The sequence below is a fragment of the Pinus tabuliformis genome, chromosome 4_2 (assembly GCF_031772625.1).
Source record: "Pinus tabuliformis cultivar Carrire ecotype Pingquan chromosome 4_2, CPIR1, whole genome shotgun sequence".
NCBI lineage: Eukaryota > Viridiplantae > Streptophyta > Pinopsida > Pinales > Pinaceae > Pinus > Pinus tabuliformis.
This window is the reverse complement of record NC_142304.1, coordinates 1010927644-1010999732: the sequence shown is the minus strand read 5'-3', so window position 1 is coordinate 1010999732 and position 72089 is coordinate 1010927644. Positions and strand designations below refer to the sequence as shown.

Here is a 72089-nt window from a genome sequence, read left to right as displayed (position 1 = left end):
TGCCTCCAAAATTTCTTAGGAGCTACCTTAGAGAGGTGTAAGAGATTCTCCTGTCTTTGGCGAATGTATTGCCTCTTTTTCCTTTTAATTAGGGCTTTGTATATTCTTATCCTGTCCATTTTAAGAGAATCATCAACAGCTTCCTTAATTGCTCTCCTCGCATTTTTACAATCTTTGTCATACCAAGGATTGGTTTTGCTATTTCTTTTATTATTTGAGACTTCAATTGAGAACTTTTTAATAGAATATGAGAGGGTTGTAGTAAAATTATGATATAGGTCTTCTATGTTATCTATATTAGATAAAGGAGGCAAATTAGTTTTTAATTCGTTTAGAAAGAGGTCTTTTTTATTTTTATCAAATATTAAGTTCTTTTGGTTGTAAGTATTATTTTCTATGGGAACTCTATGCATGACAAAATTGAGGGTTATAAGTAAAGGCCTATGATCGGAGTCAGGCTCGTGGTCGTTTAAGATGTCAAAGTTTAACATTTCGTTGTATAAAGGGAGATCGGAAATAACGTAGTCTACCACGCTGCTACCAAGTCCATGGATGCAGGTCATCTTGCTGGAATTGGGCCACTTTTTTAGACCGTTGCAAATTATGAGATCGTGAGCACTACAGAGCTTGATAAGCTCTGGCCCAAACAAATTTTCCCCGAGGTCTTCAGAGCTCCTTTTGTACCTACTAGCCAGGGTAGGGTCTTCGTCTAGCCAAAGAGGATTAGGGTTGGAACGATTGCTTAAAATAATAGCTTGGTTGCTTGAAGTTCGGGCATTGAAATCACCTATTAAAAGGATATTACCATCATTCCTTAGGCTAGAAATATCGTTCTCTAAACTATTGTAAGGGTTAGTTTTATCTAGATTCTTCTTCTTATAGAAGTTAGAATTGATGGGGGGGAAATAACATATTGCTATGTAGGACTTTTTATTATTAATGTCTCTGATCTCTATCCAACTAAATTGGTTGTAAGGGTCGTTTTTATAAAGCCTAACATAGGGAGAGATGTCCTTCTTAATGTAACAAGCTATTCCCCCAATGCCTCTACGGGAGGATCGCTTGTTCCATGTAGACCATAGCGTAAAGCCATCTATGTTAGGGACCTTAGATTCTTCGTGCTCCCAAGTTTCAACAAGCAAAATAATATCAACATCATTTGAAATCCAACTTAGCTTGGGGCCTTTGTTCCATGGGAAGCCCCGACAGTTCCAAGAAAGGATCCGGAGCATGTTTAGTTGCTATTGATTACTATCTTTTTGGTTTTTGTCCCGAATAAAGGCTTTTCTATTTTTTATTATTGCCCATTTTCCTTCCTTTCTGGCTTCTTTTACCTTTCGAACCTCCATTCTTAATTCTGCTTGATCTTCTGGAATGAGATCTTCATTTATGAATATTCCCATTCCTTTTAGACTTGAGGTTTTACTAAGTATGTTGTGCTTATGATTAGTAGAGCTCACCTTTATGCGGATTAATCTTCCTTTATTCTCGGTTAATTTCCCCAACCTTGTTGCTTCTGTGAGACACACTGTTTCAATTTGTAATCTATTATTTAATTCTGTCTAGACTAAGGCTAAAGTATCCTCATCTTCTTCCTCTTTTAAACCCAAGATTATAAGGTTTAAGGTCCTTTTGTTACGTTCGTGGTCTAATTCTATTAATTTTTTCATTTCGTCTTTAATTGGTTTAATATCTAACTTATCTACCGCACTATTTAGGGTGAGGTGGCTGTTAACTTTTTCTTCTAATTCTTTAATCATGTCTTTCATTTTAAGACCCTCTAAGGTATCAGCATTTCCTTGCTGGGATGGTTCGTTAGTATCTTGGTTTTGTTTTTCTATAACATGCAATCTAGTCTCCATTGCCTCCATTTTATTCTCCAGTAGTTCTATTTTATTTTCTATTTGTTTTTGGATAGTGTTTTCAAGAGATGCAAATTTATTTTCCAGCACGGCTTCTAACTCCTTTTGTAACTTGGCTTCTCTTTCTTCTCTACGTTTCTCTAAAGACTCTATATACTCATAGAGACCTTGTAGAGTAATTGTGCTAGGTCTGCTTTTGGTAATCTTTGGTAACTATGGTGAAATATTCATACTTGAATAAGAGTACCTAAGGAGCAGCTAGGGAGGTTACCGATGAGTTAGAATATTTGATAGAATACAATGAATTCAAGGCTAGATATCCTTCTATTGGCATTGGACTAAATCAACAAATAACCTATAGATCTTGTTATAGTACTTGCATGCAAGGTTGAGTAATGAATGATACTTTGTTAGTTATTTCATTCACATTTGATTATATAATATCTAGCTAGTACATAAGGTATTGATGGAAATTGGTCTATATTACTAAATTAAATATTTTAACAGTGGATGAAGGTCAGATTCTATCCATGAGTTAAATTAGTTATGAAGGCCAATAGCAAATGATTGTGTGATTTACCAATGTTAATTCTATGATAATGTGGATTATGAGATCATTGGAACCACTGCCATAATTTAATCTAATTGTTTGGAAGGTGTTATATTAACTCTCCTTTATGAATTGAAGGATAGAGTACCTTACTTATTACACATTTTATTGATTTTATGATTTAAATTAAATGTAGAGTTAATTAATTTATGTATATTTCTTGTTTTAAGTTCTACAATGAAATTTATGTGTGATGAATGAATCGATACATAGCCTTGATTTTGGTTCCCTGTAATACCTTAAATTTCCCAATTGAGTAAACCAAAGTTAATATTCTTACTCTTCTCTCCGTGAACAAAGATGATAAAAGCCCGTCGCTTAGGTCTATGTAGGATAGGGCTTCTGCATAGATCAACACATTGTCAAATACAAAAAATTTCTCCAATTTTATCCAACAAAACCTATAAGAATAGAACCATTCTTCCCTTGTCCTCTATATATCTCACCCCACCTTACACACCTTGACATTTTGGCATAAGACATATGGGTGAAAATGACCCTACCTTATGAAAAGAACTAAATATATATGTGCCACATCCCTATAATTAGAGATGTACATCACTGCATGATCGAACCACAATATAACTCCTTATGAGAGTCCTACAATAACCTCATATGATGATTGCTGGTAGGTTGGACCCAAACACTAAACCTTCATGACATTTCCAAGCTCCTTTTATTCATTTATTTCCCTTCCCTACAAATAGAAATAAATTTAGGTACCTAACCAATCGTTTCGCATCATTGAACACTGTTACTAGCACGCAAGTGCCTAACATTTGAATATGAGCACCCTAGTGCTGCAACATCTAAGTACCCGGAACTAAGCATTATGACCAAGCACTAACAATATTGGAATATCAATTAATTTTGGTTTTAGTGCCAAACCCTTTTCATAATTGGCCAATATGGTGGACAATAGTGATAGTTAGTTTTTTGTTACTTGAGTGGAGAAAAATGAGAGATTCAACCCATTGGGATATTGGTGGTCAATCAATAGCAAGCTATTGGTGTAATACCTAGACCTTAGAACTTCGATGTAGTTATTTCTTGTAGATAAACATAAAAAAATGGAAATACATCCACTCCGACTTGTCATTAGTTGATGGTTGTAGGCTTAGGTATGAGCATTTGACAAAAACAAAATACAAAAGAAATCCTTGACAACCATTAAGGTTCATGGTGGAACCTTATTGTGGAAACAAGTGAAGGATTTTGTGTTGATGATGTGGAAACACCATGTGTATATACATTTGACATGGATCTAGTGATTTTGCATGAACTAGTGACACATGGCACACGCTAGCAGTTACATGTCAATAGTTCGACATTAACATTAACATGTAAAAACTCCCACATGGGAAAGGAGGTGTTAGTGTCATACATGTGTTCTACGGTGATTGTAGGGTGGAATTGAGTTGGAAAGCTAAGTTGGCCATTAGCCCTGACCTTTTGCAAATTTGGAGTTTCCCTATTATAGAATTTTCCTGATATACCAATACCCAATATCTTATATTGGCTCATAAAGTATCTTACCTAGGTGCCATCTGGTATATAAGTAGTATGGCATACTAGAATATTGAAAAGGATGGATTTGTAGTATATCGACATGTCAAAGCTTCAAAGAATGGGGAAAATGGAAGATTGAAAACCTTCAATATAGAAATAGCTCGATATAACAACTAGGAAGTTGAAATAGACCCCAACTCAAGTGCCACATTCCTAAGGGTTTCAATTTTTTGACCCTATTGAACTATATGAATCCCGGTGTGGTCTTGAAAAGGTCTAAACCTTTAAACATGCATAACTTTGTGATTGAAGCTCATAATTAATTAAAATTTATATTATTGGAAATATATTGACTAGGACAAGGTGATGGTAGTGCTATATTGTATGTCTAAAATGAGAGAATAAATATGAATCTTACTACGTATTCACAAAATAAACCTTAAGGGTCGTTATAGTTACACTCCATGTCATTAATGTAGGTTAAGGGGATTCGTCGTGTACTAGGATAGAACATATGTTACTAACAAAATATCAAGTTAGAGTTATCAATCTTTGTTCCCTCCAAAATAGACCTTTATTGCATTGAGAGATGTTATACAGCCTAATCTAAGAGAAATGTCATGTTATATTTTTAGATTTCAAATTAAATTAAAAAACAAAAAAAAAAATATTGTTAAATAAAATGAAATTAAAAAAACATATAAAATAAATTTAATGTTGGCCAAATGATATATCTATATATATATATATATATATATAACATAAATTAAGAATTTCAATTGAGGGAATTACAAATCTACGAAAGTAGGAATGCGTTAAGGAAAGCAGCAAACCTAACATTTTCGGGGGTGAATATCTTTGGTAATCTCATTCACATTTCATTTTTTCGAACTCTCCACACATATTAATATGTTATAATTTTTCAAGTTGAATAATTTTGGTGTGTATCATAATAAGTTTAATCGGTTTAAAAATAACAAATATTTTCCCTTCTTAGGGTGTCGATTTATGAAAAAATGACTATATTAAACAACACCATTATACATGTGGCAAGATAATTATAGCTCATTTCAAATGGTTATATTTTTGTTTAAATTAACAAATTTATTGAACACTCCGTGTACTATCTATCTTGCAAATGAATATAACTCATTTAAAATAATCTATTACATTAAACTTCAAATTCCAAATTTCATGTGTGGTTCTGTAAATAAGGAAAGTTCCTAAATTCTTTTTCATTTAATATTATAAATTTATCACAAAATTAGGTAATAGTAAATATGTAAATGTGTAGAGGTTGGTTTGACGGTGAGAGTGAGCAGCTAGGGTTAAATAAAGTTGCAGATATCATTTCCAATGGAGGGAAGCAGAGGAGGGAGCTCGACTCCCTCCTAAAAGGACGCTGTAACCAGAAAAGGTAAAACACCAGTAGTGAACAACAAAGGTTTTGCAGATGAAAGGAACAGGGATAATGAAAAGGAGATAGATGGGATCAAGACCAAGGAAAACAGTAGCACAAAGGACAAAGAGGAAGAAGACAAAAATCACGGTTCAAGAGACAAAAAACAAAAGGGACCTTGCAAACCAAAAGCAGAAATCACTCCTAGAGTAATATTAAATGATCCTTCTCTGCAGGCACACAGGGAACACAGGGGGACCTATGCCATAATCTGTAAATTCATGGGACTATGGCCCACTGAAAAATCATTACAGATGTGGATCAAGTATCACTCGAAACCCAAAGGAAACATTGACCTACATCTTGGGTCAAAGGGATTCTTCACAATGGTGTTCTCAAACATTGGAGATAAAGACAGAATATTCGAAGGAGGACCCTACTTTTATGCAGCAACCGGTCTCTATATGAGGCCTTGGATGATGAACTTTGTCCCAGAGTGGGAGACTTTCACTTCAGTTCCAGTTTGGGTAAGGCTCTATTCTTTACCTCTTGATTATTGGCAAACTGAATCGCTAGCTGCCATTGGCAATAAACTAGGGCATTTTGTCAAAGTTTCTGAAGCCACAAGAAGAGCGAAATATACCTCCTTTGCAAGGATATGCGTGGAAATGAATCTATCAGGAGCTCTTCCGGATGAGGTTATTTTGGAAGTTTATGATGAGGAGTGGGTGCAGACGGTGGAATATGAGCATATCCCATTCAAGTGTCGTAGATTTCATGAGCATGGACATCTGTTCATAGACCGCCCTCTCGGTAAAGTAGACAACAAAGTGAAACTCAATACAATGAAGGACACAAAAAGCTTTCAGAAATTGGCAAGTAGAGAAAAAGGAGGAAAAAAGGGGCTAAAGAAACAACATAACGAAGGGTAGAAGGTTAGTCATAACAAGTTCCAAGTGCTGGAAGAGAATGAAGAAAACACGAAGGAAAATCAATCTCAGGAGGAAGACCCTAATGAAAAAGAGAAATAAGAAAACAAGAAACAATCTCAAGATATTGGTTATCAAAAAGAGACGTTGATGAGTGAAACAGAAATGAAGATGGACCAAGAAATGACGCAAATTGAAACAGATTTGGAAGATCATGAACTACAGGAAATTCTAGATAAGGAAGACCTGGATCTAGAAGGATTCTTGATGCAGGGAACCAAGGGAGGAATAGATTCACTACCTCAAGAAGAATGCAATAGAATACAACAGTTGTTTTTATGGAAAACTCAGGAAAGAGGGTTGGATAAAGGTAAAAAAATTCACAAGCAGGAGCACAGAGGTGTGAAAACTATGAAATCAACTCCAAGATTAGCAACTAGAAATCCAGGAAAGAAGGGGGGCAGGAAAAAGCAAAATGAGCTCTCGATGGAGTGTGGAAAGCTAATGATAGATTCGAGTAAGATGAAAGATCTAACCAGTTACTCCTTTACAAATCTTTAATTATGAAGTTCATATCTTGGAATATCATAGGTATAGGTAGTAAAAGAAAACAAAGAATGTTAAGTAACAGAATGAAACTAGCAATGCCGGACATAATATTCATTCAGGAAACAAAGTGTTCCATTCAAAAATTCAAACAAATCCATAGCAAATGGCTTAATAGATTTGAGTTTCTCGAAGTTAAAGAAGAGAACACAGCGGGAGACATCCTCACTCTATGGAACCCCCAAAAAGTTAGCATAATAGATGCGGAGGCATCAAGAAATTATTTATCAGTAATTATTCAACCAGTGGGGATTGTGGATACCTTCCTGGTCACAAATGTTTATGGTCCGCAAAGAATAGATGAGAAACTCAAATTCCTAAACTCCCTGGTAGATCTTAGAAGTAGACATGAAGGAATACCTTGGGTCATGGGAGGAGATTTTAACATGATTAAATCTCTTTCGGAAAAACAAGGAGGTACCAGAATGCTAAGTAAAGACTCTGAAGCGTTCCAAACCTTCACAGAAGATATGAAACTGGTTGACTTAGAAATGAATAATGGCCTTTTTACTTGGAACAACAAAAGAGGAGGTGAGGCTTAGGTTTCCTCCAAGCTAGACAGATTTTTGATCTCAGAGGAGCCTATGCTCATAAATAGAGAAATAAAAGCTAAAGTTCTCCCCTTTGGAGGCTCTGATCACTGGCCGATTCAATTAGAAATCAAGGGAATTGATTCCTCTAGGAATAGACCCTTCAGGTTTGAGAATATCTAGCTCTCCCACCCAGATTTCATTAGCAACATTGAAAAATGGTGGGCCGAAGATTTGCAAATCCAGGGCACTAAAAAGTTCCTCCTACATAAAAGACTTAAGCACATGAAACTCAGACTCAAAGAATGGAACAAGAAGGATTTGGGTAACATTTTTGTGGACAAAAAATGAGTGGAAACCAAACTACATGAACTCAATCAAGCACTGATCATAGACGGTTTTGATAAAGTCAACAGGGAGCTAGCTGATAAACACCATCAAGAATGGGAGAATTTATGCAAACAAGAAGAAATCTTTTGGAGACAAAGGTCTCGAATTCAATGGCTCAAAGAAGGTGAATATAATACTAAATTTTTCCATAGATCCACCATGGCCAATAGATCTCACAATATAATCTCTTCGATATTGAATGAGAATGGGGAGCTTCAGACCTCTCATAAGAATATCGAAGCTATGTTGGTACAACATTTCAGAGGCATCACCAAGGAAAACAATCCCGACAGAGAGCAATGCATCAAGGGAATTACAAAAAATATCCCTAAGCTGGTGTCAAGAGAGGACAATTTTAACCTGAATAAACCTGTAAAAGAAGAGGAAGTCAGTGAGGTTATTAAAGACATGCAGAATGGCAAAGCTCCAGGACCAGATGGTTTCAATGTAGACTTTTTTAAGGCCTGCTGGAACATTATCAAACAGGACATTCTGAATGTTGTGGAGGAATCCGGAAGAAACGGGACATTTCTAAAAGCCCTCAACACCTCCTTCATCTCCCTGATCCCCAAACAGGATTCAGCCCTGACTCCTGATAAGTACAATCCCATTTCTTTATGCAATGTGGTATACAAGATTATATCCAAGGTTTTGGCTAGCAGACTCAAACCTCTACTTCCTTATTTAATTTCATGGGAACAATCTGGTTATGTGGAAGGCAAACAAATCCTTAATAAAATTATTCAAGTCCACGAGGTAGTCCACACGCTAACCAGCAAGAGGCAGGCTGGTATGATCATGCAATTAGATATTGCCAAGGCGTATGACAAGGTGAACTGGATCTATACCAAGAAGTTCCTTATTGCTTTTGGTTTCGATCACAACTGGCTCAGATGGGTAAAGGCCCTAGTAACTTCTTCCAGCTTTTCTATTTTGGTGAATGGCTCAGCCTTTGAGAAATTCACTCCTTCTAGAGGTCTCAGGCAGGGTGACCCACTCTCTCCCTTTCTCTTTATCCTCATGATGGAAGGACAGGGAAGATCCATTAAACAAGCCAAAGCCTTGGGAAATATTAAGGGCCTGCAATTAACGAAGAACGGTCAGACAATGACTCACCAACAATTTGTGGATGATACCATGCTGTAAGGAATTCCCACAGACAAAGAAGCTTTAGCATACAAACAAATCCTAAATGACTTTGCCTTGGCTACATGTATGGAAGTCAATCTCTCCAAATCAAAAGAAAAATTCTTAAATACTAACGTTGCAATTCAAAGAAATATCTCCATAATTCTGGGCTTTCAAAGGGATTTCCTCCCTTCAAAGTATTTGGGAATTCCCCTTACAGTCAGAACTTTGCACAAAAGTATTTGGGAACCGGTGATCAAAAAGATGCAAGATAAAGTTAAAAAATGGACTATCAGATCGTTGAACCTAGCTAGTAGGTTGATTCTGACAAAGGTCGTTCTACAATCAATTCTTGTTTTCTTTTTATCAGCCCTCCCAGCTCCCAAAGGTGTCTTACAACAATTCAAGAATATCCAGAGAGACTTCCTTTGGGGCAAGGAGGAAACAAGGAAGAAATGGGCCCTTGTTTCTTGGGATAAAATTAGTAAACCCAAGAGTCACGGGGGTTTAGGCTTAGATGATCAGGAGATTCTGAGCAAAGTTTTAGGAGCCAAGCTCTGGTGGAGATGGGTTAAAGAACCATAAGCTCAATGGGCTAAGACCTGGAAAGAAAAATATGGAAACTCATGGCAGACAAATGATCTTATAAGAATGTCTAGAAACATAAAGGGCTCTTACATATGGAATAAAGCTTGGGAAAAAAAATCCTAGTACAAAACCACAGTTTCTAGGAAATCAGAGCAGGACATCTTGCTCTCTTCTGGGAAGACAAATGGCAACAAGAACCAATGCTGTTAAGAGAGGACTTTATGAGCCTCAAGCAGGAAACAAACTCCCAAGGATTAATTAAAGTTAAAGATTTCTGGAATCTTCCTCATAACTCTGGAAATTGGAGAAACTGGAGAAGCATAGACTGCAGAGATGACAGCTCCATAAAAATAAAAGTAGAGGCAATCATGAACATGTTAAAACAAAGGAAAATCTTGGTTACGGTGGGGCAGGATCAGTTAATATGGGGCCTCAATAAAGAAGGAACCTTTTGTAGGAATTTACAGGGTAAGTTCCTCAGAAAGAACACCAAAAGGACACCGCTCACAACCAGATCACAGATCAATACACCAGTATTTTTTACGTGGTTAAAACCCTCAAAGAGGGAAATAGTACACAGCCTGTGCCAACGTGGCTACTACAGTCAATTTATTAATCAAATAATGAAAATTTACATAAGCTTCTCTCATGCACAGATTACCCGAACAATGACCCTCCATGCGCTTTAAATAGAACTCATGGACCAATTGGGTGTCAAGCCACGGATCAAGTGTCGGTAATACCGAGGAGAGAGTGAACCGTCGGATCACTACATATCGTGACCGTCGGATTGTAAGTTACAAAATGTACAACGGTAAAGAAACACACTTTACCTAACTCTATACCTAACTCTATACTAGACCAAGTTGAACTTAACTACTTCCTATGTGTCGGAATATCCTAACATCCCCCCTTAAGAACAACTTGGGATAGGATTGAAGGATTTACAAATATGACACAATAGGAGAAGGAAGGAGGCACTAGAGCCTATCCCCCCTTAGTGACAACTTCCTGAACTCCAAGCATATATCGAAGTTTAGTGAACTTCGCCTCTGTGAGAGCCTTTGTGAAGATGTCTGCAACCTGATCATCTGTTGAACAATATTACACTTCAAGAACATGGTCATGAATGAGATTTTTGATGAAGTGTATGTGTAGTTCGATGTGTTTGTTGCGCTGATGCTGGACTGGATCTTTGCATAGCTGAATGGCACTTTGATTATCACACCAAAGTGTGGTTGGATGCTGCTGCTCAAAGCCAAACTCTGATAGGATCTGACGAAGCCACAAGGCTTCCTTACTAGCTTCCACGGCACCACGATACTCTGCTTCTGCTGACGAAAGAGAAATGGCAGCCTGTTTCTTACAAGCCCATGTAATAGGTCCTGAACCAAGAGTGAAGACATAACCGGCAGTAGACTTTCGATCATCAGGGTCACCAGCCCAATCAGAATCAGTGAAACCAACTAATAGAGGAGCTGCTTTGGCACTGTAATGAATCCCAAACTGTACTGTACCTCGAACATAACGAAGTATTCTTTTAGCTGCTTTCCAATGACTTTCACGGGGGTTTTGCATAAAACGAGCAACAAGGCCAACAACAAAGGAAAGGTCAGGACGAGTATGGGTTAAATACAAGAGTTTTCCTACAAGTTGACGGTATAAGGTAGCATCAACTTCAGGAGAAGTACAAGAGACTGAAAGTTTGACTCCAGACTGAAAGGGAGAAGGGGCTGGCTTACAGTCTTCCATGTGAAAATGACGAAGAATATCACAAGCATACTTGGACTGGGAAAGGGAAATACCCTCCTTGGATTGCAAGACTTGAAGACCGAGAAAATAGTGTAAGTGTCCTAAGTCTGTCATTTCAAATTTCTTTTTAAGGTTGGACTTCACATGGTTTATAAGGTTGGGATCACTACCAGTAAGAATAAGATCATCAACATAAAGAACAAGGATGATAAGAGAGTTGCCCACTTTCTTGGTGTAGACAGTATTGTCAGAATAACACCTAGAAAAGCCAGATTCTAAAAGAAAGCTATCCATTTTGGCATACCAAGCCCGAGGAGCTTGCTTGAGACCATAAAGGGATTTCTTAAGTCGACATACAAGGCTGGAGTCTGTTTGGATGAAGCCAATGGGTTGTTCCATGCAAGAAGGCAGATTTAACATCCATCTGATGGACTTCCCATTTTAAAGAGGCAGCAAGGGAAAGAACAAGGCGGATAGAGTTCATTTTGGCAACAGGGGAGAAGGTTTCAGTGTAGTCAATGCCTTCAACCTGTGAAAAGCCCTTAGCAACAAGACGAGCTTTATGTTTATCAACTTTCCCATCTGGTCCATACTTGGTTCTGTAAACCCATTTACATCTAACAAGTTTGCGTCCCTTTGGTAGAGGAACAAGATCCCATGTATCATTTGCCAACAATGAATGATATTCTTCATTCATAGCTGCTTCCCAATGTGGATGGCCTGAAGCTTCTGCAAAAGTGTCAGGATCATGATTTACTGGAGCTTGAGCCAGTAAAGAAGAGGCTCTTTCAAACTGAGAACGTGTACGTCGCTGATCTGTAGGATCACCGGCAAGATCACCTGCTGCATCCCGAGTAGCACGGACCCATCTTGGAAGTTGAGGATCCTGAGAAGGTGGGGGAGGATTGTCATCCTCACTTTCATCATCTGAAGAAGAAATGTTTTCAAAAGTAGAAGAGATAGGAAGAGGTGGCACATCCGCCGGACTAGGCTCGCAGGCCGATTTATTTTCATCAAATTTTACATCTCTTCTAATGATAACATTTTTGGACTTAAATGGAATAAGTCTATAACCTTTTACATCTTCAGAATATCCAAAAAAAGTACATTTCTCACTCTTAGGTTCTAAAGCTTTATGCTTTTCATCTGGAATATGGGCCCATGCTTCACTTCCAAAAACACGAAAGTGACTTACATCTGGTTTAATGGAACTCCAAGCTTCTTCTGGAGTGATATTCTTTAGAACCTTAGTAGGAGTGCGATTGATTATATAATTTGCACAATTAATTGCTTCGGCCCAAAAACTAAGACTGAGTCCTTTAGATTGCAGCATACAATTAGCCATTTCCTTTAAGGTGCGATTTTTCCTTTCAGCTACACCATTTTGTTGTGGAGTGTATGGAACAGTATGTTGCATTTGAATTCCATTTTCGGTGCAAAAGTTGATGAATGTGTTTTTAACATATTCTCCACCATTATCAGTTCTTAGCTTAAGAATTTGATGTCCAGATTGTTTTTCAACAAAGGCTTTGAAGGCCAAAAATGTGTTAAATACTTCGCTCTTGAGTTTTAAGAAGTATACCCAAGTGCGTCTGGAGAAATCATCAATGAAAGTTAAGAAATACTTGCAGCCAGAGAATGAAGCAACAGGAAGTGGACCACATAAATCACTGTGCACAAGCTGTAAAGGGGCTGAGGCGTGCCAAGAGGCACGTTTTTCAAAACTGTCCCGATGATGTTTTCCGAGTACACATCCGGAACAAACACCATCTCTGCAAGATACCATAGGAAGACCTGTCACCATATTTTCTTTACATAGATGCTGAAGGGAGCGATAGTTTAAGTGACCAAATCGCTCATGCCAAAGTTTGCTCACTTCATCATTATGAGCAACAAATACTGAGGGAAGATTTGATGACCCAAAGTTGTGAAACTTATACAACCTTGTGGAATCATCAGCAATACCAGTAGCTAGAATCTGTTTAGGATCTCTTAGATCCTTGATTACAACATCATGAGGTGAAAATTCAACAATTTTACCTTCACCTGAATGAGTTATCTGATATACAGATAGAAGGTTGCAGGATAAGGTTGGAACACATAATACATCATTAAACTGACCATTGTCTAGATGAACAGTTCCAGTCCCTACAACATTAAGAGATCTATCATCACCAACATATATATTTTTGGTGTTACAATCATTTAAAGAAGAAAACATGGCTTTTTTTTTGGCCATGTGATAAGAGGCTCCAGAATCAATGAGCCACTCATGAGAATGAGAAGAAGAAGATACATTTAATGCATAACCAGACTGAGATGATTGACAACGACATGCAGAAAGTGCCATTCCTGAAGATGAAGTTGAAGTTGAAGTTGAAGAATGCTCCACATGGATGTTATGTTTCTTCATTGCGGCTTCCAAGGCTTCCATCTTCTTAAAGCATTTAGATTCTAAGTGGCCATCTCGATTACAAAAGTTACAATGTCTATCAGTCTTCTTCCATTTGTTTTTATTGGTCTTATCATTTTGCTGAAATGATCTTTCATTTTGAGGCTGAGTTTGCTTAGGACCCTTGTTTGGTTTAGGACCATTCTTTTTAGGATATGACTTCTTAGGATTCTTTGAATTTGGTTGCTGCTGTGCGGCTAACGCTTTCTTGGAAGAGTTTCCAAGATTAAGAAGACCAAGGTGTAAGAGTTTTTCTTATTCTCTTATTAAAGAATCACAAAAAGAGTCAAAGGAAGGGGCCTTGTAGTTTTTTCCTTGACAAATGAAAGCTTCCCTTGGAGAATGGAAGGTGGAAACAAATATAGAGTAGGATGGTCCCAACTTAGTAAGGATGGAATAAATAAGGTTACTATCTTCTTTCTTAACCTTAACACCTTCCAAGAGATATCTAAGGGTCTTGAATTTGGACAAGAAATCTTCAATGCAAGAAAAATTATTAGGATCCAATGTAAGCAACTCATTTTCAAGTTGATGGGCTCTAATTTCATTTTTAATCCCAAAAACTTTAGTGATTTGTTCCAATGCTTCATGAGGAGTTTCAAGTTCTGCAATATGGAATCTAAGATTAGGAGAAATAGACATCCCTATCAAACCACGTGCTTGATCTTGTCTATTTTCCCATTTTGCATCCTTGTCTTCATCTTTTGGTTTCTTCTCTTGGCCTGTGGCTATTCTGTAGAGACCTTTACTTCTAAGTAAATCTTCCATGTAGGCTATCCATTGGAAGTAGTTAGTGCTATCAAGAATGACTTGGCATGGACTTTCCATTTAAAAAAAAAAAACCTGAAGCTGAAGATGCTGAAAGTAAGTGTTCCAATGGATAGATCTCGAAAAATTAGGCTGTTTTAAAAAAAACGGCTCTGAAAAAGGCTTCCGGATGAAGAAGTTATGGCTTTTTGAAAAAAAATTGTTTAAGTTGCCGACAAAGTGCGCGAATGTGCGGAAATGAAAAAATCCGCCCCCACAAAATGGAGACTTGAACCAAAGACCTCTAGAGAGAGAGAGAGAGAGAGAGAGAGAGAAGGGGGGGGGGGGCTTGGTTTGCGTGCTTGCCTTGAGAAAGCTCTTCTTCCCTACAAAACACAAAACACAAAACCCAACACGGACATGCAAAGAAAACAAACCTTATGGCTCGAAGTTAGCTTTAGCCAAAAAACCAGATATTTTAAAAAATGAACCTTGCGGCTCAAATTTAGCTTTAGCCGAAAAACTAAATATTTTTCTCAATGTTTCTGATTTTCCGAGATCACACTAAGGTGCAGGGAAAAGAGCATACGCATGAGAAAAATCATTCCTTTCTGTTTCTGATTTGCCCAGATCGCACAGAGTCGCAGAGCAAAGAGCATACGCATAAATCAAAGGTATAGATCCGGTTAAAGAAAAGGCTAAATAAACTGAAACCGAAATAAGTAGAGAGAAAATAACAGTAAACTGCAAATAAAGATTGTATACCTCCAGATCTTAAAAATGACGCAGCTAGGGCTACCAGAAAACTTTTCGCATGAAACGAAAGGGGTTCCTCACTGGAACAGATGGTCCGAACACAACAGAGCAGTCCTCTCGGCCCGAAAGTAGTCAGAAACAGCATATCTAGGAAACGGCAGTCGGACGCAGTTCTACCGGCTTCAGATTTGGATCACCAATGGACGCGGCCCTCAAATAGCTTTGATACCATGTAGGAATTTACAGGGTAAGTTCCTCAGAAAGAACACCAAAAGGACATCGCTCACAACCAGATCACAGATCAATACACCAGTATTTTTGACGTGATTAAAACCCTCAAAGAGGGAAACAGTCCACGGCCTGTGCCAACGTGGCTACTACAGGCAATTTATTAATCAAAGAATGAAAATTTACATAAGCTTCTCTTATGCATGGATTACCCGAACAATGACCCTCCATGCGCTTTAAATAGAACTCATGGACCAATCGGGTGTCAAGCCACGGATCAAGTGTCGGTAATACCGAGGAGAGAGTGAACCGTCAGATCACTACATATTGTGACCGTCGGATTGTAAGTTACAAAATGTACAACGGTAAAGAAACACACTTTACCTAACTCTATATCTAACTCTATACTAGACCAAGTTGAACTTAACTACTTCCTATGTGTCGGAATATCCTAACACCTTTAATCTTAAGGAAGCAAAAAGAATTATCCTGAACCTAGATTCCAGTGTTTTGGTGAAATCCTGGGAACAACTTTGGAGCCACCAAGGGTGGATGAAGATCAAGATTTTCATGTGGTTAGTTCATCACAAGAAAATCTTAACTTGGGACAATATTCAGAAAAGAGGTGTTATTGGGCCTTCCAGGTGTCAGTTATGTGAAGCTCAAGAGGAGACAATGGAGCATATTCTCAACAGTTGCACCTATACCACCTGGTTGTGGGATTCTTTTGCCTCCATTTTTCAACAAACAGACAGAGATAAAGGAAGTATCATTAACACCCTAAACAAGTGGAGAAGAAACATTTCAGAGAATGAGCTCTTTAACTTGGCCTAGACCTTTACGCCAAGCTTCATTATCTGGAATGTTTAGAAAGAAAGGAATAAAAGAATTTTCAGGGATGAAAAAACTATTCCTCTTCGCCTGTTGGACCTGATCTTGAAGCAGATTAAGGAGACAATTAGCACCATTGTTCGCAATTATCCCAAGAACCCTCCCTCAGAAAATGAGATGAGAACCCTCAGGCAACTGAGAATGAAAGAGATCATTCCCAATGGACTAAGTAGAAAAGAAAGAAATTTGGAAACGGAAAAGGAGTTCTAGCATCCTCCACCAAAAGGTTTTCTGAAATGTAATATTGATGGTGCTTCAAAATGCAACCCTGGAATAGCTGGTTTTGGAGGGGTGTTAAGAGATGAAGAAGGAAACATAATCTGTATATTCCACTGCCATTTAGGCAAAGCCACCAACAATATGGCTGAATTAATGGCTTTAGAACAATGTCGAGAGCTGCTAAATCTAAATCACAGCTCAAATGTCATTATAGAAGCAAACTCAGAGATCTCCATAAACGTTGTTAAGAGAATTAGTTGCGGAGCAGCGCCGAAGAAGGTTTCAAAACATTGGAGACTAATTCAAGTGTACCAAAGAATTGAAAATCATCTCCTGAGTCTACGAACTGTTAGTTTCAGCCATGTTCGACGAAAAGACAATAAACTAGCGGATACTCTGGCCAACCAAGGAGTAATTAATTCAGAATGCAGAATTGAGATGAAGTGGTAGAAGATACCTCAGGGTAGATTAAAAGCTCTCTGCGATGAACAAGCGGCAGAGGACAGAGACATTTTTAGATATTGGGCCAGAGTGAAAGGCACGGAATGATGATTTCTATGAAAGTTCGATCACAGTACTCTGGTTGGTACCTTGAAGAAGGGCAAGCACAGAGCGGTCGAATAACACCTTGGGGTAAGTTGACCAGTCCCCCTTTTCTTTTGGACAGTTACACAGGGTTCATTTCTTAGTCAGCGGCAGTCTCTGGTGCAAGTTCCGAGGTGAGCTTGCGCGGGAAGGGCTGTTGGCATTTTTTGGCGAAGGCTATTCCCATGCATTCCTCTCACGGTACAGAAAACTAGGCTCAAAGCGGTTATCGGGTGATCGCATGGCTTCGGAATGGTAAGTGGTATCAGAATTTTGGGAGAAATTCCATTAGGCTCCCAACACGTGGCAAGGGAGGGGTAAAGAATACCACCCTCCATCGCGCATTAAGGTTTGGACATCTTGGCTGTGCGATATTTCGCCGAGCCATTCGATTTCACAGTATGAAACGACGGTCAGATTTGAACGTGTTGTTTTTTGGGACCACTGGTCTTATCAGGCTTTTCGCGACAGAGACATGGAGGGTTAGCAGAGTATTACGTTAGGTCAATGAATCATAAAGTTCAACCTAAGGTATTATCTGAAAGATTAGCATTGTATGTTGTAAAGGGAAGGGTCATATCTATGGCAAAACGCCCTTGGTTTTCCTGAGTCCATGATGGGGTCAGGTTTTTTGTATATGCTGTAATTTTATTTTTGATTTAATGAAATAGAAGGATCGACTCTTGCTTCGGCAAAAAAGAAATATGTAAATGTGTATATATGAAAATCTATTAAAATTTATGAAGTTTGATTATACAAATTTTTTTTATAAATTAACATTGAAATTTTAATTTAGTGATTAGTATTTTAAGAATAATAGGTTTGAGTTTATTTGAATATTAATATTAATATATTTTCTTTTAATTTGATAATAATATGTTTGATAAATTTAATATATTGTTTAATGTTTATAATTATAAATTAATGTGTATGTTAAGTTCAAATTTACCATTAATATTAATATTAATAATGATAAATTTAGTTTAATATTTATAATATTAATTGAGCTGAAAGCATGTATTCTTCGTTAGTCATTAGATAAGAAAAAAACAAATTAGATATTAAATATATTAGAGAAATATAAATTATATGAAATATTTTACAAATATATTAATATATGTTAGAGTCTATAGAAACTACATATGATATAAGTAAAAACAAATTATTTAATATATGAAGAAGATTACAACCTTAAGTAACAATGGATAGATTTTTTATAATAATGTTATTTTTATTGATAATTTTTTAATAAATCAAACGTAAAGTTATTAACCAAAAAATACTTATTATAAAATAGACCTATCACAATAAACTAGACATAAGAGTTTAATTAAAAATTTAAGTAATATTAAAAATTCACTAAATATGATGGGAGTCTAACTTAAGTGATATTAAAAATGCACCAAATCTAAGCTAATAGGGATTTTTCATTCTATAAAATACAAAATTTAAAAAATCAAAAACTTTACACCATAATAAAATGTTAATACGATAGAGATTAAAGTTTAGAATTCAGTTATATATATATATATGTGTGGGGGGATTAGAATGGAGAACTTTAATACATTAATATTATATTTAATACAATAATATTAATTAATCATTATCTAAAAAATTTAGATTATATAGAATCATAATGATAATCATAATATTAATATTATGTTATGTTAAACATAATATTATAGTATTATAATATTTAAAAATTATGTATTATATAATATTGTGTTTAATATTTCATAGTATTATGTATTATTAAATTTTGTTATCTATAAAGAAAGAGGAAGTAAAAATTTTAGAAGTTGTATTTATAAAGTTAATGTTCCAAAATCAAATGAAAAATAAATAATGGAATTTATTAAAACTAAATTAAAGAGTTAAAGGCATATATCATGTCCTAAATTAATATTAAATTATTTTGAAATGAATATTTTGTTTTTCTATTAAAATATATGAATTTATTAAGGTGTAGATGTTGGTTTCTAATCTTATTTGATTGATTTCATTGTAGATGTTGATATCTAATTCTATTTTATTGATTGCATTTGATGCATTGATTCTAGTGTAAATTTTGTTTTCTTATTCAAATTTATTATTTTGATTGTATCCATTAATTTCAATGTAGATGTTAATTTTTTTTATCTAATGTAACTATATAGGTTATGTGCATTCTTTTCAAAATAATTAGACTAATAGTGTGCATTCATTTTAGTGTATGCATAAATATTGATGACATTCATTGATTTATATGTTATAATAATTTTCATCCTAGGCCCATATTAAATAGAAACGAAAAAAAAAGAGGCTAGTTCCTTCTTAATCATGTCACTAGATCCATCTTAAATAAAAATGAAAAAATAAGAGCAAGTCAATAGAGAAAGGAAAAATAAATGACAATTGATAATTCATTTAATTTTTTGTAGATGTTAGATTCTGAAACAAACATAAATAGATGGATGGTGTGCATTAATTTCAAAGCAATTAAATTAATAATATGCCTCAGTTTTAGTGTATGCAAGAAGTAATGACGGGGGATGTACAATAATTTTTGTGTTACAATAATAAGCATCCAAGATCCATATCAAATAGAAATGAACAACAAAGATCCTAGATCTATCTTAATCTTCAGTACAGATCCATCCTAAATAGAAATTAACAACAAAGAATAACTCGATAGAGAAAGACACAAAAAATGATAACTGAGTGTCAATAATAAAAGGAGAATCAAAGAGCATATTGAGAATGAAGGAATGAAAATTGAACAGAAAAAGAACAAATGAAAGAATAAATTGAATGAAATAGAGGAGATCGAAGATTATATCGACAAATAAGGCACAAAAAAAAGAGAACTAAATATTTTAGGAGCAAATAATACAAGAAAATGCACTAGGAAGATGAAAACAACAAAAAAAAGTAGAGGAAATGATAATTGAAGAACATGAAGAACATGGAAAACGATAATCTTAACAACAAAGAGCATATCCACAAAGAAAAAAATATCTCACCAAATTAGCCATAGTACAATATGTAATATAAAATCTTAAGAAAGAAGATGCTTAAAATATATGAGCTTAAGCGAAACGTGTAGCTCTAATTGATATAAACATTTAGACATTGAAAATTTCAGGATAGGATGTGTCATGTGTATGGGGATTTATATCTTAGAATTCACATATTTAGTAAAAATAAAAATCTAACGGGTATGAGATGTAAAATAGAAGGTAATCTTATACATATTTGACATATCTAAAATGACTAGATTAATCATATGTTTCACAAATTTTGTGGAGCCACACAAACCGACTGAGATCCATCTTAACTCGATCTATCAAGCACTAAGAGTGATAAATTCTATCAAGGTACAAACATTTCCTCAAATTTTACACTAGAAAAGATATTTGTACCTCTTAATGTAAACATCCAGAGTTAATATAGATCTAGCCTATTTCGATACTACAAATATCACTATGATTAAGATCAATATTAACCTAAGTTATAGCATCATCTAAAACAATAATTAAATAAATGAATAATTTAACTTTCATAAAACCTTATCATAAAATTGATAACGCTAACGTAACTGTTTTATATATAACTTTGGAACCTAGAATGATTCCTTGTTCATTGTTGCTAAAGCAGAATTTACTTCCTTAACGATGACCCCTAATAAAATATAAGTCAACTAAACATAAATGAAATTCCATGTGCTTAGCTTTGCTTGAAATTTAATTAAATGTATTAATTTAATTAAATGTATATAAATATGTACCAACCTTAACATTGGGGTAATTCTTGATATATGTAAACAAAATTTTTACGTAGTGCAACAATTTCGAAATAAAAACATGTATTGAAATTGTAAGTGGATAAAATCATTAGGATGTGACTGTAATTTATTTATTTATTCGTTAAATCATTTAGATCGAAATTTTCTATATTAAAATATCTATGGACTCTAACAATTGAACCTAACCTCTGATACCATATATATAGCTCCAAAATAAAAACATGTAATTAATTAGATTAATCATGTGATTTATAATCAACACGCAATTTACCAACTAATTTACATCAAATTTCATAAATAAGAGTAGAGACAACTTACCTGTGGCGATGATGTTTCTCACTGGTGATTTCGGGGTTGAAGACTTGTGGAATTTTTCTGTTTCTCACTGGTGATTTCGGGGTTGAAGACTTGTGGAATTTTTCTATCTGCAACAAAATCTTGGGGACAACTCTCCACCCAACCGTAGGCTCAATTGCACAAAATCTTGCTACAACTGGCCAACCCCGAGCCCTCAATCAATGTACTACTTCCACGGTATCATTTGTCTCATAACACTATTATCCAAGAGAATGGATGATGGAATCATGGAATTATGGAATGTCTCTCATCTTCCTCACCATCTATTAAATAGAGAAAACATTGAAAGGAAACCACATGCACACACTCCATGTGTCAACATGCAACTTTACTGCTTTCTTGTTTTATTTCTTTTGTTTTTACTTTTTGATAGCTTTACTGATTTTTACTATTTTCTGTTTATTTTTATTTTTATTTATTTAAAACTTTAGTATTGTTATTTATTATTTTATTATTATTTATTATTTATTTACTATCACTATTTTTTATTTTTTATTTATTAGTTATTTTCTTATATTATATTATATTATTTATTATTTATTATTAAGTGACATTACATTTAGATAAAAATTCCATTACCCACAAGCTATGCATTAACTGTTTATCAATTGTATAGACATGTTATTATGTAAAAGTCTAAATAAATAACCTTACCACATGTGCATAACCAAATTGATTATTACAAGGGTATTTACAAAAATCAGTATATATATGTGGTTAGATGAGTCAGAATTATAATTGGGATTTAATAGATGAGTTGGAATTATAATTGGGATTTAATAGTGAAAACAGGTTTGGTATATTTCATTCTATAGTATTTATAAATATATTTGTACAAATTGTTGATTTTTTATTAGGGGAAATTGTTGAATTTCCATTACGTTTATTAAAACAAATTGAAAAATCTGCCACTGTGAAATTTTATTAGCATTTAGAATCACTAACCAAGTTCATTTTGGTGATTTTAAATGCTAACAAAATTTGAAGGTAACTATTTTGGCTTTTTTAAATTGTTAAATAAGTTATTTTATTATAGAAATATCAAGAATTTTAATAATAAAATAATAAAATATGTTTTATGTATTTTTGAAGTGAAAGAAAAAAATTAATCATATTTTTTATTTATTTTTTTATAAATCTACTAAAATATGAAAGGTGGGACTTATTGAATGTATAGTTATATTTTATATTAAATGAATAATTAAATATATTTTTCCTACACACATAATTAGATAAGTTAGAAAAACATAAAATATGAACACAGTTTTCGATGTAATATTAGTTTATCTAACTCTTAGTCTACCAAAGGTAAAAAAAAGTGGGCATAATTCCACGTCCATTGAACATCCACATTTGGAATATGAGTAAAAGAATATGATTTTCTTCATTTCCATCCAAAGTTTTATTGTTGTAGTTAACATCAACATTTTATAATATATTGATTATTTTAATTAACTTTAATCATATCTGTTTTTAACTTTCAAACACATTTTTTATCTCAATTTCCTTTAATTTAAAGCTTTGTTATTTGTGGTCTCTTTTAAATAAAAAAAATCTATAAAAAAATTATTCATTTATTTAAATAAACAAAACCTACAAACATTTTCCACAAAATTTAGTAAATTAAATAATCAAAAAGTCAACTAAATTATATTATGTTAATAACCCAATTGATTTTAGACAAACATTCTAGTGACTATAGCTAAATCCTTGGCTATGGATCTTTTAGATTTTAATTTTCTAAAAAAAAAAATTATTCAGATTTGCCCTTATGTAATCATATTTTTTTATGAATGTTTGATTATTTAATATTAGGAAGAAAAGAAAAATAGAATGGAAAATTAGAAAAAATTCTTAAAGAATAAGCTTTACAATATGGAATTCAAGAGACTCCCAAAAATTGCTTCTAAGTTTAGTCAAAACCCCCACTTGCCCCAAAAGCACGGGTGGCATGTCTTGGCTCAACCTTTGGGGAATTGAAGAGTAGATCATCATGGGAAGCAAGAACAATATCAAAGATACTATTACCTCTAGTTTTAAGGAAAAGATGTGGAATGCTAAGGAGTTGGAGGGTAAAAGGAAGCTAAGGTAGTATAAGGAGGTGATCAACCCCACTCTTGATAACCAGATTTATCTCTCTATGTTGACTAGCACTAAGAAGAAAATGAACATCGCTAGGATTAAAACTAACTCTCATGAGTTTCGGAGTGAGAGCGGATGGTGGTCTACTCCCAAGGCTCCCTGGGAGGATAGAGTTTGTGAGATTGTGATACTAAGAACGAAATTATCTCTCTATGTTGACTAGCACTAAGAAGAAAATGAACATCGCTAGGATTAGAACTAACTCTCATTAGCTTCAGAGTGAGACTGGGTGGTGGTCTACTCCCAAGACTCCCTGGGATGATAGAATTTGTCATATTTGTGATACTAAGAAGGTGGAAGATGAAAATAACTTCCTTCTTTGCCAAGCTCTTGCCCACATACACTCTCAATTCCCTTCATAAACCACAACTCCAATCTTCTTAACTTATTAAGCAAGCCCAACTATAGCCATCTTGAAACGTTTCTTTCCTTGTGCCTTGATCACAAATCAATATTTTGAAGAATGACAATTAATCTCTCTTTTCTTGAGATCCGATATACCACATTGGTCTTAGTGAATGTTAATCATTATTATCATCAATTATATACAAGAAATGAGTTTAATTGTATTAAAAAAAATCATAATTTAAATGAAAAAAACATTTTTCAATATAATAAAATCTAAAATAATGATCCATCTAGAATTTCCAATTAAATATTTTTTATTAAATCTCCCAATATTTGGCATCACCTGGTTTCTTCATCTCATGTGTTCACCATTTTCTTCATAACTGTATAGCTTCTGGTTTCAATAATTTAATTTTTAATATGAAATAAAAAATACAAATTAGATGATTATTAAGATAGAAGTTTAAGATACAAGAAAATGATTTTAATTGTTCTACGATATTTTAATTACAAGACCTCATAGGACGTTTAAAGAAATTTGGAAGAAAGTTTCCTATTAAAAGGAAGTACAGTAAAGTAATAAGAGTAGCACTTAAATCAGCAATTACGGCTGCTTTTGCAACTTTTAAGTAATTTTAAGTCAACCTTTCTCAACTACTTGCTTGCTTCGTATGGGTAACTCATGAAAGAGAGACTTGTTTGAAAACATCTAGACGGAAGAGGAATATAATGCACTGACCTACATGCTTTATCGTTTTGATTAGTGAATGTCTTAGTAAACATAGCTCAATATAAATCCTACCATTCTAAATCCAGTAGTAATTATATTCCACTTTTACTTTCGTTATCAATTAAAATATATTTACCATTTTTAACTACATTAACACACACACTGGTAAAAAATATTTGATGCTCAAATCAAATCGAACTAAACCTCATTCCCTTCAATTTCACACAACAGTTGGTGCTTTAGAATACAAGCATGCTAACACTTGAAAATCACACAATCCATCTTGATGCCTCCCATTTCTTTGTTATTCGGAGAGCCTCTTGGAAGTACGAATTCAACCAGAAGGCCACATAGTTCAATTTGGTGAACCCGATGCCCCTAACACTATGAGCGAGGTAGTCTGCATGATAGTATGTGAAAGATGAAGAAATATTTAGCGATACTAAGTATACTCTCCATTGTTATTCTACACAAGAACATGTCAAGTTTGTGAATAATTCTTGTTAAGTTTGTGAATAATGTTTTATTTATATTTTTAGTAAATTTGTTATATATATATATATATATATATATATAACGGCAATAAAGAAAGGGTTAAATAAATTCCTAAGGATTTAAATATAAAAAAATAAAGCTTTTTATATCATAGAAATATATATACAAGATCTATTAATCATATTTTTGTTTATTTTTTTTTGTTATATAATCACATTTTCTAAATTTTAATTAATATTTTTCCTATAATTAATATAATTTGTTCATCTCCCAGATGCGGGTGACAACGAATGATGGTGATGTGGCTGCCAACTGTGTTGGCGTGTGGGGAGTTTACATGGCCTCCTGCAGAGTGGCACAGTGGTCCAAAAATGGCATTGATCATCGCCATAAATGCACATCAAGTGAGCGCAGCCACCGTTCCGTTAACCGCCGTCAACCTCAACTGAAGGTAACCATGAACTCTTGGGAAAATACCACCTCTGCTCCTACCAATCCTCCCCTGCAACCTCGGAGCCCCTAATGCCTCTGCCCTCATGCAATGGCAACACCCAGCTCCCGCACAACCACTGGGAGACGCTGTAATATTTATTGCTGCATCGATTTTGGCTCGTGCATCCACTTCACCCACAGCCTGAATTTTCAATTTATCATCCCTTCGGCCCTGGTTGCTCATCCCTCTGTTGAATTGCCTGCTAGCTCCACTGCGACGCTGCATCCCATTGTGCCCAATTTTGAACAAAACTTGCCTCCAATTGCAGACAAAATGGTGCGACATAGGATGTGCAGCCGTAAGGGTGGGAGCCGAGGAAGCCAGAGTCGCTCCTAGCGCTCTTCTGCTTCGGAGACCACTTCCTCTATGGCTGAGCAGAACACTGGTCATGACCCATTTATGCGCAGTGGAAGAGGTTGCTTCCACTTGGTGGCTTGTGCTACGCCTCCTAGCAGCTTCCCCTCCACTTCCGACCCATCTCCCAGAAGCACTCCACCAGCTCCTCAGCGACATTCCTAGAATGCCCAATTCTCCTTCCGCTCCGCCCTAAACCAGCCCCTAATCACTGCCACCATCACCATTAGATTTCACAAGGAAAAGAAAAATTCTGAGGCACAAGACTCCGAGGTTGGAGGACAACTCATGGAAACTGAGGAACAAGGAGTAATGGGAGGTGGCTGCACCAAAGCAATGGGGCTCTCGAACATTGTTGATGGCGGACGCACCACAACAGGGAGCAACCAAACCAAAGCCAAAACAAATCTGGCTCAAACGAGTCTGTGCAGAGGAGCGGAACTAGGAGCAGCAGACCAGACGCACAGGGAAGGAAGTGCAAGTGGCTCCGCAAATGAACTGGGTCATAGACGAATATTGCTGCCTCATCGAGGAAGAACAACCGGAGTTGCAGGCTAGCGACACGGGGACTCCGCCGTTGGCAAGTGGCGACATGGACGAGTACAGATGCTTCATCGTGGAGGAGCACCCTCCATCGCCGCCACGTCCCTAGCCCGCCACCTCGATGCCGTGTGTTCGCCGCCTGGTCTGCCACCTTGCTGCCACTCAACGTGCCACGTGCCTGCCTAGTAGACTGCCACTCAGCATGCCACTTGTCTCAGGTTCATTAGGACTCTGTTTTTTAGTTTCTGCTTTCATTGGGTTTTTTTGGGGAAAACTTAAAATTTTAGGCTCTTCAGTTGGGTTTACTTTTTCTAGTCTCCTCAGATACAATGATACAAACTGGATAATTTGTTGGTTTCCCCTGCATGGGCAGCAAGATAATTTTTTGAGACACTTTGGTTAAGAACTGGTTTCCCTTCTGGGCAGTTCAATTCTAGTTTTTTTGCTGGTTGATGCCTCTCCTCTGGCATAGATAAGTACAGGCTTCAACCTCAGTGTATAATACTCTTTTTACCTTAATAGAATTAGCATAACTTAGAATATATATATATATATATATATATATAATTTGTTCATCTCAGTGTATAATACTCTTTTTACCTTAATAGAACTAACATAACTTAGAAAACATATATATATATATATATATATATATATAATTTGTTTATCTGTATATTTTGACATAATATTAATATAAAAAATTTAAAAGCTAAATTTAATGTAAATAAAAAAAAATATTAAAAACAAATAATATAATTGCATAATAAGAATCAATTGTATATTAATGTAAATCTAAGTTATAAAAATTTTTTACATAAAAATTTAAATTGTAATATATTTAAATTGAAATTTCATTTTTATTAATATAATTTATCTATTCATTTATTTTTAATTAAAATTTTACTTATGATTTATTATTTTTTTTTTATTGGTTTTTTAAGTTTATAATTATAACAACTCAAATTTAATGTTTTTTTAGATCTTCTAAAATGCATAAATATATTTGCAGGGGTATCAATTTTCCATAACAACTTACTTTAATTATAATATCATTCCTACAACTTACTTTAATTATAATATCATTCCTGACATTCATAAAGGAGTTCAATATTAAACGATAATAGTTTAGTTTATACTAACATTACATCATCTAGCCATACTTTTAATGTATTTTGATTTTTTTTTTAATATTCAATAACAAATTTATTAAATATACAAGTTTTACCAAATCATTTTACTATCTCTGATCTAAATAACATAATCCGATTAACATATAAAAAATAAATATACCAGAGGTTTACCAAATCAATTTATCATATGTAACCTAACCAGCACAATTCTATTGGCATATAATGAATAATCACCCTTAGATTGTTTTTCGTATTGTGTTTTCTCATTTCCCAGAATAGGGTTAGTTAACCACTTCAAATTCTTATTATTAGTTATTATATTGATAACTTTTGTTTTCTTTGGAAAATGGCAATTTCCAAACATTAAAAATATAATTATTAGGTTTTGTTTTCTAATTTATCTTTCTTTTGGAAATTTCCTTTTATAAATATTAGAAATATAACTATTAAGTAGTCATTTTAAAAAAATAGGTATTTATGTACATTAGAGATTGATTTTTTTTTTAAGAATAACCTGATACATTACTTTGTTTGCAATAAATTTATTATTTTTAAATTTCTAATATTTTCGCCAGTAGAAAAATAATATGTTTTTAAAATAAAAAAAGTTTCATAATGTTATTATTATTTTTAAATTGTTAATTTCTATGAGAATAGTTACTTAGTTAATAGATTTAATAGAAAATTTGAACATATAATTGAGAATTTATTCAGCACCAAGCACTTTAAATTTTGTAGTTCTCGAGACCTAATCATTTGTAATGGTATTAATAAATGGCCTTTCTCTCATCAGATGCCCTGATTCCATGAGATGGGAAGCAACATTGTGGATTATGCGATCTCTAATATCAGTGTCTTCAATCATACTACAAAATTTGAGCTTCTTAACAGGTATGAGCCTGACTCTGACAACAGACATTTGCCTTTATCCCTCAATCCTGCTATGCCTAGCACCCACATGTAGGAGAAAGGCGAAAGAAAAAGTCACATTCACTTCGATAGAAGTAATTTTGACCTTTTCTTAAGGGATTTGGAAAGGAGTTTAGGTTCCCTGATTTATAATAACATCATTGATCAAATCTATTACCATTTTACTGCTACCTTTTCACCCACCATTAGAAAATTCTCTAATAAGATTTCGTATATGAAAAATAATAGAACTTCCAATCCTTGGTATGAAAAAGACTGTAAAATTGCCAGGAAATCAATCAAAGACACCCATAATGAAAGAATTAAGCACCAGAATATAAGTATATACAAATCTCTCAATATGAGAAAGAATAGGTCATATATCAATAAGAGGCAATACCATCTTTTGGACCTTTCTAAAGTTGCGCCCAAAACGTTTTTGTAGAATGTGCTTGTTTGTAAAACTAAAGATAATCATTCTATCGCCCTAGAAAATTGGGATAACTATCTTAAGGAGTTGTATGACTCTCCAAACACCACGGTGACCATCTTAAACACTCCTATTAAGGGTGATATTTTTTTGTTGGAAGATGATGAGTTTGGGATTAATAAGCTCGCTAATTGGAAAGACCAATATATTGAAGGTTACCAAGCTAAGATCATTAAAATGGAAAAATCTATCCTCATTCCTCATCTCCACAAGCTTCTCAATTTGGCTGTAAAGCATGGATTCCCTAAGATTTGGACACATAACCTTTTGTGCCTATCTTCAAAAATGGGGACAAAATGGTTCCATCTAACTATAACACCATTATGATTAGCCACATCCTAGGAAAACTTTATGGGATCATTCTCAAAAAATGCTTAGTCTTTGGTTTGAGAACTAGGGTAAAAGAGATAAAGGGCAAGTTGGTTTTAGGTGACATCACTCGAGCATCGACCACCTTGTCACCCTTAGGATCATCGTGAAGGAATGTTGCAATAGTAAAATCGATCTCTTTTGTTGTTTTGTGGACATTAGAAAATCTTTCAACATTGTCCCCTCGAGATAAGCTCTGCGAGAGGCTTGAAGAGATCATGGTTCCTCCTGAACTAAGGATTATTGTGATCCACCTCTACGAGACTGCCATTTCCAAGACTAAGACCAACGAAGGGTGGTCTAAAGATATTAAATGTAATATCGGAGTTAACCAAGCTTGTTCCTTTTCCCCTACCCTTTTTGGTATTTACTTTGAAAAATTGGAGGAGTGTCTGGAAACAGCAGGATGCAAAGGCACCGAGCTCGATGGTATTATCGTTACTCTTCTCCTTTATGTGGATGATATCGTTCATCTTTTAAGGAGCTATGATGACCTAGACAAGCAGCTTAAGTCTATTCGTGCATACTGCTCCAAGATCAATATGACAGTTAATACCGACAAGACTAAAGTCATGATCATTAAATCCAAAAAGATCACCCATGGTAGATTCGTCTTTGATAACTATTGTCTTGAGTAGGTTTCTTCTTATAAAGATTTGGTTATTGACTTTCCTAATCAGCTCAACTGGAATTATAGCATCAAGAAAAGAATTATTGGAGGTTGGAAAGCCTATTGTGAGCTTAAAAACAATTGTAAGTCAGTCGATCTTTACATTTGGAGTAAAAAAAACTTCCTCTTTGAGACTCTCATCACCCCTGTTATCTTATAAGTATGCGAAGCTTGTTGGATCAGGTGCACAGCAAAAACATAAACACACAGCAGAAAATCAAACACATATGACACAGTATTTAACGTGGTTCACCCAACCAATCTGGGCTACGTCCACCAAACATAGGCATCAGGAGTTTATTAATCAAATTGGAGATTACATCAAGAAATCCTCACACTCTCTTATCCGAATGACTGCCTGTTATATAGCCTAGAGAATCTAACAGCCTCATTAATTCCCTCACATCAAATATAGGAAGCATTAGCTCCCTCCCAACAACCTGGAGTTAATCTAGGACCTGAATTCCTATTGTTGTCATCGGCTGAGATTTTTCCTATTTCAATTACAAACAGAAAATCTCAACAATCTACACCTTGACAACAATTCGCCTGATGCCCTGTTATTATTATTTTATCTTTTCTGCAAGCCAAGAGAAGCCAAACACCAGCGTAGCTTCTCCAACAAAACTGGTTTTGTGAACATGTATGCACAGTTCTCCTTTGTATGCACCTTTTCAAGAGAAACCCCCCTTTTAGTGATAACCTGTCTTACAAAATGATATTTGATTGGAATATGCTTTGACTTACTATGATAGGCCGGATTCTTAGCCAAATGTATTGCACTTTGACTGTCACAAAGTAACCTGATGTTGTCCTGTAACCTACCAAACTCACCAAGCAAACCTTTCAACCAAACCGCCTCTTTGCAAGCATGAGAAGCAGCAATGTATTCTGCTTCAGTGGTGGATAAAGCAACAATATTCTGTAGCTTTGACATCCAGCTTATAGCCCCACCTGCAAGAGTAAAAACGTACCCTGAAGTTGATCTTCTCTTATCCAAATCACCTGCAAAATCGGAATCAACATATCCGCAAACAAATTCACTACTCTTATTGTAAGAAATACAATAACTACTTGTGCCTCTCAAGTACCGAAGCACCCATTTCACTGCTGACCAGTGCTCTTTACCTGGATTTTCCATGTACCTGCTGACAACCCCAACTGCATGAGAAATATCTGGTCGCATACACACCATCGCATACATCAAACATCCTACTACATTGGCATAAGGAATTCGAGACATATAATCCTTTTCTTCATCTGTATTAGGACATAAACTCGAAGAAAGCTTAAAATGGGAAGTTAAAGGGACTGACACAGGATTCACATTGTTCATACCAAACCTCAAAAGTATTTTCTCAACATACTTCTGTTGTGATAGCCACAGCTTACCATTGCCCCTGTCTCTGAAACTCTCCATTCCCAAAATCTATCTTGCGGCTCCTAGATCTTTCATATCAAACGTCCTTGCCATCTAAGTCTTCAACCTATTGATTTCTTCAATGCTTTTGCTTACTAAAAGCATATCATCAACATATAACACTAAGATAATGAACATGCCATTGTTTAACTGCTTAAAATAAACACAATGATCATATTCACTTATTACATATTTCTGACTCAACATGAAAGAATCAAACTTCTTATACCACTGCCGAGGCGACTGCTTCAGGCCATATAATGACTTCTTGAGCTTGCAGACAAATTTTGCATTGCGATGCTGAACAAACCCTTCCGGTTGTGCCATATATATTTCCTCATCTAAATCACCATGTAGAAATGCAGTTTTAACATCTAACTGCTGCAACTCCAAATCAAACAAAGCCACTAATGCTAACACAACTCTAATTGAAACAATTTTAACCACTGGTGAAAAAATCTCATGAAAGTCTATGCCAGCTTTCTGAGAAAACCCTTTTGCAACCAACCGAGCTTTGTACCTGTCTTCCGTATCATTCGCACCCCGTTTTAGCTTGAAAACCCATTTACACCCCACAGTTTTCCTGCCTTTCGGAAGCTCAACCAGATCTCACGTGCCATTCTTACCTAAGGCCATCATTTCTTCCTTCATGGCTGCTTTCCATTTGTCACTATTTGAACCTTCTACAGCTTCCTGATAACACAAAGGTTCATCATCATTAGCGATCAAAGCAGCTGAATCATCATACCTTCTCGGATGACGTTTGATCCTTGTAGATCTCCTTAAGAATGTTTCTGGTGCTTCCACAACTGGCTGTCTATCAACTGAAGGAACTTCTTCATGATCGCCATCTGAGACCTGTTCATGTCCTTCATCTGAACCCTGTTCATAATCTGATTCTGAAACCTATTCATGACTAGAATCTGAACTATGATCGTTATGACTATCATTAGAAATGCTGTCAAACTGAATATGCTGGAAATCAGATACATCATCCTGTTTCAATCTTCTATCTACATCTAACTGTACAAGAGAGGATTCATTAAACTTTAGATCTCTGTTGATGATAATTTTGCGAGTAGTAGGATCCCACAATCTAAATCCCTTCGTTCCATCGCCATACCCAACAAAGATATATCTTTTCGATTTCGGATCTAATTTAGTTCGCTGATGTTTAGGCACTAGAGCATATGCATCACAACCAAACACTCTGAGTTTACAATAGTCACAAGGGTGTCCTGTCCATACCTCTTGCGGAACCTTGCAGTCTATTGCCATTGATGGAGATCGGTTTATCACATAACAAGTTGTTGCCACCGCTTCTATCCACAACTCCTTCGGCAACCCGACATTACTCAGCATACACCTTGCTCTCTCTAGAAGAGTCTTGTTCATGCGTTCAGCAACTCCATTCTGCTGAGGAATATAAACCGTGGTCTTATGTCTCTCGATCCCTGCATCCTTGCAATAGCTGTCAAACTCCTTGGAGGAAAACGCACCACCATTGTCAGTTCTTAAACATTTTATAGTTCTACAGGTGTTGTTTTCTACCAATGCTCTAAACTGCTTGAAAACTGTAAAAACCTCAGACTTCTTTTTCAACATGAAGACCCAAAATTTCCGAGAAAAGTCATCAATGAATGATACAAAATAAGACGAACCACCATATGACGCTGTAGGGGCTAGACCCCAAACATCAGAATGGATATAATCGAGTATACCTTTACTAGTATGTTGGCCTGTTTTAAACTTTTGTTTACCAAACAGACAATGTTTACAGAAATCCAATTTTCCAGATCTTAGATTAGGAAGTAACATTCGGTCAGCCAAAATTTTCAATCCTCTTTCACTCATATGCCCCAATCTTTGATGCCATAAGTGAATGGAACTACTGTCATGTTCAGACACAGACACATGATCTGACCGAGTTCTACCTTCTAACTGAAATAGATTTCCTACTTTCTTAGCTTTCATCACTAGTAAGATACCTTTATAGATTTTCATAACTCCACCTTGAATTACAGTTTTATATCCATTTGAATCAAGTGCTCCTAATAAAATCAAAATTTTCCTTAAATCTGGTACATGCCTCAGATCAGTTAATATTTTGGTTGTGCCATCAAACATTTGTAGTTGTATGCTTCCAATCCCAACAATATTACATGTTACATCATTACCCATGTACACAACACCATCATCAATAGATTTATATGTTTTAAGCCAATCTCTATGTATACACATGTGGTTAGATGCCCCGGAATCTAACTACCAATGTTGATCATGTTTTGAAACATTAACTAACAATACTTCATCACTCATACCTGAACCGGATACTGAACCTGTATCTGTGGTGTTGGCTTTCTTCTTTTCTGTTGAAGAGCCTTCTTTAGCAACCTGCTTTCGCTTCCAGCAATCCTTTTTCAGATGTCCAGCCTTGCCACAATGCCAGCACTTCATCTTTGGCTTCTTTCCTTTGGACTTTGAATGAGAGTCGCTATGCTTTCCCCCGGAGTGTCTCTCTCGTGAGCGACCTCTGGCCATCATTACCTCTGATTTAGAGGTGTCTGCATTCGACCTCTTCCTTGTCTCCTCAGCCAACAAGGCTCCAACAACATCGTCAAATTCAAGGATATCTGATGTACTAAAGCTTATGGAAGTAACAAAGTGATCCCATGATTCGGGCAATGAACATAATAAAGTTATTGCCTTATCCTCTGAATCAAATTTCACATCTAGACTGTCTAATTGCACCAACAAGGTATTAAAAACATTCAGGTGATCAGCAATTGAGGTACCTTCTTTCATCCGCAAACTGTAAAGCTGCCGTTTCAGGAGAATCCGATTTGTCAAAGATTTCGTCATATAGAGCTTCTCAAGCTTCGACCACAAGCCTGCAGCGGTTTTCTCTGACACAATGTTGAACAGAACATCGTCCGCCAGACATAACCGAATTGCGCTCAGAGCTCTATCATCCATCTCATCCCATTCATCCTCCGTCATGGAAGGAGGCCTTTTGTTTTTCCCCAACAGTGCTTTCGCCACACCTTGTTGAACCAGCAGATCGTGCATCTTCACCTTCCAGATCTCAAAATTATTCTTGCCATTAAATTTCTCAATTTCAAATCGCGCACTTTGAGTTTTCGCCATTTTGTATCAAAAAGCACAATAATCTCCAATATCAATGTTTTAAATACCAGCAATTAAAAAAAATTGCCTATGCCTTTAAAACAAAATATCTTCCCTTCACACAAATTTTCTGCCTTTGCATTTGTTTTTACACAACCAAAAAGCCCTGCCTATGTCTTTGTACCTTTGCCTTTAAAAAAAAATTCATTTGCTGGGCAAGTTACAGTTATTTCAGATCACCGCCAAAAAAAAAAAAAAAACCAACAAACAAAATGTTTTGTGTTCTTAACTTCTGGCCCACACAAATGCGCACTTGGCACAAAAATTCTACTTTCTTCCAGATTTTGAATCTCAATCCATTATTATTTTTTCCTTCTACATTACTGATAACCATATATTCGATTGAAATATCAAACCAAAAAACGTGAGCCTACGACTCTGTTCTCCTTTAATATTTCCAAAACCGGTCATCTGGCGTGCACAATATACCTATCAGTTTTTAAAGCGCTCATTCAAAGTTCTCTTTGATTTCCACGTAGGAAAAAAGACGTACGTTGATTTCGATTTCAACTTAGTGAAATTCAACATTGAATGTAACATATAAATCATGGAGGGAGATTCATATTTTTCCATTCATTATAATCCTCTGAATGCAGCAACTAATGGATTGAACCGCCGCGCTACATAATAATCATCATGAAGTTATAGTTTGACTCTAGGTTTAAAGGAGAACCGGTCATCTGGCCAACCGGTCATCTGGCGTGTAACCAGAAATGCTCGATTTCACGCACAGCAGGTATATAAAAACAAACGATTGATAGAAAAAACGCAGTACCAACAATTTTTAAAAAACACGCACATGCTCCACGTAGTTCAACATACCAATCATTTAACGCGTATTTCTTGTAGAGCCCACTCCAGCAGCGCGCTCTCCAATTTCTCCAGCAAAAGGCAGTGCGCTCTCCACGCACCAACAACAACATCAATACACCCCTTCTGCTTCAAGCTCAGCTTTTCTCCAGGCAGCACCTCCAACATGCTCTGATACCAATTCTTGGATCAGGTGCACAGCAAAAACATAAACACACAGTAGAAAATCAAACACATATGACACAGTATTTAACGTGGTTCACCCAACCAATCTGGGCTACGTCCACCAAACATAGGCATCAGGAGTTTATTAATCAAATTGGAGATTACATCAAGAAATCCTCACACTCTCTTAGCAAATCATCCGAATGACTGCCTGTTATATAGCCTAGAGAATCTAACAGCCTCATTAATTCCCTCACATCAAATATAGGAAGCGTTAACTCCCTCCCAACAACCTGGAGTTAATCTAGGACCTGAATTCCTATTGTTGTCATCAGCTGAGATTTTTCCTATTTCAATTACAAACAGAAAATCTCAACAGGGTGCAGTATATCTAGGTAGTTGGGGAGAGAGATTGAGATGATCCAAAAGCAATTCATAACCTATAACCTCAAGATCAAGGGAAATACTCCCTATCCTATCCTCTTAATCGAAGTTGGCTTGTCCCCCATTGAAAGTGCGGCTATGTTTAGATATATGGTGTATAAGAAGAAGCTTCACAATATGGAATCGAAGAGGCTCCCAAAAAATTCTTCTAACTTTAGTCAAAGCCCGCACCTGCGCCTCAAGCGCGGGTGGCATCATGATGCCCAATCTTGGCTCAACCTTAGGGGAATTAAGGACAAGATGTGGGATGCTAAGGAGTTGGAGGGTAAAAGAAAGCTAAGGTACCATAAGGATTTGATCAACCCCACCCGTGATATCTAGAATTATCTCTCTATGTTGACTAGCACTAAGAAGAAAATGAACATCGCTAGGATTAGAACTAGCTCTCACGAGCTTCATAGTGAGATTGGGTGGTGGTCTACTCTCAAGACTCCATGGGGCGATATAATTTGTTAGATTTGTGATACTAAGAAGGTGGAAGATCAAAAACACTTCCTTTTAGATGGCCCGACTCTTGCCCACATCCACTCTTAATTCTCTATCATCAGCGACGCCTCCAATCTTCTTGACTTATTAAGCTAGCCCAACTATAGCAATCTTTGAACGCTTCTTTCCCTTCTCTTTGATGACAGAAACAAGATTTTGAAGAATGACAATTAGACTCTCTTTTCTAGATATCCCATAGATCACATTAGTCTTAGTGGACATTAATCATCATCATCATTAATCTTTTTATGATTAAATTAATTTTCTATAAATATAGAAAAAAAAATAACAAGTCTCTCAACATCAATATTTTTTTTTTTCATTTTTTTTCCATAAAAAGAAATAATAATCCAATTCTAATAACATTTAGATTTAATGAAGATAAAGTTGACATTTGCTTATTGTATTATAAGGCATTGTTTTAGGCTATCTTTCTATGTCTTTAATATTTTCATATTTAATATATAAAAAATCTTTTTATTTAATTCAAATTATTATTTCTCAATTATCAGTGATAGTGTTTTAATTTGATTTGGTTTATAATTTTTAATTTTATTTAAAAAAATATTTATTTGGATTATATTTTTATATTTAATATATAATTATTTTTTATTTAATTGAAATTATTATTTCTCAATTATCAGTAATTGTGTTTGAATTTGGTTTGGTTTATAATTTATAATTTTATTTAAAAAAATATTTATTTAGATTATAACTAACTTCTTCGGATATAAATATAACCATAAAGTTGAAAACAAAATTATAGAATTGTTCACTTTCTAACTTTCACAAACATAAATACAACCATAAACAGAAGCCGTCGCAAACATAAACACAACCATAAACAAAAACCCACGCTCCATGTTTATTTTGAAAGACCAATGAAATAATCCGGCCACAATTTCAATTGTTTGCAATTTTCCCCTACATTCTTGAAAATTAAATTTCACTAACCCTAAAAAAATGTATATGCAGAAAAACTACTCTGCAACAAATATCAATCAATCTCCAATTTTACCATATTCAAGTAATACAGCCCGAACCGCTGTGTCTACCACCCTTCCAATTCGTACCTTCTTTTTCCGCTGGTAAACATCGCCGTGGCCGCTTTCCGTTTCTTTGCCGCCAGAGTCTCTGACTCGCCCGGGAAAAGATTTAACGGCGACCGCTGCAGATTTACTCCGAACAGGCGGACGGAAGAAGAGCAGGAATTGCCGTCAGTTGTTGACGAAGGCGATGTTCCCAGATCCACGAAGTCCACGGGCGACGTATTCCGGTCATCTGACGCCGACTTCGGGGTCAGGGGATCGGGATTGGCGACACGAGGAATATAACGCTGGGCGACGGGTTGGGTCACCGGCGGTGGTGCGTAAAATCGCTGAGCCCAGTGCGAATATCTGGTCAGGGCGTAGAGGTTACCGGACTGTTTGGGGAACGCGAGAGGGGCGGCCGGTGGGAGGAGACTGCAGAGACGGCGGCGGAATGTGATAAAGAATTGGTGGGAGCGGGAGCTCCGCTGGAACGTAACGATGTCGCCGGCTTGGAGGCGTTTTTCTTTAACGAAGCGGCTCCAGCCCTTGGTGAGCACGTAACTTTGGCTGCTGTTCCAGTAACAATAGCGGAACCGCCATATTTTATCGCTGTTGTTGTCGTGGAAATTGAGCAGGACTCCCTTGGCCTTCTCCGGCCCTCCCGCCGCCAGCTCGACGTCTAGTGGGAAATATTTTTCGGCGTGGTGTTTCGGAATGACGAGTCTGTTTAGCTTCCCGACGTCGCTGGGCGTCACGGCCTTGTCGAACAAGTGCACGCGGGGCTCCGGGGGTCTCGAACCCACGACCTCGTGATTTATGTTGGAGGAGATCTTGTTTTGCTTTGAGTTGCTATTCTGGTTGAGTTCTTCGTCGTAGGTGTGCTTTTTCAGCATGTCCACGATCTCGCACTTGGAATGGCCGCGGATAAAGAAGGCCTCCGGGTGGCTATCGACGAAATTAAAGTTGGTGATGGCGTCGGTGCCGCGGAACTTGATGGCGGCTCTGTCATACGCCCTGGCGGCGTCTTCTTCGCGGTTGAACGTCCCCAGCCAGACGCGGTGGTGCTTCTCGTATATCTGCGCGCCCCACCGCCCGTTGGGCTGCGGCACTACGCCCTTGTACTGCGACGACGGCAGCTTCTTGCACGAGTTCTCCTGATCGCCTTGCGCCGCATGAGTATTGTCGGACGAGGCGGCGCTGAATGCGCTCCCCATTCTTTCCAGTCCTGTCAGATCCACGAACGAAGATGAAGAAAAAGCCGACTTGCCAGCAGCGACAGGTGACGAGTTCGAATCGCGGTCCTCAGTTACAGTCCCGGCCTCCTCACTGTCTGTTCTCATCACATCGCCCATCATGCCCTTGAGCAAATTATAAGGAACCGCCATGGGCACAGCCAGAAATATTCTGGACACTTAAGAAGCGCAAGTGAAAATGAGATGCAGATAACCAAATTAGGGCTTCTCAAGTGTGATATTGTCGGAACGCTGAAAACCTATTTATCCATATTACCACTTCATGAGTAGGCCGGGAAATCCGTATGAGCTTCCAAAAAATAAAACAGAAAAACTATATCAGAGGAATCATGCAGGAAGAAATAATATAAAAATAAATGGGTTATCCGAGCCAAAATATCCACTTTTGGTAACAGATGGTCCACCCAATGTGTATATTTTCCTTTTTTGGTATGGCAAAATGCAGTGGAGTGCTTTGTAGGTCAATTCTGGCAGCTGCCAGCCAGCCAGGCGGAGCTGGTCCACACCTGCATTTCCGTTATACATAATATAATGTCACTGTTCTTGAAGTCAGGCGCAAGTCAATAATATAATGAGCACCAAGCTCGCCCGCGATGTTTTGCCGCGTGGACGTCCATACTAACGTCATCGCCAATCGGTGCAATGACGTCATCCGCCTTGTTCAATGCATTAACCCTCTACCCGAAGTGTTCGAAGGGAACGGTTAACGACAGTAACCCGGCTTTAACCAGGGTTGGCTGACGAGTAGGCTTTTCGAATCCGCGTTCGACTTTTCTGTTAGAAAAATAATGGCCTACGAATCGTTTATGATATATTTATATAGCATGCCACTAGCGTTTGTAGCATGCCACTGGCATTCCGTTTTTTATACTTATATAACACGGAGGCTTAAATTTTCTTCTCATAGATTTTGATGGCATCAATCTGATGTTATCAACTTGAATATAGTTTTTTTAAGTTTTGGAATATGATTCCAAATTGATTTTGTTTGCTTAATAGTTTGTCGTTTTGGATAGCTTTAAAGAAACTAATTAATAACATAAGCTTCAAAGGCTATTCCATAAAAATGAAAATCTAATTTTTTTATAAATAATTAATTTATATAGATTTTGTTTGGTTAAGAATTTGTCTTTATTTTTAATTAAGAAGTTTGGTTTTGTTTGGTTAAGAATTTGTCTTTATTTCTGTTTGATTAAGAAGTTTTAATTATTTTAATATCAATTTTGTTTGGTTAAAAATTTGTCTTTACTTTTGTTTAGTAAAGAATTTTTATTTTAATTAATAACAAAAAAGTTTTTTTTTTAATCAATAATATAAAATGTAAAAAAATATTTAATAACCCTATAAAAAAATCATATTAAACTAATCCATCCTTCTTTCACACATCATATAAGTAGAAATGGAAACAAATATCTTTAAACTAACTAATCTTTCTTTCTTTTACACAATTAAAAATGGAAACAAGTATATTTTTCTTAGTTTTCAAAAAACATTGAAAATTAACATCAATTTGATAACTTTATAGAAAACCATATTAAACTAATTAATGTTTCTTTCACACATAAATAAAAATGGAAACCAATATCTTTTTCTTATTTTTCAAAAAACATTGAAAATTAACATCATATAATTTCATTTCCACCACCAATGCCATTTGAGTTAAAATGAAGTTTTACTGAACTACAAGTCTTGGGTTCAAATCTTGTCCTATTCCCCGATTACAATAAAAAGTTAAACAGGATAAAAATATAATCTTATCATATAAATTTTTTATTAAAATATTCCACATAATTACCCAAATTCTTAAATAACAACTAATAATAATTATTTTAACTGCATATTCACATATATTCACATAATATATTTACGTAAATATAGCGTATCTTCTCCTTATAATAATTATTTGCATATTTACACACTATACATTATGTAAATAAATAAATATCTTCTCCTTAGTTTCCTTAAAAGGTTGAAAGTTAACATCACATGACTTTCGTTAACGAAGTAGTCCACATCATTTTCAATCTTTGATGCGTAGGTTTTGCGTTTTATTATTTAAATGGTGCAAACGTTAAATGAGATCAGTTTGACCTAAAATGCACGGAGGGCATTATATTTTAATTGTATCAAATATCACGCATTGCAACATATTGGGAGCCAGAAAATGAAAATAACAGATTCAATTTAATTTTCCCTTTTTTCTTGTTTCTTCTTCGTTGTCACTTGTGTGGTACGCAACTTATTCTGAATTCTTCCTTTCTTATTGGCTTATTAAGTATCATGAAGTATCTAAAACAATATGGATCGTTTTCCGGTGTGGTATCATATATTTTATGGTAAATTTGTTTCACCTAAAATAATAATAATCATTTTATCAATGACATTTGCAACCATATTTTTGTGAAATGGCAGGAAGACTTCATAATTAATTATGTTTTCATTGACATTGGCTAATATGTGTTTTTGGTTCACTGTCGTCCATTATTTTTATTTTATTTCTTATTTTTGTAATCTATATATATATATATATATATATAATAAATGAACGAAATAATTTAATATTTAAATAAAAAACTCTAATTCGAATTTTATTTATTTATTTATTTTTAATATATTTTAAAAATATTAATTTATTTCATTCAAATTAAATATCATATATTTATTAATAATAATAAAATGAAATATAAATTTAAATTATATAAAAAAAATTATAAGAATATATGAAAAAAAAGTTGTCATTTGGTAAACTTTACATCATCAAAGAAAATATATAATATTATCAGTTAATTGAATTTATATAAATAAATAAAATTAATTTTATATATCTATATATTTTTCAAATTTAAATTAAATTTGTATATCAAATCTAATTTTATAAACCTATCAAATCTAAATCCAATCATTGCAACAATCATAAACAAACATATATATATATATAATCAAAACTGTATTTTGACATATTAAAAAGCTCATAAATATTGATTTTTGAATTTTAATAAAATAATTGAGATAATAAACCATTTAAATTTATTTCAAACAAAAATTTATATTTTAAAAGATGTGCTCCCATTTAATATTGATATGATATATCCAATGTTAATACGGACATGCATTAATTCATGTTGTAATAACTTTATTAAATAAATTGATTTCACTTTTCGAGTTATAAATTATGAATTATATAGTTAAATATATTATAATAAAATTTCAAATTAAGATAACTTTATAAATGTATATTTATTTTACTAAAAGTGTGTTTAAAAAAAATATTAATAATGATAATGATTAATGTGTATTGAGTCGGTAATTAAGTTATGGGACTGTAAATATTATTTAGACTTTTTTTTATTTTAGGATCCTAGAGGTATTTTGGAAATTGTCCCACACCTAATTTTATTATCTGGCTAGTTAGAGATGGTTCATATTTTCAAAATGTTGATTTGAATTTCTTCATGCTAGTGAGAACTCAAAGATACTTTTGATGTGCTAGTGAAAATTGAAATATATACTTTTGATCTTCTAGATTAGGGTTGGTCACATCTTTCTAGTATCTTAACTTCCCTTTACTTTTTAACTCTTTTTTTCATCACAAATTACTTTTAAGTTTAGACTAATATTATTTATAATATTGCTAGTATGTTACAATATGACGTTTTCATGTATTCCCCAATGACTCAGCTAATATTTGACATCTTGATTCCATCCTTACTGAAGTTGTTGATGGTTATTTGAAAGCAAATTTGGGGACCCTCTTGTAATCCATGTTGTTTATTTTTCTCTTGTAATTTAAGTAGATGACCATGGTTGTGCACTCAATTTGGAAGAGGTTTCATTGATGATGAGGATTGTTTTTTAATCTTAAGTTTAGAATTTATAAAATTCTCTTGGATTTTGTCTATCTTTCTCCAAGATTCTCAAGAGATAGTGCATCCCCATACTTCACATATGTATAATCTATTACTATTGACGAGAGTATCAAAGAGTTTTTTCATATACCACAACTGAAACTCTTATGATTTACACTTGTTTTCAAGAATAATAAGCTTTCCACTTTCTATTTATCCGTTTTTCAACAATATAGTTCTAATTGAGATGACGATGAATAGAAATTCCAAGATGTTTGTATGATGCAGCTTCCTCTAAATATTTGTTTCATATATGAAAGTGCAATAAGTGATCTTATGGGATTTGATTATCATAACCTTTCATTTTTCCATTTTTACAACCCTACTCATACAACACAAAAAGTCTTTGATGGTTCTTAAATGATTATTTAGATCATATGGATTTTGTCCCATGAGAACAATATCATTAATATAAAGAAGAAATATGATGACTATAATAGTTAAAATTACGCTAGTAGGAACATTTCTTCCAACCATCATTGTAACTTATCAATGTAAGTGCCAAAGGAAAGTAGGTGTAACAACCCTCAACACAATTATTTTATTATTATCAAGGTTTAAATATCCTTAGAATATTTCAGCGCCGTCGTAATATAAAGATTGTTAGCTTAATTTATCTTATTTAATTATCATTTATATCATCAATGTCCTATTCAACAATAGGGTTTTCTTAACTAGCACAAGAGAAAGGGTTGGTTCCATAAAATAAATGAAATGTAATTCAATAGGTAACATAACCTTAGAGATATTGATTTTGACTAATGCGTCATTAGCAAGGAAGGTTTAACCATGTACTAGCAATTAAATGTATTCCTTTCTTTTACCTATTATCAAATATCTTTACAATATTTATGTGGATTATTGTACTTAGCATTATCAAGTTTTGTAATTTTTCATGGCGCCATTATATAGTTCGTATCCATATGAATCACTTACGTGGCACAAATGTGTGGGTACCAGTAACAAATATTGTGTCTCAGTGTAGCGGAGTCTATAGATTAATATTTTACCGAGCATATTTGTTGTCCACTCAATGTCATTACCAAGGTGGTTAACTCCTATGATGTACCTTCTTCCAAATGCTCTATACTTTTACAAATGTATTGGGTTATTATTCCTAGGTTTAGTTTGATATGAAATTGGAGGTCTCCTTCCTAAAAATGATCGTTCTCTTGACACTTTGCAAGGAAAAATAGGTGTTATGACAAAACATGTTTTCAAAGGTCTCTTCAAGTGCTATGAGTTACTTCTTCATGCAAAACTTGAAACAAAGAAACATCTCATCATTTAACTCATACATGCATTCATAAACAGAAACAACAAATAATTTGGTGATAGAGTTCACCCATACTGGGCTACATCTCGGGTCTGCCAACATAGCTAGACCACTCCATATATTTAGTTGAAAATACTACATAAATTTTGCTGATAAAATAAGTGGTTAGTTTCCTTTTCAAGGAAACATTCTCCTGCAAAGAAATCTCACTATAGACATCATGACAAACTACAGTCAATCATGAAACCATCAACAATAAAAGGTGCATCCTATAAATACCTTGTACTCCATCTGAAAATGAGCATACATGAGAATTATACAAGTACTTCAATTCCACATAGAAATAGAAAAGTAAGCTTTCCTTAACAAGACATAGTGAGAAAAAAATAAATGAGTTGAACCCTGTAAGTAACAGTTGTTGTAGTAAACATATGAAGGTAATAAAATTCCTACAAGGCCTTCTCCATGCTTAAACACCTTCAACAACTTCTCCAAAACATTGATTGATCCATACACCCATGCACTTGAACATGCAAAATGTCTCTTCAAGTGTGGTCTAATCAGCAAATAGAGGTCACCATTGGATCAAAAATGTCAAAAAACCCCTATATAGACTCTTATTGAGCTCCAAAATGCCAAAAACTATCCCAGTTATGGCTCTCTCTCCTCTGCATGAAGTTATTTTGTTATTCATCCTACAATTCGGACCAACAGACTAATTTTCGTACAATTTCACCCAGTTTTCCACTGCGAAGGTGACAAATTCTCTCGCCAAAGGTGTAATTTATTCGATAATCAAATTGCCCAATAACCCTTATGCAGAATAATTTGGCCACATGGGCCACTCAGTCAGGGGTCGAGGCTAACTTCCTGCCCCTGTTGGCCTTGCCCCCTTAACCTTTGGGTCACGGTCATATTAATACGCATGGGGCCAACGGTGTGGCTAATGTCCCACCCTTTCCACTGGAGCCCCTCGCGCTGATCCATTATGAACACGTTGGAGGCCATATGGCTTGGGAACAATTCCCTTATGGAGCTCCCTTCGATGAGCACCTTTGACACGGTCCTGTGCAGGCTTATATGGCCAGATATCCCAAACCCCTTCTCCACTAACATTCATACTTCACTTCCATCCATGATCATTTGTAAAAGACCTATGACCACAGGTTAGGCTAAGGTCCTGATCTCCCCTCCTTTTGCCCCCAGTTGTATAGTGGTATGGTGACCAGGGGCCAAAGCTGACATTCCAACCCCTCCTCCAAAATTGCGCCAAATTAAAATTTAAAAGGCGATGAAGCCATATGGTGTTAAGAACCAAGGCTTAGGGAGACTGGTAGAGCTCAACATTAGTAGACCATAGGTCAAGGGTTTGAGCCTTTCCCAGGCTATCCAACCCCTACCATAATTTTGGCCAACCATGCGGTGCCATGTGGCACACCCTAATTGGTCCACCACAAAAATCACGAACCAATCAAACTATGAAAAGTTAACCAATACAAGGTTGCCACTTGGCATAACATCATTGGTCCTCACATGTACAATGGGTTGAATGGTGTCAGAAGTATGGTAGGCCAGTTATCTTCCCAGTCAGCAAACGTACTCATTTTTTAGTTGTTGGGCCAAACAATCAAAACACGATAACTTGAGCAGACGATGTCGGATTTAGGTGAAATGAATGTCATTGGATTCAGAACGAAGAATACTTCGACTTTACAGTAGTTTCACAACATTCTAGGAAATTTCGTTTTTGAGCTAAATTTTGATCACCAAATAGTCAAAAATTTTGGAGTCCAAAAGTTTACTTCTCCTAGTAAATAAAATGAGGTTGAAACTCAAAATTACCCAAAAAATCAATCCATAATGCTTTGTTTTAAACTAGTTCCCTTTAACCTCCAATCAAGGTACTCCACCTATCTTCTTCATGAAGACCTACTATTCTATCAAGAATTGAGCCAAACTTCTTATCGTTGATGCACGAACAAAAACATCGATGAGTGGAATTTCAACATTCTATTTAATTCCACCATTCATGGCTCAAACAACTTCGTCTTGAATTACAATTGTCGAAGACAAACTTGACTTTCCATATTTGAAATCAGAAGCAATACAAACTTCATTTACCGTCCTCAAACTAAGGTTGGATAGAAAAGTACATTGTTTCAAAATTTCAGTTAGACCATTGCCTTTGTCTACAAAAACATAGTCATCTTGTACAATATTAAACAAATATTCTATTCATAGCAATTTTCATCTTGAGCACTTGCAGGGGTGAGTACATGACAAACTTGCAGGCAAAATTGGACAACAAACATTGTACATTCCAAAATTACTCAATCATTTGGACTTGTAGACAAGCCAACTACATAACATGTTAATGAAAAACACATACTTCTTGTTCATAGTGATTATTCTTGTTCACTTTATAAAGGTACCCAAAATAGGTAAACAACAAAAAGCTTTTACAATTTACAAAGAAAAAACAAACTATACAAATATTCTACCCAATATTTGCCTCTCCTAGGCTTATGGATTCTATTTTTGTATCAACGTTTCCTTGAAGGTTTCTTTAGGAACATCATGATTCATCTTTGCCACTTCTTTCTTCCTTTGCATTGGTTTGCATAATCTCTTTTCCCTTCTTGGAATGAAGCTCTAGATGTAATTTCCAGTAGTGATCATCCCCATGCCGATGTATCTTGCAATCGGTACAAAAGTACTTTATCTTTCTTGCTGGCAAGGAAGTCCTCAACTATTAAGGAGATTCATCATGCTTTATCTGAAGAATCAGATCCATTATTTTGACCATTAGTATGCGTTTCTCACAAACAGTAATACAATGGTCAAATGCATCACAGAAAGTGTAAGGAAACATGTTCTACAAATAGTCAAAATTACCATAATTTGAAGAACACCAGTGAGATTTATACCTGTCCCTTGGGCTGCAGCTTTGGCGATGTGGAATGGACGATGACATGCAAGTTCATTTAAAGCATTCATCTCTCTTAGGAGATGAATGAACATTGTCACCACCATATTGGTGTGACATATACTCCTTTGATGACTAATTTGCCTCAAATCGTTTAGAGCATTCTCTAAAATCTCTTTGACCATATCCTAATCCTTGATATTTTTTTTATTTCTTATACCATGATTTTATTGGTGATCCCTTGGCCCTTAATGTCGATGCTTCCTCCTTCATAACCCATTTTAGATAACAGTTTCATACCAATGACTCTAGTATGTTATTAAATTTCTGCAAAAGAGTTGTTATGAACATGAATAGAAGGATTTGAACTTGAAATGCTTATTACCTCCTTAAATTTGCCATCCACCTTTTCTGCTTCAGATGATGATAACAACTTTCTAGATGACTCTAGCCATCCACTGCTACCAGCCATCAAATGATGAGAATCTATGAGATTCTTACAAAATTCACATGGATCATTTTTGTCATACTATTCATAACCTCTGTTTGAACCATGCTCGCATATTTTCTTCACTTTCAAGGTTTCTTTTACTGTCATAGGAGTGGAAATTTCAGCAACTTGTTCCTCAAGCACATGCTGTAACTGAAGGCGCATATGCCTCTTCTCCTCTCCAACAATTTCTAAAGTTCTTCTCAATTCAATGTTATCCATTCGAAGAGATAAATTCATCTCCTCAAGCTCTTGGAAACTCTTCTTGACCATTCTTGCAACTTGGTCAAGCATTGCTCTAATACCAATTTGATCTCAAATTGGAGGAGAGTTTCTCCTTCCTAGAAATGATCGTTCTCTTGACACTCTACAAGGAAAAATGGGTCTTATGACAAAACAAGTTTTCAAAGGTCTCTTCAAGGACTATGAGTTAGTTCTTCATGTAAACTTAAAACATAAACAACATCTCATAATTTAATGTATACACGAATTCATGAAGAGAAAAAAAATAATTTGGTAATGGAGTTCACCCTTCCTCAGCTACATCTTCAGGTCTTCCAACATAGATGGATGACTCCATATATTTAGTGGAAAAGAGTGCTTAAAGTTTGCTGATAAAACAAGTGGCTAGTCTCTGCCTCAACAAAACATTCACCTGCAAAGAACGCTCAATATAAACATCATGACAACTTACATTCAGTCATGAAACCATCATCGATAAAATTTGTCTCCTACAAATACCCTATACTCCATCTGAAACTTAGCATACATGAGCATACAAGTACTTGAATTCCAAATTGAAATACAAAATAAAGCTTTCCTCAACAAGACATAATGAGAAAAGAATAAATGAGTTGAACCTTCCAAGTAACAACTGATGCAGTAAACATATGAATGTAGGAAAACTCGTATAATGCTTTCTCCATGCTTAAACACCTTCAAGAACTGCTCCAAAACACTAACTGATCCATACACCCATGGACTTGAACCTGCAAAAACTCTCTTCAAATGTACTCTAATCAACAAATAGAGCTTGCCATTGGATCCAAATGTCCAAAAACCCTAGATAGACACTTCTTGGGCTCCAAAAGGCCAAAGAGTCTCCCAATTATGACTCTCTCTCCTATGAATGAAGTTATTTTTCTATTCACCCTACAACTCAGACTAACAGGCTAACTATCCTATAGTTTTGCCCTATTTTACATTGTGGAGACGACAAATTAGCCTGCTGAAGGTGCAATTTTTTAGATAATTAAATTTTCCAATAATACTTATGCACAATAATCTCGCCACATGGGCCATGCGGTCGGGGACCGGGCTAGCCTCCCACCACCACTGGCCTTGGCCCCTTAACCTTTAGGTCATGGCCATCTTAATACCCACCAGGCCGAGGGTTGGACCAATGGGTTACCCTTCCTGCCGGATCCCCTTGCACCGATCCACCGTGGTGACGTTGGAGGCCATATGGCCTGGGGCTGGTCATCTTATGGATCTCCCTCTGCTGAGAACCTTCGCCATGGTCCTATGTATGCTTATGCAACTAGAGCCTAGGGCTATCCCAATCCCCTTCTTTGCTAGTGCTCATTCTCTACTCTCGCCAGTGGTCATGTACGGAAGACTTGTGACCAGCGGCCAATCTAAGGTCCGGAGCTACCCTCCTTTTGTGCCTAATTGTATGGTGGTGTGGTGACCAGGGCGTGGGGGTGACAAACCTAACACCTCCTCCAAAATTGCACCAAGTTAAAATTTAAAAGGTGTCGAAGCCCTATGGTGTTCGGAACCACAACTTGGGTGAATTGGTATAGCGCGACGTTAGTAGACCAAAGGTCAGGTGTTCGAGCCTTGCCCAGGCTATCTTACCCCTACAATAATTTTGGCCAACCGTGGGGTTCCACATGGTAGCCACTGGTTTGGTCACATGGCACAACATAATTGGTCCACCACAAAAATCATGAACCAATCAAATTGTGACAATTTGACCAATATGAGGCTGTCACTTATCAGAACCTCATTGGTCTGTACATGCACAATGGGTCTAATGATTTCAGTAGTACTAGTCATCAAAATTGCTCATTTTTTAGTTGTTAGGCCAAATGATCAGAAAGTGATAACTTGAGAATATGATGTCGAATTTAGGTGAAATAAACATAGTCGGATTTATAACAATGAACACTTCGACATAATGCTAGTTTCGAAACATTCTAGACACTTTTATTTTTGAGCTAAAATTTGATCATCAGACCATAATTCCACCTTGGGGTTAGTGATAACCATATCTATGGTGCACTCACTTATGGTTTGATCACATGGTAGAGAATGAGATAGGGTAGTTATAGAGATAACTTTCCCCTCCTCCCTGTCACTTCTTTGCCCCATTTTGGAATTTCTCTGCCTTGCTGGTGAGAGCTCTGCTATTAGAAATATTGCTACCAGACTTGCTATGGTACATAGAGTATTAGTTGGTGCCTGTAATAAAAAAATGAAAATTATTTTTGTGCCATTTTGTTTTCTTTTAATTCTTCTTAGTTTTTAAGTGTAAACATTCTTATGTTGAGCATGGACTTTTTTTTACATGTCAACGTTTTTTGAATTTCCTCAAGCATGAACCATTCAATTCTTATGAAATGTACTTAAGGGAACCAATAAAAATCCTTTATATCTGTCAATGGTCGACCACAGTTCGAGTCTAACAGGTAATATCTTTTGGGTTTTTTACTTTGTTATTTTTTCTTGCAACTCTGAGTTCTTGTTCTCTCAGGAATCTAATTTTCTTTGTTACTTGTTTATACAAGCCATGAGGGTTACAACCATCCTAGGAAGAATTCATACATTTGAAACCCTACATCATTTTTTTTTGAGATACTTCCTATGCCTATGAAACCCTCTAATAGGTCTATTTATTTATAATATACAAGGTAGTTTCCATGATTAATTGTGCAAACAAGAGTTAGGCACGAATATTATCCCTCGCATTGCATACAAGGTTTCAGTTAGTGTTGGGTTTTCCTTTCTAGGTTTTGTGAGATTGTGTTTCACCTCCAAGACAGGGTTTTGAGTTACATAATAAAGGATTAGAAATTGTAAATTTGAATTTAGGGCCGCTCGGCCTTCCCAAACTTGGGATATAATATATTTAACGTAAACAAATTACTCTGCATACTATAATTTCTGCATGGGCTAGAGTTAAGCATTTATAATATGCCAAATCTCAATGAAATATTTTCATCTTATATATATATATATATATATATATATATATATATATATATATATATATTGCAATTAGTTCCACTAATTCCATTTTAACATCAATACACACTCTTGTTTATAGTTTGGGGTTTTCTTGTGAACCATTCATAGTGTAACAATACCGTTGGTTTTCTAGTTATATGACCATGGTCAACATTTCAAGGATTCCCTAAGTTCATTTCACAGTAGATCTAAGTGTCATAGTGAATTCTTAGTTGTAAAGTTTTCCTTGTGCCCAATTTATGGCTACCAACTAGGTTTAGTTTCAGTGTAACATTGACTATGTTATTCTTTTTCCATATGTATACACATATTAGCATTTAGTTTTAAGGAAATTTAATGGTTATTTTTTTCTTAACAAATGAATTTAGTCCTTAAAGAAGTACACAATGTGAGGTAATTTGGCTCCATATCATATTTTATTTCTCGGTTGCCAATAAATTTACTAATTTATGTAATTATTTACTTAGACAAGGGAATCAAGTCAACCTTATAGAGGGCTTGCTCAATTTCTTTGTCCTATTGACTGGAGGAGTTTAGAAGAGTCTTCGATTGTCAGGTTCTTAGGCTAGCTGGAATATTAGACCTAAATCGAAGAAGAAAAATAAAATATAATAATAATAATAATATGAGTGCTTCATGCCATATCATTAACAATTGTTTTGTTTTTAAAGGACATTTATAACAATGTACCAATTAAATTCTATATATTTCCTTTAATATCTTTCACCCGTAGTGAAGTTTTCTAAGTGGAACCTAATCCCCGGGGTCTACTCAATAGATTTCAATCTCTTACATTGAACACCAGACAATTTCTAGGTTGTTGATTAACCAACTTGGCGTAGGACTAACCAAGCTCTTTCTTTTTAAATTAAACTTAAATAAAAGTTACAACTAGTATTTGTTCAATGTAGTTCAACTTTACTGGTATATATCTATACCAATCATATTTAATCATCAAATAGAATTAAACAATGCACTGCAAACAACAGATCGAAATTACTTATGTGTTTTCTTAATTGTTTGGACTTGCCATAAAACCACTAGGAAAGGAGTGTTCCACCCAACCAACGAGTACTATGTCTACACCACAAGACTCCCTTGAGCCAGTTTCTTCCCAAACAGTTGCTTGAAAGTGACCTAACAAGGTCTATTAAAAAACATCAAGATTGTACAAGTCTATCTGAAGAATACACAAATTCACTGGCATGTCTTAAAGTTTCCACTGGAAACATCCTATATTATGTTCAACAATGTCTTGTTTTAAGTTCCAAATCTTAAAGCTTCAACTCCTCTCTTGGACCTCCTCCAGCGAGGTGCCCCCTAAAGAATACCCTAACTGGAAACGTCTTGTCTTACCTTCAACTACGTCTTGTTGCAGGGTCCAAAGCTTAATGCTTAAACTCATTTCTTGGACCTCCTACAACCAGGTACCAAGTCTCTAATGTTGTCTTGGGTTTTCCTCCCTCTCACCTTTTTGTCTCCCTTGTCTCAAATGAGATTATTTATCTCTAGGGAGATGCATAAATGTATTATAACTGTCTAGTAGATGGAACTCTCTTTTAACACTTCTTCCCATAATTTTATGGTCATCCATAGCTTATATTATTTATAAAAATAAATTCAAATAAATAAAATACATCTAGGTTTTATCATACTCCTAGGCCTTTACCTATCCTGAAAGTTTACCAAGTCATTTGTGGTAAAACAAAATATTTACAACTTTTACTTACCAAGTCATTTGTGGTAAATCAAAATATTTACAACTTTTACTGAGCAGTGTTACATTAGGGAATAGGGGAAAACCTTTCTTGACCCCTATACTACAAATAATTTCTTTGGACCACCTCTAAGTGTTTATAAAAGTGGCATTGACACTTTCATATAGCCTTACATTAGTAGCTCTCAAATGAGAAGACACTTTTCTCTCTTCTAACCTATTCCAAAGGTTAATCCTAGGCACACTGTAAATCCTTTTGTAAAACCAATGAAACAACAAGCAAAACTAATTTTATTATTGCAACATTCCTTCACATTTATTGTCAACTTAAAATGATGGCCAACAATTTTTTGATATCTTCTTAACCTAGATTGTCTTTTAGCCATTTTTTTCATGGATTTCAAACCATATTCATATCCTTTATTTGAAAATACTTTCATTGAGCTTAGCTCACATGAAGCTAAATATAATGGTCCTATAATTTTAAGGGATTACTTATATCACTACTTTTAAATATTGAATCATTGACACTTTGGTTCTAAAGTGGTCCTATAATTAGAGGGATTACTTTTATCCCCGCTTTAAAAGATGGGGACCATGAAGATTTGAGTCTAGATTTTAAGAGAGCCATGCCTAATTGATAAAATAAATAACTTGTACATCTAAGAGATGAAGATAACATCATCAATTTTCAATATTTCAACTTGGAAACAATAAATGTCTTTAGATTTTCCTTTTGCAAGTGGCTTAACCAAATCTTGTTTTCTCTATAGAAAACACTTCATCATGTACATGGACATTTGGAATGTTTTCAATACCTAATTAAAATAAAAAAAATTATTTCATAAACATATTAATGTTTTCCTTAATTTTATAAATAAAAAATTATCTTGAACCCATCTTTAATAAGTAGAAAAAATTATTTTATTGTTGATTAGTGTAATGTCATTCGTGCTTTTAATTAGAATTTTAAATTTTAGTAGTTAATTAGAAACATTTTTTATATTTTTTTATATATCTTTACTATTACCCATATAATAAAAAAAATGATCTAGAAAATGTGTTTAATTATATATATATATATATACATATATACATATATATATATATATATATATATATATATATATATATATATATTCACTTTAGACATCATGACCAGTTACATTATAGTTTTGTCGAAAAATAACCTTCCAATAAAATAAAGAATTGAATAGGTGATTTAACATTTAAGAGTGCTTTAATAACATAACCTAATATACGGAGGGGTGGGTGAATGCGAGCTCTATGGGAACTAGGTTTTAAATATCACGGTTTCTACAGAAACCTAAGTGCTAACTCTGGAGAAGAACAAGGCCAGAGTGACAGAGCTTCACAGACGGGGGCAAACTCTTACTCGACAGATGGCAAACGCGGGGTCCATAGGGACCCCATCATACAAAGAGATAATGATGAACAAGAAGACAACACAGGACGGGGTGCGTATATCAGGGTTTGAGAAGTTAGATCAGGAAAATCCACCCAGCAAGGGGAAGAGGAATAATGAAGGTAAGAATACCAAGAAACTAAAGGAAAATGTTGAAAGTAAAAGTACAGAGTATAGAGACAACAAGAATCCTACCCAAGGACAGTTTTCACAAGGAAACAAGCCGGGGAAGGAACAGGCAGTGGCAGAAGAAGAGGTTCTAAATCAAGATAAAGAGGAACAGGAGGGAACAACGTTAGCACCCACTGAAGGAAAAATCCAGGGTCCGTGCAAACCCAAAGCCACAGAGACCCTAAGGGTTGTGATTTCTGATCTGGAAATTCAGTCGTACCGAGACCACATAGTCGAACATGGAGTGATCTGCAGGTTCATGGTGTTTTGGCCAATAGAGCGAGCACTATACCAGTGGATAAAGCAGCAATGGAAACCTAGAGGAGATGTAAGGCTACACTTAGGAGCCAAGGGTTTCTTTACTATTGTCTTCTCCAATCTGGAAGACAAGGATAGGATATTCGATGGAGGGCCATATTTCTTTGCCTCCGCAGGGCTTTACATAAGGCCATGGAAACCCAACTTTGTACTAGAAAAGGAAACTTTCAAGCAGGTACCAGTATGGATACACCTTTTTTCTCTTCCAATTGATTATTGGGGACATGCAGCACTAGAACAGATAGGTAACAAGCTAGGGACCTTCATCAAGGCCTCAGAAGTGACATTACAAAAAAGGTATACCTCTTGTGCTAGAATCTGTGTGGAGATGGATGTTTCGGGAGCATTGCATGAGGGCCTATGGCTGGAATATAGAGATGAAGATTATTTCCAAGCCATTGACTATGAACAAATCCCGTTCTGTTGCAGAAAATGTCATGAACATGGTCATTTAATCAGAGAATGCCCACTGAACAAAGTGACAGGGGAAAACAAAGAAAACAAAGGAGAGAAGAACAAGGAAGTCTTCACAAGACTGAAAGCCAAATAGAGAGCAAATAAAAAATGCCAAACCAAGGCAAATACTTCACATAGCAATATAAGCAATGCATTTGAAGTATTAGAGACAGAAATAGAATCAGAGGACAACAATAAAGAACAAGAAACCATGAATATAAGCAGATCTACAACCACACCAGAAAGGAAGGATTCGAAGGTGAACCCTTCAAGTATCATTCATCAGGTTCAAGAAACAACGGAGGGGGCAGAAGAAGATTTGGAGATGTTCACCAATGAAATCGGGCTAGAAGATATGGAATTAAGTGACATACTAGAGCAAGAAGGTATGGATCTACCAAATATGGTTGAGAACTGGAAAAAGAAGGGAATGGAACATATATCGGAAGAGGAGGTAGAGAGAATCAATGACATATTCATAGCACGACAATGGGCAGAGGTGGAGCTGCAGAGTAAGTGCGTGGGAACAACAAAAGGGCTAGGGATTCGTACACAGGGATTACATCAAACCTCCAGCAATTCCAAGCACCAGAAAAGGAGAGGAAGAAGGACTAACAATGAGGCTTTACAAGAACTGGGACAGATGCTCTTGAATTCTAGTAAGATGAAAACCCTTGAGGTGTTCTCACTAACCTCCTAAACTCTATTTAAAATTAAAGTTATTTCTTGGAATGCTAGAGTGATAAATAGCCAAACAAAACAATGTTTATTAAAGAAGAAGGTCCGAAAGGAACAAACAGACATAGTGTTTGTGAAAGAAACTAAGTGCTCAAGTAATACAGTAGTCAATATCAGCAAAAACCTAGGTAAACGTATGGAATACTTGGAGACAACAACCAATGGATGGGAGGGAGGCTTGGTCATTTTGTGTAATCCATAGGTAATCCAGCTCCTTTTCTCTGAGGCAACCAAATCTTACATATCTATAGAAGTCCAAGTGGTAGGGAACTCATAAAATTATCTTTGCACCAATGTCTATGGCCCCCAGAAACTAGAGGCTTAACTTCTATTTCTAAGAACACTATTCAACCTAAAGCTAAGATATCCTCAAGTAAAGGCAATCTTTTGAGGCGATTTCAACGTGATCACCTCACTCGCGGAAGGGAGAGGAGGTATTAGGAAACTCAATAGAGACTCTGAAGCTTTCCTAGACTTCATCAGATCAGCCAATCTGGTAGATGTATTCCCCAAGGGTAGCGCTTTCACATGCAACAACAAAAGGGGAGGGGAAAGCCAAATATACTCTTAGTTGGACAGATTTGTAGTAACAGAAAGCATTCTTCTGGAAGGAATTATTGTTGAATCAAGCATTCTTCCCAGTGGAGGGTCGGACCATTGGCCCATCAGAATGACTACAACAATCCAAGGCACTCCTAGAAATAAACCTTTCATATTTGAAAAGTTCTAGCTCACTCATCTTGATTTCATTCATAAAATTGAACACTGGTAGAAAGAACCGTTGGGCACAAGAGGTACCAAAATGTATCTTCTGCATGCTAAACTAAAACACATCAAATCCAAAACCAAAGTCTGGAATCATGAAGTCTTTGGGAATATATTCAAGGAAAAAAAGAAACTGGAGGATCAAATGGAACATATACATGAAGGATGGATTTAGGGCAACATAGACCAAGACACTGTGGACAAGGAAAAGAAGCTAATGAAGAACTGGTAACTACGATGTCAATAAGAGGAAACGCTTTGGAAGCAAAAATCTCGAATCCAATGGCTTAAGGAAGGCGAATAGAACACCAAATTCTTTCATAGATATGCCATTGACCACAAAGGGGCTAACAAAATTCTAAGCCTTAAAAATGAACAGGGAGCCAATGTACAAACGCATGAAGAGATCTCCAACATCCTTATAACCCACTTCAGCAGGATTTCTTAGGAACCTGGGATCGATAGAGAGGAGGCCATTGAGGAACTTGTATCATACATCCCCAAGTTAATCTCGGAGGAGCAAAACATAGCTTTAAGTCGAGGAATCTCCTTAGAAGAGGTGGAAGAAGTCGTAAAAGAGATGCCAAATGGTAAAGCACCTGGGCCTGATGGATTTACCATCGAATTTTACAATTCCTCTTGGGAGATAGTCAAAATAGAAGTATGGAAAGCAGTGGAGGATTCACGACACTCCTCTTCAATCCTCAAGTCCCTCAATTCTACTTTCCTTGCCCTTATTCCAAAGGAGGAGGAAGCCAACACGCCCTCAAAGTTTCGTCTGATTGCGCTATGCAATGTCCTATACAAGATTATTTCCAAAGTCATAGCCAATAGAATGAAACCCATTCTTCCAGGTATCATTTCGGAAGAGTAATCAGGTTATGTAGAGGGGAGACAGATTTTGGACAATATCTTACTAGCACAAGAGATGATTCACACACTTCAAACGCAGAAGAAAGCAGGTATGATGATGCAGCTAGACCTATCAAAGCCTTATGATAAGGTAAACTGGCACTATCTAGAAACTATTTTGGAAGCCTTCGGTTTTGCTAAACAATGGATATTTTGGATCCTAGCTTTAGTCAAATCCATAAGATTTTCAATATTGGTTAATGGAGCCCCAACATCCCAGTTCTCTCCTTTGCGTGGTTTGAGGCAGGGTGATCCCTTATCCCCCTTCCTTTTCATGATTTTAATGGAAGGCTTAAGCTGACTAATAAGGAAAGCTAAAGAGGAAGGAATAATTGAAGGACTTCAACCCTTGCCATTAAATCTGGCAACTACTCATCAACAGTTTGTATATGATACAATGCTACATGGCACCCCCTTAGTTAAAGAAGCTAATGGGTACAAAATTATTCTCAATCTCTTCAGCAAAGCTTCAGGTATGGAGCTTAATCTCTCTAAATCCTCTATCTTCTTTTTTAATATGCACCTAGCTGTTTAGAAAAATCTTTCTACCATCCTAGGCTTCAAAAGATGTAACCTCCCATCGAGATACCTCAGCGTTCCGCTGACTGACAAGCCCTGGCAGAAATTGCACTGGGAAAAGATTTTAGCTAGCCTGGAAAAAAGATGTCATCATTGGACACACAGAGCCCTTAACTTCGCAGGTCGACTGGTCCTCACCAAAGCAGTCCTCCAGGCCATTTCACAATACATGCTCTCCATTCTACCAAGTACCAAGGGAGTTCTGCAGAAGATAAGGGTCATCCAAAGGGCTTTTCTTTGGTCAGTTAATTCAGAGAAGAAGAAATGGTTGCTAATGGGGTGGGATAAGCTTTGCAAACCCAAACATCTGGGAGGGCTGAACCTGCAGGACCCATTCATGGTTAACCATGCCTGTGGAGAAAAATTATGGTGGAGGTGGCTAAAGGAACCCAAATTACCATGGGCCAAACATTGGAAAGAAAAGTATGCTCCAAATAACAGACTGCAGAACTTAATTCGAATGCAAGAAACTCCAGAAGGATCTCCAATTTGGAACCTGGTGAGAACTAACTGGCATATAATTCAGGAGCAAAGTTTTTTGGAAATTCGAGACGGAAAGACAACCCTCTTTTGGGAAGATGCGTGGCAACAACTCCGTAAGCTAGAAAGCCCCACTTTCTTAGATATCTAAAGAAGAAACCAGGAGCTAGGAAGAACTATAGTGAATAAAAACTGGAAGCATAACAAAGAGAACCAGCCATGGAGAACTTGGATATTCAATGGGACAGAACCCATGGCAAAAGAAAACAATAGTTTAAAGGACTTGCGAACAAAGTTGGCCAAAAGAAGAATAAGGAAAGTAGGGGATAATGACCAATTACGTTGGGGAAAGCATGAAGGGGGAAACTTCACACTCAAAGAAGCAAGAATACATATCGAAGGCACTGAGCATGAAGAAAAAGTCAATTGGCACAACAAAGTATGGGAAGCCCAATTATGGCCGAAGATTAAAAGGTTCCTCTAGCTCCTGTTGCACCGAAGAACATTGGCATGGGAGAATCTCCGGAAGAAAGGTTTCATTGGTCCTTCTCACTGCCCCATGTGTGGAATTGAGGAGGAAACCATGAATCATCTCCTCAATACCTGTGAATGGGCATACAACCTATGGAATTGGATGGAAACCATTCTTAAAAGGACGGATAGGGTAAGGAATTCAATACAAGAAACAATAGAGAATTGGAGAGGTAACTTCTCCAATACCCAATTGGTTAACACAATATGGAAACTTATCCCAGGGTTTATAGCATGGATAATTTGGAAAGAAAGAAACATGCGAGTATTTCTAAATGGAAAAAGAGACATAAATTACACAAAGGACACAATTCTTCAAAATATCAAGCAAACAGTTCTCTCCAAAGGGAGAATGGAACAAGACAAGAACATCTCAATTTTGGACTTACATATTCTGAAAGCTTTTGACATTAACATGGGAACCTTCATGTCTTCATCAAATCATCGATAGGAAATAAATACCAATTTAAATACCTGGATCCCTCCGTCGACAAGCTTCCTCAAACTCAATTTTGATGGAGCCTCCAGGGGTAATCCGGGACCGGCAGGCATTGGGGGTGTTCTTAGGCACAACAAAGGTGAAATTTAGCATATTTATAGTCAATCACTGGGTGAAGGGACTAATAATGAAATGGAATTTGCAGTGCTTAAGCAAGGTTTGAGAATTCTCAGAAGAATGAAAGCTGGAGCCACCGTGGTAGAAGAGATTTCTCAACTGCCTATCACAACAGCAAGGAGAATGTATATAGGAGCTAAACCGACTAAAGTTACGAGGCACTGGAGGCTTGCCAAGGTAATAGAACTCATCGTTGAACACCTATCATGCCTAGAAGGATTAATCCTTCATGTAGTCAGACGAATGGCAAATGCAGTGGTAGATGATTTAGCAAATTACGTAATTGTTAATCCCGCAGCCTACTTGCACACCTGTTGGCAGGAAATCGCATGCATGGAGCTAAGGAACAGATGCACTCTTCTTTCAAGGCACAACATTATTTAACGAAATAGGTGCACAAGGGGTACGAAGAATTTCCCCATCTTAAGAGAATGATTTCAACCAATCGAAAGAACATTAGGATACGTGGATGGCAGGCCCAGGTAGTACAAGAGAGGAAGTGGCAATTAATTCACAAGAACAAAAGGCTAGTACCAAGGAGCACAATGAACAAAAAATATGGGCAGCGCCGACATCAAATCACAAAGGGAGACACTTGGCATTCTACAAATTGGCTCAAGTGTGGCAGAGTTAATAATAAGGATTCGTATCATCAACATAAATGTGGGGATCAATGCAGCAGTTATTATGATTGGACATGCACTCATCAAACGGAGAAGTGGGAAGCCTTAGGCCTTTCAAGGTTTCCTTCTACTATAACTATGACTTTCCATCACAAGGGTAATGCACTACTTTCCCACGACACTCAACATAGTTTCAATAGTATTCTCAGAAAGCTCAGAATTTCAGTTCTCGGCCATAGAAGCATGGCGCGTGAGGGCAACCGTAATGCTTCGGCTAACAAAGACCTTCAAAGGGCTCGAGACTCCTATGAGACATAAACCTCCATTAAGGAAAAATACAAGATTGAGGAGCTTGAAGCGATTGTCGTAGAGGAGGAAGAGCAGTTGAAGGAGCAGGATTTGGAGAAAGAGATGGAGTGGATTCACGATCCTGGAACGACAACCACTCGGGCGACCCAGTTTGTGCGTACGCAAGCGGAGATGTGGAGAATGAAGACTATGTTAGCAAAGGCGCTTAGTATGCAAGGGGAATACATTAATCAGGCTCATAAAGCTATCTCCGTTATCTCCACGGAGTACACGGTGACACTAAACGCCCTAGATTTCAAGCTTAGTGCTCTGGTGCAGCAAGTTGACATTCTCTCCCAGAAAATGAGTGTTTTAATCAGTCTTCTTAGGCACACCATTCACTAGGATTCCTCAGTTGCGGGAGAGGGTGCGGAGGAGGCTACAAGAACCAGCCAAGGGAAGCATACATCTCAGCGCACTATGTTACCTGGTAATTTGACTACTTCGGCCAACCCGGGTGTCACTACCAATGATTATGTCATCCTCAAGCTGTAATGGCTTGTTTCGGTAGCTTCAGTCTGCTATTGCTAATAAAAGTTGTTTTGTCTCTGTTTTCAAGGTCATGGGTCACCTTTCTATTTTTACTTGTTTCTGTCTCTGATGTCCATCTGGTTTGGTTTCTACCTTTATCTCCAGCCGCCGGAAAGGGCACATTGTTTTGCAGGTCCCAACCCTGCTCTGTGCTACCCTGCGTGGTATGCCTAGGGGTCTTTTTGACAGAATTTTAGCGGCTCATAAGCACTGTAATTGGGCAATAATGTTTCTCTTTAGTCTGTGCGAGTAGACCATTTTGTACTCTATGTATTCTATGAATTAATACAAAATGCTGATTTACAAAAAAAAACAACCTAAGATACATATTTTATTTATATCATAAATCAATAAAATTATATTTTTAAGACTTTTATTTAACTAAATTTTATTAAAATATACCTATTATTTTATTAAATTTTAATCAAAAATTTGATTTGTATAATTAGTGAAGATATCCTCGTCCATACAGAAGTGATCGATTGTTTTAATCTTTTTAATAATAAAAGGTTCATCGAATTTTTAAAAAATTAAGTAAACAATTAAGCTTGACAGCGGAATATCGAGTTATGAGGTCATGTTATTATTATGTTTTGTTTGTTTTTCTTTTTATTATTAATTTAAATTTAAAATTTTAAGTAAACAATTAAGCATGACGGGGGAATATCGAGCTATGAGGTCATATTATTATTATGTTTTGTTTGCTTTTGTATTAACTAAAATTTGAAGAGATTTTTCAGTCTCACATTAAATTATTTATAAAGTGTAATCTTAAATTTAATTTCAAAATTTATTAAAATTTTTAATGTTATAATTCAAAAAATGTGAATTAGCAGTTGTATATGTTTGTTTCATTTAATTTTAAAATGAAATAAATAATTTGAATATATATATATATATATATATATATATATATATAATCACTATTTACTGTAATGAATATATTAAAATCACTATGTAACATTGGGATTTCGCTAGTTTCACTGCTATATCATATATAACTGGATGAAAAATTGTAAACTATGCCATGGATGTTTGAAAGCATTATAATTTGAAACTATTGAAAAAAAGTACTTACATAAATGTTTACAAAGGAAATTAAGCTTAAACAATGAAATTTATTTCTTAAATGTTTTATTCATCATGTGCGTCAGAGAAACGATTAGATGATGTATAGTTATTATAAAAGAGGATTCTTCTCAGTACTTAGTGGCTTTGAGTATCACTATATATATCAAGGATCCAGAGAGTTACCATTTTGAAATGTATATATTATGCTATATTTATTAATGAGGATCATGTCTCATATGAAAGGATATTTTATACTTTGTTTTTTCCTTATATACAAAACAAATATTAAAAGTAGTTAATGGCTTTGTGTATCTCTATATCTGACGGATTCAGAGATTTATCATTTTTAAATGTATATATTATGATATTGACAAGGTCATTGCCGCTTATAAAAGAATAATAATGAATTTTGAACCATTGTTTTTCCTTTCTATAAAAATATTAAAGTCAAAATTGTCTCTAAGAAAAAAACAACACACAAATATTAAAACTATAAAATTAAAATTACATTACATTACATACCATATATCTACAATTCTCATGATGTCTTCATTCCGTTTACGATTGTTTTGCAATTGCGATGAAGCGTTTATTGGTCTTGGACCGTTGTGGTAAATTATTAAATTGATTCATTGATACAGTAGAGCATCTTCCACTTCCTCTACTTATTTTTACATGTCATTCCCCTCTTTCATTTATTTGTCCATTCATATTTGCATGTTATTTCCATATTTGATTATGGTGTTTATTGGTGTAATAAAAAATTAAAATAACATAGGTTGAATTGTAGGTTTTTGTTTTGCTAAATAGTAAAATATCTTTGTTTATGAATTAGAATATTTATATTTTTTTCCATTATTTATATAATTTTATAGTTTCTATATGAACAATTTGAAAGACTATGTAGATGATTTCTAACATTGTCCAATGATAACTAACACATTTCGTCGAAATCAGGGTTAAAAGTGGAATATTACGTATTAGATAGTGAAATGTAAAGTAAGGAAGAAATGGTATCAACATAAATTAATAAAAGAATAAATGAGTACCTTTAATGGAAGGTATTATTTTGAATTTTCAACTTTTCTATGGTATTTAATTTTAAATATTTATTATTATTATCAAATTTTGTTTTTTAATTATTTGCATTTTTTTAATGTATTTTTCATAATTTATATTTATGTTTATAAAGATATTTACCGTATTTATAATATTATAATAGTATTTTGTTATTTTATTTATTTATTTTTATTTTTATATTCATCTTTCTTTGTAAACTACTATATCATTTTATTCATATTTTTATTTTTCTATTATTTGAATATAACATTATATATAAATATTATGTTAATATATTTTAATCCAATTGAAAATTACTGAAACTACTATATCATTTTATTCATATTTTTATTTTTCTATTATTTGAATATAACATTATATATAAATATTATGTTGATATATTTTAATTCAATTGAAAATTACTTCTTTAAATGGGAATGGTGAATTGTTCCTTTGAAAGGGCCAACAATATATTATAATGGTTTAATCTTAATATTTGATAATTTTTCAATACAATATTAGTGATATATTAGATAATAAATTCTTAATAAATTAAAGTTCTATATAATAATAGTATATAATGGTATATTCTTTCTTGTATATATATATGAATGATAAAAGGAAATATATATATATATATATATATATATATATATATATATTAGAATTGACTTATTTTATATTTTATGAAATATTTTAAAAACTGTTAATTCATATTACAACTATTTATAATGGAAATGTTTTCATGTGGTAAATTGATGTTATCACATATTTATAGTATATAGTAATATTATTGGTTAGTTAACTATATATTTGTATGAAATAAAAGTAGTACAATTATAATTAAATGATTAATGAACTTATATAGACATCGAAACATTTATCTTATAATACAATGCATATTATTAAATGAAAAAGAAATCATAAACATTAATTATAACTTTATTTTAAATTATTATTATTATTAATTATGAAATAAACCAACAAAATTAATCAACCAATCTATTAATTTAATTTTAAAAGTAGAAAAAGAATAAATACTTTTAAAATAAATTACAACCTTTAATGTATAACTATTACTAAAAATATTCTACAATATTTTATGGAGGTTAAATACCTACCATCCATCTAATAATTAACTTAAAATTATAGAAGTCCCATTCCAAAATAAACATAAATATAAGTGTACATATACTTATAAATATTGAATCTAAACGAGTCCCTTCTCAATTTATTCCTATTTCCCTTTCTCTCTATATCAAATCCAATTTTCTACACGTAACAAATCTAAACCAAATATCTAGATGTCTATGTATTGACCATAATCAAAACTATACTTTTAAATATCCATATTTACATTTAAGTTTTCTCTTCTATTAAGTTGAGATCATAACTAACTTCATTTAAAAAAAAAATTACATTTCATAGAAATTTTTCCTTTGAAATTTTGTTTTGTATATTCCAATTATAATGGATTTAATTTAGTTTTTATGGTAAAGACTTTGTTATAACCACAAAATTAAAAGCAATACACCCTATGTGATTTTTCTTATAGAAGTGGGTCTTTCCCCTATCGAGAGCCTAGCTATGACTAGGCTTCTGTTGTACAAGCAGAAACTCAACAATATATGAGACCATAAACTTCCTAAGCTAGCTTTAAATTCCAACCAAAACCACCTAAGGCTCAAATGAGGTTGGTATAAAGGCACCATGGCCTAGTTAAAATATTAGGAGATCGACGAGAATGTTTCATTGCAAAACATTAAGAACATTAAAAATATTGTTACTTCTAAGTTCAAATAAAAAATGTGGTGTGAGAAATATGTTTCATTGCAAAACATTAAGAACATTAAAAATATTGTTACTTCTAAGTTCAAATAAAAAATGTGGTGTGAGAAAGATGTTTCATTGCAAAACATTAAGAACATTAAAAATATTGTTACTTCTAAGTTCAAATAAAAAATGTGGTGTGAGAAAGATTTAGCAGCTAAAAGAAAATTAAGATATTATAAGGAGGTCATCAACCTCACCCTAGAAGATCAAAAGTATACCTTTGTTTTAACTAGCTCAAAGAAGAAAATTAATATATCCAAGATTAGAACGAACTCTCATGAGCTCCATAGTGAAACAGGTCGTTGGGTAGTTCCTAAAACACCATGGATGGAAAGGATCTACCATTTTTGTGAGAATATGAACATCGAGGATGAAAATCACTTCCTCTTCGAGTGCCCCGCATACAAGCACATTAGATCTTAGTTTCATAATCTTTTTTGCAATACTAACCTTCCTAGCCTTTTAAGATGTCAAAATTATAGTGAGCTCGGAAGGCTTCTCTCCAAGCTTTTTGAGCATAGGAATAAAATCTTAAATCAAACTAAATAATTCATTTCTTTAGGTCTGATAGACCAATGTTTGGTCTCAGTGGACGTTAACCATGATGATGATCATCGCCAATAAATTGATAAGGAAGTTGAATTATTATATTATTTCACTAATAAATATGTTTATGTTTATGTTGATATAGGTTTTCTAGAATTTTAATTTAATTGCATCTATAGTTATGTATATTTTGGAATCAGGTCTCTAGAATTTTAATTCAATTATCAATAATTATTAGGTGTATGATAGGGATATAACTTCCACTTAATATTCTAGATTATTCTTGGAAGTATATATAAATTAAAGGTTGATATTTATTTTCATAGTTATGAGATTTTTTTTCCTTTTAATTAAATCAATTAATAATAAAAATGGCATATGAACAAGCGTAATACCAAGTGAGTTACGATATTTTGAGCATGCTATTACAAGCCTTGTTATTGGCAAATAGTATTGTAACACAATCTATTTATAGATTTAAAATATCCATACTAAAATAAATCTCAATAGATAAGAATCATGTTCCATGTTTTTTCAAATGTATATATGTTTAACTTATATTTTAAATCTTTTAATAATAATAAAAATAATAATAGTAATAAAATTTATAATTTAGTTTATTTTAATTTTAGCAACCTGTGATGAATTATGAAGTATTTTGGTTTTTATTATGATGGATTGACGCCTATTGGAATTTACCAACCATTTAATTTATATAGCTATGTTATTTATCAATAATTATTAGGTGAATGAGAGAGATTTAACTACTATAGAATATATTTAATAGTATTCACAAATCAAAGGTTGAGATTTGTCTCTAGTGTAGTTATGCCATATTTTCCTTTTTTATTAAATTGATAAATTAAAAAAGAAAAATCTATATGAACAAGTGTCATATGAGATGAGTTATGGTTTTTTTGGGATGTGGTATTGATAAAACATGGTATTGTAACAAATGTTATTTACAGAGTAAGACTTTCCATATTAAAGTGTGGTTGAATATCCATGGTTAATAATCTACTTATACATTTTTTTAAATTTAAATATGTTTAACTTATATAATAATTATTTTTATAATTAATAATAGTAATAATTTAAAATAGATTTATAATTTACTTGTTTAGGAGACAGCTTAATTGGTGATTAAAAAATATGTGTTTTTGAAAAAATTAAAAGTTCCAAAATTCAAATCTATTAAAAAAAAATAAAATCCAAATAATTCCAATAAAGCGTAGATAATAAATTTCTCAAAATACCAAATTAATAAGCCACAGTCAATCCACATGGAGGGCTCCATTATAATTCATTGTGCATTGGGTGATAACTCCTAATGGAATGCAATCTGAGTCAATCCACTTGGAGGGCTCCATTATAATTCATTGTCCATTGGGTGATAACTCCTAATGGAATGCAATCTGATTAAATCCATTGGGTGATAACTCTTAAATCCAATTAAGAGTTATCACCCAACTCATTTCTCGTACTATTCGTCATAATTCCCAAAGCTTTGCTTACATGCCTTGTAGGCCCGAAATTAACTGAAATCTAGAGGAATTAATGGTCGGGTGGTATATTCCCAGGGTGCGTTGTGCTAATGAGTTAGAAGCTATGGTTAGCTGATGGGATGGCTATATTGTGCCTTTTCGTTTGTCTCTTCAAAAATATGCTTTAGGGATATTATAATTAAATATTTAATATAATACCATTTTTATATTTATTTTAGAATAAGATTTATAGAATTTTAATTTAATTATTAATTATTATGTGGATATCTAATTATGTGGATATGTGGATGGTAAAGATTTTATTTTTATAAAATATTATAAAATATTATTTTTAAATTAATAAATTAAAAATTATTTTTTATTTTTGAAATTAATTATATTTTATTTGTCTTTTAATTAAATTAATTAATTTTAAAAATATAGTATAAAATGAATTATATTTTTAAGCATATTAATAAATTATAATATTATAACGAATCTTATTTAAATATTAAAAATCTCAGTAATAAAAAAACGAATTTTTATTATTATTACATTTTATTTATTATATATATATATATACTAATTTTTTCTTATAATTAACCATAATAATAATTTAAATAAAACATATGTCGAGAAAAGAGTGGTCAAATAATGAAAAAGTCTCTAACCCATTATTTGATGGAGAAAACCCAAAGACATTGAATTATTTACGAGAATTCTGTAATATAAATAATATTGAGTTACTCAAGAAATTTGAAGTTCCAAGAAATAATATTGATGCTCTAGAGAACTAATCCATCTAATCTAGATATATATAGTATTTTGGTAGTTGAGGTTAGATCGACTCATCTAGGTATTTTGGTAGAGAATTCTGTAATATAAATAATATTGAGTTAAGCCATCTAGATGTATATAGTATTTTGGTAGTTCAGGCTAGATCGACAAATCGAGGCACTAAAAGGTAGAGCCAATGATTGTGGAGTAAGATAACTAGGTGGTATAGAGAATGAGGCACCAGCAGGTAGAGCCAACGATGATTGTTCAGTGGGATAACTAGGTGGTATACCATTCTTTATGCATTTAGGTTGCCCTACCTCTAGTAAGCAATATTCAAGTTGGGAAAGACTCCATACTATATATATCATATAGGATTCATATTGCGTTTTATTTTAATGAAATGTAATTTTGCGTATTTCCCTTTAATATTGACATCAATAACAACATCATATACAATATGACATTTTCTTGATTTTACTATTATATTATATTATATTATATTATATTATATATATATATAAATTATATCATATATGTGTGAAAAAATTAAAAATTAAAAATTATTTAAAAATAAATACTTACCATAAATGTCGACCCATGAAACTAAGCTTAAACCATTAATTTTAATTCTTGAATGTTTTATGAAACATGTGAATGATGACGGGTTATAATATATGTCTACCCATGAAATTAAGCTTAAACCATTAATTTTATCTCACGAATATTTTAATAAACATGTGAATGATGCGGGGTTATAACAAAAGATGATTCTTCTCATAAGTTAAATGCCTACCAATGAAATTAAGCTTAAACCATTAATTTTATTTCACAGATATTTTACGAAACATGTGAATGATGCGTGGTTATAATAAAAGAGGATTCTTCTCAGAAGTTAATGGCTTTGGCTTTGGGTATCGCTACGTATGACGGATTCCGAGATTTACCATCTTGAATTTGAATTTGAATATGAATATGAATATATATATATATATATATATAAAAGAGGTGTTTGTCTTATATGAAAGGATAATGCTAAAATTTGAACGTTTTACTAAAATTGATATTGTCTTTAAGGAAAAAACAATATTAAAATATTAAAAATACATGCCATAGTATATATATATACAATTGTGAAGACATCATACTTCCTTTTATCATTGTTTTCCTCTACCATTGAGACGGAGCTGGAGTCAACCACTCTTACCTAATAACTGATTTGGTCATTTATTAAATTGAATTATTGAGACCTTATAGCATTGTCTACTTCTTGTAGTTAATTTTTTATTCAATTCCCGTTATGGAAGGTTTTGGTTGTATGTTTGGTAAAGCATGTGAAGTGGGACACATTTATGATATACACTTATACTTATATGAGACTGATATGTTGATTTCCCGTCAATCATTTATTGATGATGCCATATTATTTGGGCTACCTACACGGAGGGAGGTGAAAATAATAGATAAACTCTTACAACTCTTCATGGAAAATTGAGGTACAATGATTAATAAAAATAAGTCAAACATTTTTTTTCAACTATCCGATGACTGTTCAACTCAAGCTAACTCGAGCTCTAGGATTTAGTAGAGGCCACCTACTTACAAAGTATTTAGGCATGCCTTTGGTCTTACATCACATTAGAGTCACTACATGGAAATGCCTCATAGAGAGAACTCGATGCAAAGTCAACAATTGGGCCTTTCAGACACTCAATTTTCCGAGTCGAATAGTATTGACCAAAGTTGTTTTACAAGCAATACCAAATTACCAATTATCGGTAATTCCCATACCAAGTACAGTATGTCAACAACTACTAACAATTTGGAGTAATTTTTTATGGAGAGGTTGTTCCAAAACACGAAAGTGGGCCTTGGTTGGTTGGAACAAACTAGTTACACCAAAGCAGTGGGTGGGATGGGTCTTAGACACCCCCACCTCATAAGTTTGGCATATGTTGTGAAGTTGTGGGGGCTTTAGGTTCAAGGTGGTTCACAAGTTTGGAAGCAAATATGGCCTCAAAATTATATGCCTCAGACAACTCAGGAGGGATGTTTGCGATTTGGGTGTAAGATCAATGTCTCTGGTATCTAGAATTGGGCACAAGAGGGGAAGGAACTTGTATGAAAGTTTGCTTTCTGGGAGATTAGAAGAGGAATGACAATATCCTTTTGGGAGGACTTTGGGAAACAATTTCCACCTTTGGAAGGAAACAAATAGTTACAAGACATAAAAGACTTAATGAAAACACAAGGGGATTTTAAGGTGGCTGACTATTGGAAGATTACATAAGAAAACCCATATTGGAGGTAGTGGAAGGACAAGGGAGACTGGGCTAGTACAGAAAACATCCATAGGTGGGAGGAATTTCAACAAATACTTGAAAACAAAGCAATAGGAGCCTCCCATAAGGATATTCTCCACTGGGGGTAACAATAAGTAGGTACATTCACTCTAAAAGAAGTGTATTCTCTAATAGTGGATGTCCAACCTTATGAGAAGACTACTATGTGGAGGACATTGTGGAAAGAATCCGGATGGCCTAAGATCTCAACGTTTCTTTGGTTGATTGCATGGGGAAGGTCTTTAACTTAGGATCATATTAGAGGAAAGGGCATTGGGGGTCCATCGTATGGTGATCTATGCTTCCAGGAGAAAGAAACTGTAGAGCATCTCCTAATCAATTTCCCTTACGCCAGTTGTTTGTGGGCTTTTGTCCAACAATGTTTTAGGTGTACCTTTCCTAGTAGCATGAATGTTAAATCATGGATAGACCAATGATATGATCATGTTTAAGAATATAGTAGTCTTACGAGCCTAGTATCTCATCCTGGGTTTTTCTTGGTGGAATTTGTGGAAGGAATGCAACCTAATAATCTTTGAATGGAAAGAATGACATATGTCACTTATACAAGAAACCATTCTCAGGAATATTTGGGAAACGATGTTCATTGTTGGTCGTTGAAATTGTCTTATTTTACCTTATCCTTACCCTCAATTATCTTACTTTAACCTCTGTTCTACAACTTGAAATAAGACTTTCACATATGTTTCTGGTTCCTTTTAATGAATTTTTGGATATTTGTTATGTAAGCTTATCATTGATTAAAAAGGTTAAATATGTTTATTTTTTTCATGTAACTCATTATTTACATTACCTTATGGCTTGAAAAGTAGTGTTCACTAATCGAAGTCAAAATGGTTTGTACAAGATCCTGATACTGACGTACTCCCTGCGGTTTCTACACCAAATTTGGACAACCGATCGATTTGATGAATATTAGCTCTAAGTGCAATGTGGTTGTCAAGAGGAAATGACGCACACTTGCCGTTGAAGACCTGTCTCATTTCCTATATAGGGTTTGGGGTGTTACAAAGTTTCCAAAGATGGAGGTTGGCTACCAGCTGCTGTTTTTTTATGCTAGCTATTCAATACGACCGAGAGTCGATGAAAACATGTATAAGTTAGGATTCTACAATAGAATAGGTTAGTGATATTGTGGAAGACTTTGGTACTCTTGTATTTTTTAAGATCTCTATCACCACAACCTACTATGGGCTAGATCCATCGTTTTGTAATGTATACTTGCAAAGACTTTCTATTTTCTTAATAAAAAGGAATTAATGCCAGTTTTTATATATCGTCCCTATTATTTCTTGTAATAGTAACTCCGCTCATATAATTGGAGTGTTTCCTTAAGAGGGAAACGAGTTGGTTGGATAGGGCCCAACCAACCCAACTCGTTTTCCCCAGTTTTTATAGTTATTTGTATTAGGTACACGAATGAATGGAATGAAGGTTTCTTTTTAATGGTGTGTGTGCAGGATTGGTAATTCTCGTGTTTATTTTTCTTTCACTTAGTGATCTTAGATCTCATGGCTTGCATGTGTTCAGTGTTTTTATTTCTGTCAAAGAATTTTTTTATATTTTCTTAAAACAAAAAAATATGCCTTGTATCTGAGAAGATTCCTCTTGAATTGTTTCTAGACTAATTGTTAGGGTTGTAGTGTTTTATCATTCAAGTTTTGTTTAAAGGTCAATTTCTTTATGGAAATCATACTTTAATCAAAACACATATATTGTAACTATGTAGCAGTGTTAATCTTCCTGTGTAAAATATTATGTTTAAATCGTAATCTTTTCTTTGAGAAATATATGCAAACTAAAGTTTAAAGTACAAGAATTGTTGGCTATCACTTTTTGGATTTGGGACTATAAGATAAATCTTTTATTTGATGATTGAATTAATTTATACACATGACATATTCAACAAAATGATAAATGTTTAGAGAGGATATGAGTAAAGAATATTTTAAGTGGTGATCTTTTATTCAAACGCAAGAATTTGTTGTTTGCACTAAGGTTGATAAAATCCCCTTTGACTTTCGCAATTTATGTTCTTGAATTGTAATTTACATTTGATTTAGGATTTCTTTCACTATCACCTGAGTTGAAGTTTTTCTTTTTGCA

General features: G+C 34.6%; 1 pseudogene; it reads right to left on the bottom strand.

Moving 5' to 3' along the window:
• Positions 1-37557: 37557 nt before the first annotated feature.
• On the bottom strand, positions 37558-38922 carry LOC149173049 (AP2/ERF and B3 domain-containing transcription factor ARF14 pseudogene; annotated as a pseudogene).
• Positions 38923-72089: the final 33167 nt, after the last annotated feature.